General features: G+C 43.0%; 1 protein-coding gene across 1 annotated transcript; it reads left to right on the top strand.

Moving 5' to 3' along the window:
* Nucleotides 1-12,157: 12,157 nt before the first annotated feature.
* Nucleotides 12,158-37,192, top strand: Tctp (translationally controlled tumor protein). Its single transcript, XM_080266786.1, has 4 exons — nt 12,158-12,281; nt 19,027-19,282; nt 29,078-29,336; nt 37,103-37,192. Exons 1-3 carry the CDS (start codon nt 12,254-12,256, stop codon nt 29,301-29,303), a joined length of 510 nt encoding a protein of 169 aa, XP_080122912.1. The 5' UTR covers nt 12,158-12,253; the 3' UTR covers nt 29,304-29,336; nt 37,103-37,192.
* The last annotated feature ends 34,897 nt before the right edge of the window (nt 37,193-72,089 follow it).

Genomic DNA, 72,089 nt, shown 5'->3' with positions numbered 1-72,089 from the left:
GCCATGTGTACACCAGATTTCTTCAGGATGACCTCCCCATACTACTTGAAGATGTGCCCCTAAGAACATGTATGCACATGTGGTTCCAGCATGATGGGGTTCCACCTCATTTTGCACGAGGTACGAGGGATTTCCTTAATGGTATGTATCCTGACGAGTGGATAGGCTGCGGAGGTCCCATTGCCTGGCCACCTAGATCACCCGACCTAACTCCACTTGACTTTTATCTTTGGGGACACCTGAAGAGCAGGGTGTATGCTACACCAGTCACCACTCATCAGGAACTGTGCAAAGAGTTCAAGAGGCGTGCAGAGAAGTTAGGAACATACCAGGGGTATTTGAACGTGTATGCCAGTCACTTCTGTGCCGAGCCCAAACCTGTATCAACGAGGGGGGCAGAAATTTCGAGCACCTATTGTAACTCTGTAGTGTACAATACATCGTTGTACACAAATGTATGAAAAAATAAAGGTATTGAGGTGATGGTAAGCTGTTGATCGTTTTCATCCCCTAGAGCTTCCTATTAAACATAAAATGTGTAATATCACAGTAAATATGATAAATTTCCAAGAATGTCACATAGTAAAGTATATTTATATTTTCCTACTCTATTCATTCTGCAATTTACGAACACTATTTTTGAAACACCCTGTATATATATATATATATATACATAGGTATACTCCAGTTTAACATTGCAATTGGTTAAGTAAAAACTCATCGTTAGGCGGGGTATCGTATCTTGGTGTAGATTTAACGTGTAAAGTACAGCAAGCCCGCCCCGAATGCGTGGGTTTCGTTCCAACTGTGGCGCGTTCGACGTGAAACCACGTAAGTTTTAACTACTACTTATTTTGCTCCCTAAACCCCCTAAATGTGGTGTTTTGGTGTTATCTGTCATATTGATATATGAATCATTTTAAGTGGTTAGAAGGATTATTTAATGCTATAACTTACAAATACAGTACTGCACAGCAAAACTTCAACATACAAATACATAAACACAAGGCAACATTCCGACGTTGATCGGTTTCGGGACAATTTGCCGTCGTTAATTCGCCATCACAACAATAACAAGACAATTCGCAGTCATTAATGAAGACAGCTATGGTTGATGCTGACTATAATTCAAAGGTGACTACAGCAAGGAAGAAACATATTAATTATTGACTAAAGGTGCAACTAATAAATAATATCCAAAGCCTACGCTATTGAACATAGACATTGATGGATCCCCCTGAAATATAGTTATTAACCCTCCCAGGCACGTTGACACGAATCACGTTCTTTGTGGTTTGGCACATAAATGCACTTTGACATGAATCGCGTGAAAAAGCAGAAAAAAACACCCCCCAAAGAATAGTTTTTGGCCGATTTGCGTCAAATTTTGACGTGTTCTAGCGGGCATGTCCCTCTTCCAAGGTAAACATTTGGCAACACTGTAGAGCCTCCTCAGTACCTCAGAAGGAGTCAGCATCGTGTGTGCTGTCCCTGTAAATCACCCTAATTCTCTCCCTCTTGCCTGAGTTGAAGCCCCTATGGACTGAGTGTGATAATATATTATTTCTGAGCATATTTTGAAGTGATTTTGTTGATGGAACATAGATATATATCTTGAGAAGAATTTGTGCCTGTTATCAGTCGTTAGGCCTAGGGTCAAGACACATGTTCACTGTAGCGGGGTTTTGCCACTCCACCTCCCCTGGACCCTATGCTGTGACTACATTTACATATAGAGTGAAGCCAATGCCTAAACTGTATAGTGTGTGAAAGCTATAGTGGCTAGCTTTGTGATATATTGGAACTAGCATACGTTACGTATGCCATAGCCATAGTGTGGAATGGGGCAGGCGTTACCTGTATGCCATGGTCGGGAAGGGATTATTAGAGCTGTTTAGGGATGGAATTTGATAGTGATATTGTATATGCTTATGAATTTGTGTGTTATATAAGGCCAACATGCTGCGAGTGTTCGTGAAGGAGTGTGGTGTGTGCCAATGTGGCCGTGTGGCGTAAATCTCACGGCGAAGATGCTGCGTCATGGTCACATTGTAGCATTGTAAGGAATGTAAATAATTGCGAAGGTAGGGGTGGAGTCATTGTGATTGTCATGTATTTGCATATGATTTAGCGTAAAGTGTACATGAATTGAGCTGAGAGTGTTCATGAAGGGATAATTTTAGGGTGCGTAGCGTATGTTAGCGATACCTTAGTGCCAGGTTTGCGGGGACATAAGGATGCCTTTGAACCACAGACATCATTGAACAGGTACTGTAACTTGCTAAGACATTTAGTGAGAACTTATACTTTATGTACAATGAACATTAAATGTGCAGTGGGTGCTTGTTGTGGGATATTGTGAGTGTGTGGCATAGGTTAGCGATACCTTAGTGGCAGGTGTGCGGGGACGTAAGGACACCGGGCAATCATGGACATCATTGAACAGGTATTGTAACTTGCTAAGACATTTAGTGAGAACTTATACTTTATGTACAATGAACATGAAATGAGCAGCGAGTGTCCGTGAAGTAATTCTGTGGGTGCTTAGCGTAGGTTAGCGATACCTTAGTGGGAGGTGTGCGGGGACGTAAGGACGCCTAGCAACCACGGACATCATTGAACAGTTACTGTAACTTGCTAAGACAGTGAGAACTTATACTTTATGTACAATGAACATGAAATGTGCAGTGAGTGATCATTGTGGGTAGGTTAGTGATACTTTAGTGGCAGGTGTGCATGGAGTTAAGGACGCCTAGGAACCAAGGACATTATTGAACAGGTACTGTAACTTGCTAAGACATTTACTGAGAACTTACACTTGATGTACAATGAACGTGAAATGTGAAGCGAATGTCTGTGAAGGAATTCTGTGGGTGCATAGCGTAGGTTAGCAGTACCTTAGCAGAAGGTGTGTGGGGACATAAGGACGCTTAGCAACTACGTTCGTCATTGAACAGGAACTGTAACTTGCTAAGACATTTGTTAATTATTTGAGATTTGTATAAAATGTTTGTTTGTTCTGGGCGAGCTTGCTGTATAGGGACGCTTTTTTGAGTTTTCGGGTTCCCCCCCAACTAAGTCCTAAACCCACCCAAATGAGTCCAAGAACAAGTTTAAAGCCAATCTAAATGGTCTAACAGCTGTAAAAGAAGCTAACCTATGCCAAACACCTGTAAATAACTCACTGAAACCAACAAATAAAATCTGAAAATCGTCAGTATAAGTCTGGAAAAAATCAAGCTTAGTAAACTGTATCCCAAAATGACGATGTTCACCCCACCTATGGCTAAAACACATTAATCTAAGTCTAAAAGCAGTTTTTAAATCAACCTTAACACACAATTTTAGTCTAAAATATCATCAAAATTGGTTTTAAAAAATCAAAACCTATCATTAAACTGGGGTTTGGCCTTTGTCAAGTGGGGTATGGTAGTATTTCTACCCCCATTGCTAAGCTGGGGTATCACATCTAGGGGTATCGTATATTGAGGTATACCCTTATACAGTAGAACCTCTCTCATTCGGACTATATGGGGGGAAGGGTTGTCCGAATTAGCAGATTGTCCGGACCATCAGGGTAATCCCCAGTTCATACCAAAAACTATCTACATATGGTATGTTTGTTAATTATGAACATATGTTGCATATGTCAACCCTACATAACTGCAAAAGATGAATGGATACTAAAATAACCAAACTAATCATGTACGATAGTTTTGTATTGCATAATTTACAGGTAAGGCCATGACAAGAAACTAGCCTACATTTTAAATTGTAGTAAGTGACTAAGGCCCATGCTGGCAAAAAAATAAATTGATTAGTTAACTGTAATATTTGGAATAAAAATAAAACTTATGTAGGCAAAAAATACATTGTCATCTTTGGCATATTGATAACGCCCATATGGGCAAGAAGCTAATGTCTGATGTACAAGTAAAGCACATTTAAGTACAAAAAATAACCTACAGTAATCATTAAACTCTGCAGAATATTCTGACCCATATTTGTGTAAGCAAACTCCTCCTTTTAACACCTTTATTCATTGCAGAAGCTACACTTGCATTAAGGGGCATGGTAAGGAGGATTAACTTTTGAAATACAGCGTAAAAATATTAGTGGTTGGTGAACTAGTTGATGGAACGAATGCTAGCGTGCGTTTAAACAGGCGCCCATGTTGAGACCTAGCGTGATCCGAGACTAAATGAATGATGATCGCTTTCCGCGCCAATACTGAAAATGACTTTAGAATTACTTTCAACATATTTTTGGAGCTAATTATTTTTAAATTTTGTCCGAATTAACAGAAGTCCGGATTAAAGGGGTCCGGACCAAAGAGGTTCTACTGTATATACAGCATATATATATATATACAGTCACTACTCGTTTTACATTGATTCGGTTTAAGATAATTCGCAACAATGATAACAGAAAAGCTCCACCCAAAGTCCGATTTCCGATGAATTTCCCACTATAACGATATTGCCCTCGGAAAATGTCATACGAAGTGCCAAGCACATGCAAGGCGACAGTCGCCTGGCAGCCCCAGCGTGCAGAGCATTGTTTTGTTTTTGCGGTCGCACCATCCCTTCAAAGCCCTGTCTTTTCCACTTGTTCACTTGTGCCCTTCCCCTGCTATTGTCACTTCTCAGCCAAACATCGTGTTACAGTAGGTCTATACGTTATGTAGCACCAGGCCAACGTTACGCAAGTGTGATTGTTGTGTTGTTGCAACAATTTACTGTACGTGAGTAACGCCGCCCGTATTGATGTGATAGTGTTTGTTTTGGTCTTGGGGATGACTTGGACTGACACAGGAAGTGATTAAGGTGGGTTGTCATTTTTATTTCAGTCTTGGGTGGGTGACTTTGGAAAGCTGAGTGGACGTAACCCCCCTTTTATAATGTGTTTCAATCTCTCGATTTACAATAAAATCGGTATACGATAAGGTATGACCTGATGTAACCTCATCGTAAAACGAGTAGTGACTGTTTATTTATATATATATATATATATATATATATATATATATACAGTATATATATATATATATATATATACTGTATCTAGAAAGTATATATATATACTGTATATATACAGTATATATATATATATATATATATATATATATATATATATAGAGGAACCAGCAACGGCCTCCAGCCACGTCTGGGGAGAACCGGGTACATCCCCTCCCCTCCTGTAGCTGCCCACGTGAGTAAAGGTGGTGTCACACTAGACCAAAAGTGACTAACATGAGAGCCAGTTTTGCGAGCCAAAACAGCTAGCAGAGTCAAGTGTCTGTCACACTCGTGTGTTTTTGCGAGCCGAAACAGCCAACAGTGTCGTCTGCCTTGGTGCCTCGTGGTCATTTGTAAAGAAACCTCCACGGAGTAACCACTCCCTTTTCCTCAGTTTTTACAACCTCCTAACGTACTTTAGCAACTCCAGAGCCACAAAGCAGTCTGCTAGAGTTTTCCTTGCTGCAGGATCCATATAAAAATCTGATTTCTACCTGTTGTTTGGAGACAAAACAGACAGCCTCCGCAGGCTGGTCACCTGAGTGTCTGAATATTTATTTCATGTTACAAGAAAAAAATAAAAGTGAATAAAAACCACATGAATTAAATTATATTTATTTAACAATTTTAGTTAAAGTTTCCCTCTGTGAATAACAGAATATTTTCTCACCAATTACAAAATTAATATAGGCTCATTTAAGTTCTAATCCCACCAACAAGCTGTGAGCAAGAATTATCCATTTCGCCTCGCAAGCAAAATCTCACTCACCGTGGGTCAGTTTGGCTAGCGGGTTGCAAAACTGGCTCGCATGTTAGCCACTTTTGTCCCAGTGTGAGGATGCCTTAAGTCACTGGTGACAGCCCCCACCTGCTCCAGCAGGCAGGTGATGGCCTCCACCCACACCTCGCGTGCACGTCACTTCCCCTGCAGGGCACCGGCGACAGCCTCCAGCCGTGTCTGCAGGAGAGGAACGGCCTCCAACCACCCTCCCCCTGCTCTCCTCCCCCAAGGCAGCCTTCAGAAGGATCTCCTCGGCCTGGAGACAGTGTGGCACAGCTCTGTGCTGTCCCTGGGAGTGTGTGCTATCTAGCCAGTGCCCGAGGACAATGACCCCCTGACGGACTCCTGCCCAAGGCGATGCTGCAGTCCTACCTTGATGGCAGCCCAGCGGAAGGGAGACCACAGATGCTGGACTCCCAGAGGCGCCCCCACTCCCCCGGGGTGCGCCCTCTCCGACTCCAGGCAACCCCCTCCCCGAGTAGGTGCAGGCCAGAGCGCTTGCTCAGCCGGTTTGGTTCCAGCCTGGAGGACCAGACCACTCCAACAGGCGCCTCAAATAAAGGGCCTCTCTCCATGCTCGACCATAGCCCCCGACTGACGACATCACCACTGAGGGTTGTCCCGTGGCCCTCAAGTGAAAGGACACCTGACAAGGACCCACCAACACCTGGCCGACACCTGGGACTCACCCCATCCCCATAACGCAACCAGAGTCCCATGCCCTGCTCAGTGTAACAGTGACTGCTCCTAAAAGTTACTATAGTACAATTCTTGTGCCCAGGCGTAAGTTAGTGTTATATTAGTACCTGGGTAACTGTGATGTACCTAATAAGATGCTCAGACTGATACTCCAACTTAACTAACCCATTATATATAGTGAATATCCTGTACTATGCAGCGTCCTTCCAGTATCCTGCGTGATACTCATTAACCAGTCAGGACCCTATAGTCTATCTAGCCCAAATAATTATAAATAGTGTATTGTGTGTCATTCTCATTTGTATTGTATAAAGGTTGTGACTTGGTTAATATACGTGTAAGGTTGTTGCCTAGTGTTTTTGTGTTCTGCACTTCTCATTGTGTATTTTAGCTCCAGTTTAGAAAGAGGACCCCGGCTCAATCGCCAGGTGCTTTAGGGACGAGAAGTCAACCTTAAATTGCCTAGCATAACCTATATCTCTTTCTCTCTCTCTCTCTCTCTCTCTCTCTCTATAGATAGATAGATAGATAGATATAGATATATATATAATATATATATTATGTATATATATATAATATATATAATGCAAACAATGAAATACAGTAGTCTGAAGGTAGCAAGATAGAAAAATATCCTCAGAGTACAGGTGAACTCTATACCTTATACTGGACTGCAATGCTTGCAAGGTTAACCCCAGGTAGGGGGACCTTTGCTGCCTTCTTAGTGAACCAACGAGTTCCACTTGCCCATGTACAATCCTTTATCTCCTGAAAGTGTCCATCTTTATTAACACAATAAGAAAAAAAAATGTCAGTACAAATATAGCACCACCAATAATCTCAATACAAATACTGTACAGTATCACCAATAACATTAACCTCTTCAGCCAAAAGAATTAAAGATTACCACTCGACATAAGCCAAGTTTCCCAGACTATTATTGAAGCTGTAAATTCACTTTAGTGGTAGTAGTATTAGTAGTTGTTGTTGTTCGCTAGGCAGTCTGGCCGAACAGCCCCGAGTCCCTAAGGAAGGCCACGGCCGAGACCGGTGTGTCGTTAAATTGTGAGGACTGTGAAAACCTGAGGACGAGGGCACCGGGTACAGGTACATCCTAAAAATTCTCTTCTCGGCTAATTTTCACCATTCTAAGTGTATTCATCGCCATAAAACCTACATCATCGTCTTTGTCGATGTTTTTTCTAGCTGATAAGCATGAAAAAAAGGGAAAATCAAATACTAGAATATGTCTCTTGGTTTTTTCTTATTTTCTCTGCAACTACTCCTCATACAACAATGAGACTGGTCTCATTAGAAAGCTGATAAAATTCTCTACCGTTGTATGTCCTAATATTATAGGATGTCCGTGAAAACTTTCGAGCAGTGACGTTGGGAATTCATTTAACTATGTGTGAGTATATATTTTCCTCACCTTAAGGTGCTATTATTTGATTTTCTCCCCTTTTTTTCATGCTTATCAGCTGGAAAAAACATCTACAAAGACGATGATGTAGGTTTTATGGCGATGAAAACATTAGGAATGGTGAAAATTAGCCGAGAAGAGAATTTTTGGGGTGTGCCTGGTGCCCTCGTCCTCAGGTTTTCACGGTCCTCACAATTTAATGATACACCGGGCGCGTTTCTGGTCCGGAGTGCAGGGAGGCCCTCTCTTGCTAGGTATTCGACCTGGTGAGGAGCTCTCAGGACTGGGGCCAAACAGCGTCAGGAGTTGGGCCTGCCGCTTCTTGCTCCTGGAGGAGGGCTGATGGCCAGTGGAGTTAGAGTGGTCCCGCCCTGTGGTCTGAGGGCTGGCCCTGGAAGGCCTGGGACTGCGGTTGCCTCGGGGCTGGGGTGCCGTCAGGGTCATCTGCGGCACCTCGTCTGTGGGGCGTCCATCAAGGCCTGGCGTCATCCAGGGACAGGCTGAAGGGCGTGGATTCCTCCCTCAGCAACTGGACCGCGCCACCACTCTGCGGACGTCAGCACCTCCGGGGGAACCACACCTGGAGGGGGAGACAGAAGGGCATCCCACACAGCCCAGGGATGTAGGGCAGGCCGCGCAAGGGACCTTCTCCTCCGGGAGAACCCTCGGGTCCGTGGATGAAGGGCGTACAGTGGCTGTCCCTTTCCCGTCGCGTACAGTGGCTGTCGTCATGGTTCCACAGGACCTTGGGCGAGCAGCAGAAGGACGTACAGTGGCCGTTCCTTCCCCGGCATGTACAGTGGCTGTTGCCGTGACGCTGCTCCTGAAGGAGGAAGAGGCAGATAAGGGACGTACAGTGGCTGTTCCCTCCCCGGCGCGTACAGTGGTCGTCGCTGCGGCTCTGCCTGCCCAGTGGGAAGTAGCTGAGGGACATACAGTGGCCATTCCCTCCCCGGTATGTACAGTGGCCATTACCATGGGGCTACTCCCATAGGAGGAGGAGGAGGTGGATGAGGGACGTACAGTGGCCATTCCCTCCCCGACACGTACAGTGGCCGTCATCGCGGTTCCACTCCTCCTGCTTGTGCCTGTCGGTGTGCGTACATTGGTCATCACACCGAGGCGGTCTCCAGATGTGGCTGCAGCGGAGGATATACAGTGGCCGTTCCTCCCCCGACGCATACAGTGGCCGTCGTCGCAGGCCTGCAGGGGGAAGCAGCTGAAGGGCGTACAGTGGCCATCACTGCGGTGCTGCTTGGGACTGCGTCTGAGCAGTCCCACCCCGAACCTGGCGAGGGCTGCTCCAGCGGAGGAGTAGTCTCGTTTCCCTGCGATGTTGTAGTTGAGCAGGTTGAGGGGAAGAGGGACGTATGGCCGGGTTGTACCTGGGCCCGTTTCACTCTCAGGCCGGGCAACTGTCATCCAGCCCACCGTGGTATCCTCCTGCGGTGGGGGTGGGGTTGCGGCTCTGTAGCGCGGTGGGGGGTCTGGCTGCGGGAGCGCACATTTCACAAACACTACCCTCTCTCACCAGGGCCACTCCAACATCCACTACCTTACCTTGTGCCTCTTTTATTACTCCATCCATGTACAGATTGATCAGCCATGGAGACATGACACATCCCTGTTTCAACCCAACCTTCTAAGAGAAAAATTAACTCAGTTCACCATCCACACCCACTGCAGCCTTAGCACCATCATACATACTCTTCACAGCATTCAACAACTTCCCATCTACTCCATATATTTTTTATACTTTCCACAATCCTTGTCTATCCACCCTGTCATATGCTTTCTCCAAATCCATGAAAGCCACATACAACTTCTTTCCCTTCTCTAGAAACTTTTCCACTATAGATCTAAGAATGAATATCTGATCTACACAATCTCTTCCCTTCCTAAAACTTCCCTGTTCTTCTCCAACTAATTCCTCTGTTCTTTCCCTAACTCTGTCATTAAGTATCCTACCATACACTTTTCCTATTACACTAAGAAAACAAATACCCCTATGATTACCACACACTTCTTTTTCCCCATTTCCTTTGTACAAGGGAATAATTATACCTGACTTCCAATCCTCCTGGACTCTACCTTCCACCCAGGCCAATCTGCACATCTTCCACATCCATTCTACTACTATCTCTCCCCCATGCTTCAGCATTTCACTGCACACTCCATCATTTCCTGGGGCTTTCCCCAATTTAACTTTCTTCATTGCTTCCACAACTTCTATCCTACTGATTTCTTCCTGTCTTCTCACCGCCCTCCTTCTCCCAGCCATTCCCCAGCCACTTATACTCGCATTACTTCCATCCTCTATGTTCAACAATTCCTTAAAGTGTTTTCTCCATCCGCTCACTTTTTCTCCCTTCTCCACTAGTAATCTACCATTTTTATCTTTCACTTCCCTGTTAACTTCACTGCCAACCTGTCTTACTCTCTTCACCTCTTTCCAGAACATTTTCTTACAGTCCCTCCGCTTTACACTCAGATTTCTTCCAAATTCCTCATCCACTCACTTCTTACTCTTCTTTTCACCTCTCTCTTCCTTTCTACATAGAACTCTCTCTTCCGCCTCTCAACTTCTTCCACGCCCCTATTTCTCATCCATTCATTGTATGCTTTCTTCTTTTGTGCCACAGCCTGTCTCACCTATTCATTCCACCACGCTGTTCCTTGCATCCCCCCTCCGTCTTCTCTTCACCCCACACACCACATCACATGCTGCACATATTTATTCTGTGAATATCCTGCATACACCTTCCACGTCCCTCATCTGCTCCAATTCATATTTACCCAATCTTTCCTCCACTTCTCTCTTATATTCTGTCTTTTTCTCATCCTCTTGTAACCTTTCCACTCTCCTTGCAACTACTCCCTCTTCCCGTCCTTCCCTGACATTTAACTTGCTTAAATAAAGTATGAAAAAATGTGATAATGCCCAGGTTGCTTACTAAAAACCCTCTGACCCTACTACGAGGGGCGTTCAAAAAGTTTTGGCAACAGGATAATAAAAGCAAAATTAGTAGAGATACATATTTATTGATGTTCACACTCGTTCAACATATTCCCCTCTAAGGTTTACACCACACACTTCTGGAGCCGTGTCATCCACTTAACAAAGTACTCCGAGTACTCAGAAACAGGTATACTCCAGTTCTCAATTTATCCTCCTAGCAAGGTCCTGTTCGCTTCGAAAATGGATCCCAGTAAGTTTTTCTGACAACTTGGGGAATAGCCAAAAGTCACACGGTGCCATGTCAGAACGTCACCCTCGTACTATAAATACTGTACTGTATACTACTTTTTCCACGCCCCTACTCCAGTAATAAAAATAGACAAGACTGACAGGTTTAATGCAATTAATTGGGAAAAACTGACTGTGCTGCCAGTTTAAGACTTCGGGGACTCATCCTCCCAAACAAATGGAATAGTCTGCCTGAACATGTAGCGAACAGCCTGTGTTCATGCATTCAAGAATAGGAACGATCACTACATGAAAGAAGCTCAGAGAAGAGGCAATCGCTATGAGCTCTAGCTTCCTAGCCACTTGACCATCACTAAGGTATGCAATCACTGTGGTAAGCACCACCACACACTCAGCATGCTTTTTCCGCACAAATGACGTCTTTGGTACCACTCTTTTTGACAGTGCATTGATATTTTGCACATACGAAGGGTTTACTGTACATTATTTTCCTACTGGCCTTGCAACCAATACAGGTCCATGCAGTTAGTAATTGGACATTCATGGGTGTGGCCACGCCATTTTTCTGGGTGTAGCCACATACCATTTGAAAAAAAAAATGTTACACTATGTTATGAAATACAGAGGCATTTGTTATGATGTATTGCACATTGTAGTAAGTGGTAGTATACGCGTGAAAGCGTCGCTCTCTCGCACCAGTAATCAGTAATATTTCGTACTCGCTGGCAACATAGCTGAATCCCATCTGGTACGCATTAATATGCTTGATACAGGATTAACTTATCTCTGCGTATCTTAAATACCACACAGATAAAGACTCATCACGTAAACTGGTAAAAAGGAACTTCCGTCGACTGTACCTCTTTCTTTTTGCTGAAGAAAGTGTGCGACAAGATCCACCATCCTTTGTCATATGTGTACTTTGTATACTTTGCAACAAAAGAATTTCAATAAATGAGACTATCATTAGAAGTATATGGATCACGGGATGCGCCGAGCGATCTTCACTTGTTTGTTTACAAGATACTGGGCGAACGAGACGACTTCGGTCCTTACGTGCTCCTTCCCAGTGAGCCGCGCAGACCCGCTGTCCATCAGGAGTTAGCGCAAATCATCCTAACATCATGAAGGTCTTCAAGGATATTCTTACGGGTAAGTTATAGCATGGCATTCATAGTTACGTGAGAGATGGTATGGAAAGGTGAAGGATGTAGAAAATTAAAACAAAAAATGAAAAAGTAGGGCACTGAATTGACAGACAGTCACCCTTGTCAGTGTTATAAGTATAGTGTTATTTTGGGACATTATTGCTGTAGTAAGTTAGACTAATTAAATGTAGCTAGTTGTATTGTAGACCATTGGAATATGGTCTGCCTGAAATGTAAATCTAGGGAAAAAGGCGAGTCCCCTGACTGGCTCATGTATGACGAAATACGGGTCTTTGTCCGTGTTAAATTAACATTTGTATTGTTATATAAAAGATCCTGGGTTTTCGAAATTTTTTTTTACCGAAGACTCGTCTTTGAACCATGGATCTCGGTTCCTGGTTGGTAGTGGACAGTGTGTAGGCATTGCATCACTTTATTTTTTTTGAAAATAGGGCCTTCAGTATTTTGAACTGGATAATTCTTGGATTAACAATAGGATAATTGAAAACTGGAAGACGTGAGTAATTGTACTGCTTTTGGAGAAGTAATGAAGAGGAAATATTAAAAAGTAAATTGCATGTGGCCTGCCGGTAGGTAGTATTGATTTTTGGTGTGGGTGGGCAAAATAGTGATGCCTGTTTATCACAAAGTTCTTGCATTTAAAGTTGTCACTCTTGGGGTAGTAGTGAATTGGTTGGATAACTAAAGAAACAGAATTACTTATCAAGTGAGTTCTTCCAGGTTTTATCCTATACATTTCAGTTTTACATATTTTTTGCTCAGTAGGCCAAAGGAACATTGCCAATTATTTTCCATATTAAATGAAGGAGAGCTGCTGTGCTTGTAATATGCAGTTATATTTTCTCTGCAGTCTGATTATCATAGTATATAATAGCTGTGAAATGTGGATTTTTTTTGTTTTTTTGTTTATTACAGTCGTATTGATTTTTTTTTTTTTTCTTTCGCTTGGGGTAGGATTTACCCTTATTTTGAATGATTGAGAGATTAATTTTCACTGCAAATGATCCCAAACCCCTTAATGGCGTTGAAGTCAAATATGATAAAAAAAAAAAAAAAAAAAAAAAAAAAATTGACAAGGGGAAGGATTGACCCTTATTTTAAATGATTTAGAGATTAATTTCGACTGCAAATGCTCCTTAATCTCTGTATGGGGCTGAAGTCAAGTCCGGAATAAAATCCCCAAAATGGAATGAAATACGCTATTTTTTTCTTGTTTTCACAAGATGAAGGATTTACCCATATTATGAATGACTTGAGACTAATTTCTGCTGCAAGTGATTCTTAATCTAACCTAACCCCTATATGGGGTTGAAGTGAAATATAAAATAAAAACTAATCTAATGAAAAAATTTCTTTTTTTATTAACTCTGACCAAACCTAAACTAACCTGACCTAACCTTATCAAACCTAACCCCTAACCTAACAGATTAACTTACCATAGTCTATTTTTTCTTTTTAAATTAAAACCTAACCTAACCAGATTTAACCCCAGACTTAACCTAAATTAAGTGAAAGCCACATACCGTAGAGTAGAAGTGTTGTTTCGGCCTTAAGCAGGTTCAACAGTACTGGTGGTAGGGGATCTGTGCTACGTCTTGACCATGTTCACTTTGTGGGGGATAAAGTTTTGCTTCCTGGAAAAGGAAGGAGTGGAATTCTTTTCCCTGGTATTGCATTATGAACAGATACCTTGCCAGGTACTGTTTCAGATGGTGTGCCTGTATACCAGGGTGCTTGACCCACTCCTTCAAATCGTGCCAGCACTGCCCAATTGTCCGTGTGTGCACGCAGTTATCTTCTAATGTAACAATTAGACGAACAGTCTTGACATGAGGTCTTCTTGAAAATGAGCGCCTCTCTCCGAGACAGTTGACAGAGACAGTGTTGAGTAAAATACTGAGCCCTCATTGGTTATTGTAAAACACATGCCACTTAAGGGCCAATTCCCGGTCACATGGACAATGGGTCAGGTAAAATATTGAGCCCTCATTGATTCTTTTTAAAATGCCCGCCTCTTGAGGGCCAATCCCAGTTGCCAGGGCTAGAGTAGTTCCAAGATGACAGTCAGGTGGCAGTATCTTCGGAGCTCGTAATTTTTGGTCCATCATAGGGATAAGGTCGTGGGGAATTATTAACCCCACGAAATTGAAAACACCTTAAAGACACATTTGCGAAGGAAGTGTCATAGAAAAGGCCCCCCCCCCAAAAAAAAAAAAAAAAAAAGGAATTTGTCATAGAAGGCCGGAAAACCCGAATGGCTTGACTGTAATAAATGACGTTAATACCTAAAATGTGGAAATGTGTAAGTTTGAAGCCCTTGATTATAGATCATCATTTTACACGCATTGGCAAATGGGTGCCAACCATGTTGGCTTTTAGTTTGATTCAACTCTAAGTTCAGAACATCACCAGTCATTTCATTCTCACTTATATAGCCCACTCTGAGATGGAATTTTTTCCTTTGTTGCTTTCATGTTTTTTACTTTTTCATTTTTTAAATTAACAGGTTTTAATGTATTTAATTTTACTTTGAGACAGTTTTGTTGCAAATGGCTCCCACCCTTATGGGGTTGTTGTCAGAAATGGAATAAAATTGACAAAATTGAAGTGTCCCTTGAAGTCAGATACAGAATAAAATTCAAATAAATTAAAACATTAAAAACCTACCTGAATTGAACATAATCTGCCCCAACTAATGTATCATAATGAAACAAAACCTTGTCCTAACAGGGGTGGCTTTGCCCTTCCAGATCCCCCCCTCCCCAGTGTCATTAATCAACTCAAACTTAACCTTGAAACCTGGTCAAACCTTGAAAAGCAGCTTACTGTACCCTAGGGAGAAGGTGTAGTTTAGGCCTCTTCAGCCTCCTCGGCATCGCTGGGGATGGGAGCAATCACAGGGTGAAGGTTGAGCATCAAGACTGGAGAAATTACTTGCAGGATGTTATTGAAACCTTGGTAAAGACACATTATTTATGAATAATAACTCTCATGTGAAAAATTAATTTGGGTCTGGACTTCGGCCAACCTGCCCCCAGAGCACCCTACCTATGCCGATCTAGGCACCATCAAACATAAACATACAAATTTAGGAATATTCAGTGCATGTATTAAATAGAAATAAGCAATGTTAAGGGATCTCACCTTAATCCTATGACGAAATTGCTTAAGTGAATGGAGTGGGGTGATGTTGGGAAGAACTTAGAACCTCTCAGCATTCGTTATTCCCAAACTCTTTCGTCAGCTTTGAACACTTCTCTCCCTTCTCAACACGACGAATGAGCTCCAAACGTTGACTGTACGACAACGGCGGCGCTTCTTGATGCCGTACTGCTTAGAGCGCTTCACTGGGGGGTCGGGAGGGACCATGGCAGGTAGGAGGCGGGGGGAAGTTGCACAAAAAAGGCAGTTAGCTCTCGTACTCCACGGCGACAGTCTGTAGTGTGCGGACTGGCGGGACAAGAACAACAACAACATTGCAGCATTAATATGAACACTTGCCACCAGGGACCCGTGGTGATTGGTTGTTGGGTCACGATTTTCAGTTTGAATGCAGTGGTTTACGGTTCTCCTCGGAAAAGGCCTTTTGGGTGCCTAGGTCCGCGATTTTCGTGATTTAACAGTGATTTAAGGTTGGCGGCAAGTAGCCGTGATTTACGAATCCTTGATTTATGAACATGCGATTTACGAGGATTGAGTGTAGATGCATGCATAAGAAAGGAAAAAAAAAAAAGCAATAATTTGATTCCGATTTCTCTTTTTAATGTCCTAGCTTATCATTACACATTTATCACACCATTATAATTATCACATTATCATTATACTTCATCAAACTTACCATTACAATTTTGGCAACAAACAAATTCTTTTGTGGAAACTCTCCATTTCAATGGAATTTATCACACCAGCCATGAAACATATGCAACGCATTGCCTTTCATGTACATTGAAAGTAACCACACCTGGTTGTGTGGTGGGAAACGTTTGGACCTTGCTGGTGCTAATCAGACATGCTAGCCTGGGCTGACCCTGACTGACACACCAGATAACAGGAACATATGGGGAAAATACAAAGGAATTCATAATAATAAGTAATCAGTTGTCAATCATGAAACATACATGCACGTGTGTGTGTTCATTGTGAAGGAAGTGGGGGGGAGGGGGAAGCTAACCAATATTGTCGCGCGTAGCATTGTGTGTTCGTAACACAACGTTGAGGAGAAAAGAGACTTATACAAAATTTGAATAGAAAGTACTAACTATAAGCAGCCTCAAACTATTGGGTTGAAAAGAATTAGTGCAAAAAATATGCAATGCACTGAATCATGAGTTATGTGTTATGTGCAGTGACTCCCTAACTAACTAACAAACAGGCAGATAAGTTGACCACGAAGGGCTGGCGGTTGTGTTTACCCAGAGTAAATGCTTGGAGACGGACACTAATCAGAGGTAGGCCTACTAATCTGGGCAGGTAGGGGGAAAAAAAAAAAAAAAAAAGTGCATCATATGTAGTACAACATATAGCATTCTCCAGCTACTTACGTACAGAAACTGATAGGTACAACATGTGAAATGAACAAAGTGAAGTGTAATTATATGTATATTTGGGAAGAAGTTGAAATAATATGAAACAGGTATGTACATCAGGCTTGATAACTCTCGGGGGTCTGTTGGGGTTGGAAGGGTAATGAGGAACAAAGAGGGAGGGATGGGGTGGGGTTTGGGGTTGGGGGACTAGGCTAGATATACATTTGGGAAGAAGTTGAAATAGTATGAAACAGGTACGTACATCAGGCCTGATAACTCTTGGGGGTCTGTTGGGGGTTGGAAGGGTAGTGAGGGACAAGGAGGAAGGGATGGGGTGGGGTTTGGGGGGGGGATGAGGCTAGCAGGGAGGGAGGAGGGGCAAGAGAGGGTGGGAAGGGACCCAGGTGGTGGTGGGAGGAGAGATGCAGGTGCGTGGAGGGGTGGGAGAGTGATGGGGGACAAGGAGGGAGTGAGGGAGTGGAGTAGAGGGTGGCATGGAGGTGGCCGAGAGGGGGGTGCCCCCTCACCGCCCAGGTTGGTCCAATCTCCCCCTCACGCCACATCAGGGGTGAGTTCTCATTGGCTTGAAGCGATGTATGTGCCTTCATCGCTAGCTTCCTTTCTGGTCATTTTATAGCCGCTGTTGTAGACGGCCATCGTTCTTCTCCTAGATCTATCAACAGTGGTGTTCCTCAGGGCTCTGTCCTATCACCAACTCTCTTCCTTTTATTCATCAATGATCTTCTAAGCTGTACATCTAACCCTATCCACTCATACGCTGATGACTCCACCCTTCACCTTTCCATTCGGTTCTCGCAACGCCCATCTCAACAGTTACTTCAACAAACAAGGGATGAGGCTAAGGCACACCTAATGTCTGACTTGGCTCGTATCTCTGACTGGGGTAAAAATAATATGGTTGTTTTTAATGCATCTAAGACTCAGTTCTTACACCTATCAACCCGACAAAATCTTCCACAGGTATACCCACTAATGTGTAATAATATTCAGCTTAATCCTGCATCATCCTTGAACATGCTTGGAGTTTCATTTACTCGGGACTTATCTTGGAAAGATCATATTACATCTCTTGTAAAACTGCTTCCAAGAGATTGGGTGTGCTAAGCCGACTCCGCTCTTTCTTTACCCCTGCACAATTGTTGACTCTATACAGGGGTTTTATCCGCCCCTGTGTGGAGTACAACTCTCATGTGTGGGGAGGCTCCCCACATACAGCTCTTCTCTATAGGGTGGAGTCAAAGGCTTTTCGTCTCATTAACTCTCCTCCTCTTACTGACTCCTTTCAACCTCTGTCTCTTCGCCGCACTGTTGCATCTTTATCTCTTTTCTATCGCTACTTTAATGGTCACTGCTCCTCTGAACTGTCTGCTTGCATTCCTCCACCTTTACGACGGGTGCGTAGCACCCGTCTGGCAGCAAACTCTCATCCCTTTTCTGTCCAACTCTCTAATGCAAGAGTTAACCGTTACTCGCAGTCTTTCATTTATGCAACAGGTCAACTCTGGAACTGTCTCCCTCTGTCTGTATTTCCTGCTGCCTATGATCTCCAGTCTTTCAAACGCAGTGTGTCCAGGCATCTTTAAATGATCGGATCTTGAATTTGGCTCATTATTGTATTTTGTTTTTCTCTTGGAGGGAACTGTTACTGCGGGCTCATGGCCTTTGGTTCCTTCTTCCTCGCATTAAAAAAAAAAAAAAAAAAAAAAAAAAAAGTGCTCCGCAGTTTTTTATAGGCCCCGTTCAGTTGATGGGATTAGGCATTTTGGCATAAAACTCAAATTGTATCGGTTGATGCAATTAGGATTTTAGGGGTTAAACCAGTACTAATTTGGGTCAGTTCATCTACTGTAGTTGTTCTCATGTTTTCAGTCTTTGGATCCCTCTTTTTTTCACAATAAAGGGTTGCAAGCTTTACTGATTTGAGGGAAGTGTAAGAAAAAAGTAAGGCACACTGTGGAAGTGATAAGTGAAAGGAGGGTGAAGTGAAACATTATAATGACAGTGAACTAATTCTTTGAAATTAGGTAATGAAAGGTCATCCATACCAAAAAATTCAAGTGTCCCACTATACCATATAGCAATTTCTTAAATGCATAGCCTGTGACTTAACTTACAACAGTTAAGAGTGATTTTGAAATTAATGAACACAACCTGTGTACTGTACTTCTTTTTCTCCAATAGGTGATGAAATGTTCACTGATACCTACAAGTATGAGTTAATCGACGATGCCTTCTACATGGTGATTGGCAAAAACACTACTGTGACTGAAGGGAACATCGAATTGGCTGGTGCCAACCCTTCTGCTGAGGAGGCAGATGAGGGCACAGAATCCTCCTCTGTATCAGGAATTGATGTTGTGTTGTTCATGCGGCTCCAGGAGACTGGCTTCGGCAGCAAAAAGGATTATCTTACCTACATGAAGGGTTATCTTAAAGCGTAAGTTCTTAGTTGGGTTCTTTGTATGTAGATAAGTTTGTAAGCAATCTGAAATTGTAAGTATTGTACAGTACTGTAGATTAATTTTGAGGTGTGGTTGCCTTTCAGATGCAGTAGGTTATAGATTAAATGAATTTTTGTTGGGGTACAGTATGTGGATGAAATGCTTTAACTGCAATTTATGAACTTTGCATTATGTTTTAAAAGCAGACCATTTATACAAGTATGTCTCACTTTTTCACCATGACGGACAATATGGCTTCTTTAACCCTTAAACCGCGGGCTTGTTTAGCTTTGACTTGCGGCTCCCGTGGGCATATTCGCGCTCCGACAGACTCTCTAAAAATATTTGCCAAAAATCAGTTATTAGTCCTGGAATATTAAAATCACATATGCTTATGGCACATACCTTCAGCTTTCTCCTTGGGTGTTTGTGGAGCCTTTGTTGAGTACCGTAGGACTTGTGGAGACCTCTGAAGTTGGGTAACGAAGTCTCCACTTTACACTTCCCGACAACTCGTAATATGATTACCACAGCCTGATATTATTACTAGAAACACTAATCTATGATTCTCAAATAGTTTGGAATCCATACTCCCCCCAAAAAAAACACTGTGAAAGCAATGAAAATTACGAGGGCGTATGACCATCCCACTTCCGATCATTTGCCGTTAGTGTTGTGTATTATTCATAAAAACACTAACAGTTTATATTTATGTTACTATATAACACTTATATATATCTACAGTCTTTATCCATAAGTTTCCTTCAGTAATAGTAGTTTATTGTCACTGTAGGGATTCAATTTCTTTCAGTAAAATACGTAGCATTCACTTTCTCGTCCTGTATACTAGCATTGAGAGTGAATGTCACTTTCACCTTCATTCTCATAACTCATAGTATTCATACATGCTAGAGTGAAACTTTCACTTCCATTACTCCTAGTATATATACTCGTATTCTTATAATACCACTCATTTACATTTCTATTTACGTTCTCTATTTTATTTACATTATTTACATTTCTATTTTATTTACACTGTGTTATGCAGTCACTTGAAGTAACTTATAAAACTATTTTCCACTGTTCACTTATATTTATATTCATTGCTTTCACTTGCTGTTTACACATTATTTACAATTCCACTTGCACTGTTTTACTCAATAAAAAGATCATAGTCACTCTCTATCAATTGTCAGCCCTTTACCTCTTTCCACACGAGGTTTAGTAGGGGGTAAGGGTCACAGGGCCCTTTGCATGGGGCTAGAAAGCGGCAGAAGTTAGCAGCAGCAAATCAGACATACTCCCACTTTCAAAGACGACATTGAACTGATAGTAGTGGCCTCCTGCCGCCTGGCTAGGGTGAGTGCAATACTACCAACTTCAGCCCTGTGAGACCTGCTAATATATAGCAATGAAATGATTGTCAGGAAACCAAGACAATACATAATAAATTAGGTAGTTCCAGGTGAATGTAAATATCACTTAGGCTTCTCCCTTCCCTCCTTATATGTATATTTATTACAAAAATAGATTATGCGGCATATTTAAAGGGGAAATAAACAGCGAAAATTAGCGAACGAGTGCATGTGAGGTGTTGTCAGGTGATAATTAGCCATTTCCAGGTGTATGGCACTATCACTTACCTTATTTCTTTTTTGTATATATTATTTGGTATAAGAATAGGGCATAGGGCTTATTTCAATGGATGAAATCACTGGAAAATTCCAGGGAAGATTTACTTAGTGTAGAATACAGTGTGGTGGCTTGCAATAATTAGGTAGTTCCAGGTGAATGTAAATATCACTTAGGCTTCTCCCTTCCTTTCTTATATATATATTTTTATTATGAAAATAGATTATACGGCATATTTCAAGGGGAAATAAACAGCGAAAATTAGCAAACGAGTGCACGTGAGGTGTTGTCAGGTGATAATTAGCCAATTCCAGGTGTATGGCACTCTCACCTTATTTCTTTCTTGTATATATTATTTGGTATAAGAATAGGGCATAGGGCTTATTTCAATGGATGAAATCAGTGAAAAATTCCAGGGAAGATTTACTTAGCGTAGCACGGCCGGGCAGGCAAGAGGATAGGGTAATGGAGGGGAGGTAGGGAGGGGAGTTAAGAACGGGGAGAAATGGCTAAATTGTCAACAATGGATGGGAGTACAGATGAGATTAGGAGTACTGACTAGTGTTGGACATTGGCAGTATTGATAGATGATACAAGCCACCACTTCAAAGCCCGGGCGAATTCAAAATAACACAGAATCACAAAAGTGTCGCCCCGCAGTATGATCCCTTGCTCCCAAGTGTTGCGAAAGTGACGCCCCGTGGTTAAGGGGTTAAACATCTCCTTTGATAATGTTCAATAAGGCTTATCTTCAGCAACCCATTCACTAATTTTCTCACATAGTCATATTGTTAAGGCCTTAATCTGTCATATCCTCATAAAATTATTGGGGAGCCATGATGACATTTTTCACTTTTCTCACCCCAGGCATGATACTGAACCACTTAAAATTTCCTTTTTGTACAAGAAACTTGTCAGCAACATAAACACACATCATTTGGTAGCTGTCCTTTCGCAACATAGGTATGTATTGCCTCTCACAGTCTTGCCTTTATTATGTCAGGTTCTGCTTTTTACAAATTAATCAGACCTAACTCTGAACCTTCCCCTGGGAACCACCCATGCAGAAATGTCTCCAAACGACATTGCTCCATCATGCCTCTTCCACACTCATTGTTCCTCCTTTCCCTTATGGCCTTTCACAGTCTTATCTGTATTTTGTAAATTTCTGCGTTTTACATATGTATCACACCTAACTCTGAACCTTCCCCTGGGAACCTTGTATGCAGAAATGTCTCCTAACTACGTTGCTCCATCATGTCTCTTCCACACCCATTGTTCCTCCATTCCCTGTAATGATGCTATGCAGCCGTTGCAATCTTTCATGCTGCTTAGGAATCTTTCAGCAAAATCCTAACCCTCCAAGTTTTTCACTTTGTCAAATCATACTCCATACTCCCTTCCGGAAACATCCCAACAAGGAATGATTTGGACAGAACTGTCTCCAGGTTACTCTCTCCTGATATACTTTACTGGCTGTTATTAGTTGTCTTCATTATTCTCTCAAGTATTTTGTTCCATTCTTCAATTCAAACTTTGTTCCTCTTTCAACAGTGGGGAGAGAGAAGTGGGGGGAGGATGAGGTACAACCACATGAATGCATCCCTCTATAGCACATGGTTAGTGAGAGAAGAGGATAACACATTGGAATGTATAAGTTAGTGTTGCAATAGATGGGTTCGGCATCACTGTATGACAACTGAGAATGGTGTATAACAAGAGGTGTGGCATGAGATGTTAGAGAAATGATTCCTACCAGTAACTTGTAATTGATTGGACGTGTTAAGTCACAGATATAAATGTGTTAAGAAGACTGCTTTGGAGGAAACTTGAGATATCTTTCATGGAGACCTGTAGGGTAGGGGATAGAGTAGGGAAATGGTTTGATTGCAACACATGGAGAGCATTTATTGAGTGAAAATACTGACACATGTTAGCATAGTCAGTCGTCTCTGAATGTAATGTTTCATACTAGAATTTACTCTTGTGTTCTATCCTTTCATGCACCAGTATTTTATGTTTATTGGCACTCTTTATCATTTTCTTCCTGTCCAGACCTTTTTCAATGCACTTGCAACTTTCTTCAGACACTGCATCATATTGACAAAAATTTTTTTTATACTTTTCATAATTTGGGTTAACTCCTGTGCCTGCTGTCCTTATTTTCAACACACATTTTCCCCTCAGATTCAAGAGTTAAAGCAACATCACTCTGCCTAACACAACTTTCAGCATGATTTACACATGCATTGCCACCATCATGAAGTTACCTGTACTCAGCAAACAACCTCCAACATTGAATGGCACTATCTGCACTATCCCCAAACTTAACAAAGACCCCACATTACCTTCCTCACACTCCTCTGCACCCCCTCCAAAGTCACTGAATGACTGGTATTACAACTAGTTACACCTCACACCCCGCTATCCCCATCACAGCATGGTTTTAGGTCAGTACAGTCCACAAACACTCTTCTTACAGATCTTATGCTGAGAGTTTTTGACAGCATGACTTCAGCTAGGCCACCACATAGAACACTCCTAGTCACACTAGACATTAGCAAAGCATTTGCTGCCATCCCCTGCCACACCCTCACAAATGAAATATTCAACACAAACATGCACAATAACACATAAACTATTTAGCTGGCAGATGCGCACATGTAATATTTGCCGGTCAGTCTTCGAACATCAGAAACTTCACAAATGGCGTCCCCCAAGGATCTGTTTTGTCCCCTACTCTCTTTAACCTGTACATGCATGACATACCCGCACACCACAAATACACGTAGCTTCCTGTGCAGATGACATAACAGTTACATGTACACACCAAAATGCAAACACAGCCGCACACATCCTCCAACCTAACCTCAACACACTGCACAAATGGTTCACAACAAACAGGCTCAAAATAGCCCCATCCAAATCTACAGGGACCCTTCTCACAAACTGGACAGCAGAACATACTCACATTCCACAGCTCACCATAAACAACACTGCCTTACCCCCCTCCCCTCAAAATCCTTGGTGTAACAAACAATACATCAGTGTCATTTAAACAGCACATAACAAACATTAAAGATAAATTAGCACCAAGACTCAGTGCCTTGAGGTCACTTTTCCATACAACATTTGGACACAACAAAGAAACCACCACCACAGTATGCAGACAATATATATGTTCAATGATGAATTGTGCAAGCCCTGCTTGGGCTTCTAACCTTATTAAAATACACTACAACACTCTGCAGACAGTACAGCACAAGGCCTTAAAAATAATCACCGGCTGCACAGCTACTACATCCACAGACCACCTACACGGAGACACCAAAGTCCTCGAAGTCAAGGATCATCTATGCATAAGAGGCACCCAGATTCTCGCCGCAGCCTCCACAAACCCACACCATCCACCACTACATGGCAGCACATCCACACACACGAGGGAACATCAATACAACACCAAGCACACGATATCTTACACGAATACTGTCATCTCTTCCCCCTCGCCTGCCTCAGCCCAACTTCCAGAATCATATCCATACTCGGATCACTCGCCACTCCATTCAGTCACTCAAAGACAACACACAGCTGCATGCATGGCCTCCTGATGTCCACCCTTCTGAATCCCATCTCCCTTGTGAGGACAGGGTCCACCTGGCCAGGCCGAGATGAGGGCATCATCAAGCCCTCTTGAGTTATCAGAAGAGACTGGATGACTCCATTGCTGATGCCTGTCCAGGATGCAACACAGCACCTCATAGTATGAAGCACATAATGGAAGACTTCATTGCACGCAATCACTTACACCAGCAACACAACATACACTCCTTGAGAGCTCTGTGGGAAAGCCCTGTCTCGGCCGTGGCCTTCCTTAGGGACTCAGGGCTGTTCGGCCAGACTGCCTAGGGAACAACTACTACTACTACTACTACTAATATTGTACACTGTACTGAAAGCCTGCCATAATCCCTCTCTGTCCAACTTACCTTAAGCTTTCTCAAAAACTGAATGTAACATAAGTTCAAATTCTTAGAAACATTTTTTAGCCAAACCTGAAACCCATGTGCTTCTAATAGGGGTAAAAAAGTTATGCAGGATGGATGTACACCCTCATTCTGCTCTGTTCAACCCCTCCTTTCTGAATCCACTCTGTTTCTCATTATCTTTTTTTCTATGACATTTTGTACCTTACTGTACATAATTCCTGGTGTGTTCGGCCAACTGTTCTCCCATTAATTCTTTCCTATCTTCCCTTAATACAGTACAAAGGAACTATCACCACCTTTCTTCAGTCTTCTGACACCATCCCAGTAACCCATGATAAGCTGCGTACTTTATGTACATTGACTGCCTGGTAGTAGTGTTCTTAATAATGAGCAGGAGCTTTGCTGATTGGTGCAGAGTTTTGTGGATGTCAGCAAGTGTCATGTTTTGAGAGTGTGATGAATGTTGAGAGAGGTTTTTCAGTGTGATGTGTTGAAGCTGGAGAGAAACTTGAATTGGTAGGGAGTTCATGCACCTTGATATGGTACGGTAATTGAAAAGAAAGGTAAATGTGCAATGGCAGTGGGAAGAAGAGCTGCACAGGGAAGGAAGGTGGCTGGTGCCAAGGAAGTTTTGCCATAAAACTTGTATAAGTTTGGAGACTGCAAGAGGATTGCATGGTGTGTAGTTCTACACAAAATTTGGATGTGAGATATTGATATGGCATGACAATGAGAGTCAGGGGTTACAGTAGTAAAGATGGGTTTACTGAGGAAGTTGATGTGGATAAGATGTTTTCAGGAAAGATATGGAGTGTGAAAGTCTGTGTTAACAGTAGAGTTAAAGTTAGGATGTGCATAGATGATCATTGGGGGATAATTTGTCAATAGCTGTTGATGGTATCAAAGGTATTGTATACATGAGTGAGTAAGAGGGTGGGATAAGCATGATAGGGCAAGAAGATGAACAAGTATGATAAAAGTATGAGAATCTGGGATTTTGAGGCTGATGGGACTCAGTAACTGATAAGGAATCAAACTAGTTGGATGAATTTTGTGTGGAGGAATGCATGACAGGTGGGCACTCATTTTCTAACTTTGTAGTCATTGGGATGGTTGTATAATGGATAATGTAAAGTGCATGTGTGTGGAGGGTCATGCCTATGAAGGAAAGTCAGGACTCCGAAGGCTTGAATGGTGAGTAGATTAATGTGTGGCCTATTTCATTTAGCATGCTGAGGTTTGGGTCTCCCTGTTTATATTTTCCATACTATCTGAACCCTGCTTTGCACTGTTTTAGGACAATAATAATAGTTTCTGTCTGAATATTTTAGTGTAGGAAATCCTTGAACTGAAAGGGTTAACTTCCTTTACTTTTACACCCTAGATTTTAAGGTCGTATTATTCCTGTTTCTGTTGTTTGAATCTCTTGAGAAACAAAATTACTGTATTTTGTTTCTGTCTTGAGAAACAGAATTACCGTACTGTATTTTGTTTATTTTATTCATGGTGTAATGCTTCTTCCTTCCCCTTTCTCATTCCGTCTGTGTCTGCTGTCCTCTCCTGTATCTATCTTTCCTTCCTGTTACTTTATTATTCATTCAGCTTAAGGTGGCACTGCACAAGTGACGGGCCAAATGGTATCCTGTGACCCAGGAAACCATTTACAGTACTTGGTGGTAACTACTATATATAAACCAAATTTCTTGGAAAAGTGGTTTGCCCATTAAGGTGGTGGAGAGTTCACACTTACTGCAGTAGATGTTTCTGAAGATGATAGTTGAAACAAAAATATCCTTGAAAGGCATATATTCTGACGAGGAAGTTCATCTACTCATATAATGCTGGAAATTATCAAAATACAATAGGTCCTTTGGTTTGCGAACTCTATCTTTGCGAATTCCTGTTTTGCAAGGTACACTCAAAAGATACTCATTTTAAAAATTCGGGCGAAAAATGAGCATTTTTCTCACTACTCTGCCATGTGGAGGAGTAACCTCATGTCGTCATCGTGTCTGCTGCATCAGAGCCCGCCATTTTTTACACTGCATTTCACGTGTGCTCTGACCCTCGCAGTTCCAAGGTGTGTATAGCAATATCGGAGGAGTTTCACCCTGCACCTGTATCATCATGGCTCTGCCAGTCAAGAACAAGAATAAGTTTGGAGACCTAATTGAAGATGATAGAGATGAAGAAAGAAGGTAAAGGTAACTCTGCCATTGGTAAAGAGTTTAGTGTTGGTGAATCAACTGTGAGAATTATTTTAAAGAACACTGATCAGATCCTGCAGGCAGCTAATGATTGTAATGATTATAATGATTACTGTTCTTATTTAAAAATTTATTTATGTGTATTTTATTGTAAAAATGAGGGAGTAAAGTCAAGACAGAGGTTAGGAAAGTGTTCTTACCTGCCTGAGGTGTTGACCAATTTACCCATAATTCTTGTATTCTGTGGTTCTAACTTTGTGAAATTTCAGTTTTGCGAGGGTTTTTGTCAACTAAAGTATCGCAAAATTGGAGGCAGTGCTGTATATCAGGTACAGCGTGTCCTTGATACAATGAACTAACTAAAACTAACTAACTATTGCCAGACGCCATAATCCCGTAAGGGGTGGCCATTTGACTCTGAGTTATTTGTTTTACGGGGAGGGGCACTAACCCTCCACCAACCCACTTGTTGACACGTAGGGAACACGTATGGTTTGGTTATATGGTTACCACCCAGCGTTGTAAATGGTTTCCTGGCTTACAGGAAACCATTTGGCTTGTCACTCAATGTAAAGCCACCTGTAAAGGAAAGAAAAGCAATAAGAAGTGACAGGAAAGATGGAAGAAATAGGAAGAGAGGAGGACAGGCACAGAAAAAGAATGATAAAGACTAAGGAAGGAGTAGGCAGCACTACATCAAGTGAGTGGATGATGGTCGCCACCACCTACCACAAATACAATGAACTGCTGTACAGTAATTGGTAGCTACCAGACCCTTGATGTTAAAGTCGAACACCATGTTGTCAGGTGTTGTGGCATTTGATGAACAAAGATCATTAAATATAGAGTGTCGTTTGCCTGTACAGTTGTATACAGTAACATACAGCTAGGTCTAAATGGCTCTTTTTCTTGATAAATGCTCTATTTATGGCTCCTGTCATGATGCTGGTCACCCAGAGACTGATGTGGCATTCTTGGGATTTGGAGGAGTGTGTGTGTGTGTGTGTGTGTGTGTGCATGTGTGTGTGTTGGGACACCACGCTGGTTGGTGTTTCCAGCGTGTCCATTCTTTTACCAAATAAAAATTCGTTTAATGAACATAATGTTCGGCCAGTTCAAGGTGGTCGTTAAAACCAGCATTCGTTAAAATAGGGCTCTATGTATTGAGGGTTTACTATTTATTGATTAGCAAGTTGTCTGTCTTGTCAGTTAAATTTAACTTACCACTGTTGATGTAATTCTGAAAATGGCAGTTCAACAAAAATTTCTTTGGATATGGTATGTTCATCTAGAAAGATATTTTTTATTCATTCATTGCCAGACGCCATGTATCCCAAATGGGGTGGCCAAGGGCATAGAGTTAATTGTTTTACAGGGAGGGGCACTAATCCTCCACCAACCCCACTTGACACGTAGGGATGCCAACAGCATCTGGTGTTCCCAGGCGGTCACATATCCAAGTACTAACCAGACCCAAGGTTGCTTAAGTAAAATTCATTGCAGGAATTAACAGTATGTGTCAAAATACAATAGGTATTGTCATTGGTTAGTTGTATATATCTGCATATTAAATGTTGTTTATCAATTTAGGTTAAGTGTCAGCTGCCTCACTCATGTCCCTTCACACATCCTGATTGCTGAGTAATAACCAGTGGCATACAGTGTTAAAAGTTCATGTGTTGATTAACAGGTTGAAATAGAAAAATGTTATAGCCAAGCAAAAGTGTATGAAAAGTCAGTACTGTTTCAGGCTATCACAACTATTTCCATACAATTGATACGGTAGATCAGTGTCCCATGAAGCAGTGGAGTGTAAGATCACAGTTTTTCTGCAATTTATCGTGGATTTGATAACTTGTAGGCATGACGTAATGGGACATACTGAGACCATACCATACTTGTTTGTTTTGAACTCCAGCTTAAATTGTGACCATTTGCTCAATTTCAACCATTTATACTTTTGTAGGCTGAAGCAGAAGCTGGGTGAGAACAGTCCCGAGGCTGAGAAGCTGCCCGGGATTCAAAAACCTTTGACAGAGATCCTCAAGAACTTCAAGGACCTTCAATTTTTCACTGGGGAGTCCATGAGCCCTGATGGGATGATTGCACTGGCTGATTACAAAGAAATGGATGGAGAGGAACGTCCTGTTCTTTACTTCCCCAAATTGGGCCTGTTGGAGGAGAAGCTATGAACCCACGGGTGTAGTAACTTCTAGATTTTTAATGTAAGTAGTGCCTTGGATACAGTAGTTACAGTGCCCCAGTTGGAGTGACTGCCTTCATTGGTTTGATCCCCAAGAGGTGGCTGGGGATTTTTTGGTAATGAAGTGTTCCCAGGGGAAGTAGACGTTGTTGACCCTTGAATGTTCTGGGCTGGTGTAGCATAGCCTAAGGCTGATAACACCTAGAAGGGTATGGTATGGGAATAGCACTTACTGTAGTGCATGTACTGATAAGAACTGTAAGATCACATCCTAAGTTGCCCCTGTGGCATTGGATTGAGTTTTGAATTTTTTTTCATTATAGATTGATTTTGGCATTTTCCCTAATTTTTTGAAGAGAACAGGAGTACAGGTACTTGTCCTTGCTTATTAGCACTGTCACTTTTGTAGTGCAGCATGTGCATTGCATGCATGCACATAAGGGTGAATTACTGTAATTATTTACCGTACCATTAATTCTCTTCCTCCTCCTCTAAGCCAACTTTCCACAGTTAATTGGGGTCAGTGCTGGGTAGGGTCTAGAAGTAGGAGTGTAAAAGTAGAACGATCTGATATGCCCAGTGAAATTTACCCGCATGTCCATTTACATAGCATTAAGCATTTTGATTGATTATTTTTTTTATTAATTTTTTTAAAACTAGCTAAGATGCATTATGTATGTTTTGAAATAGGATAATCATTAAGCAACATCGTTAATCTTTATCATATACATGATGCTTTGTTTGTTTAGAACTGTTGTTTAATCCACAAAAAAGTATAAACTTCACTCCCTGTTTGGGATTCCCAGGAGGGCGTAAGGAATTGGAGGTGGTGATTGATGATGATGATATAGGACGAGAGCTGCCTTACAAAGTGCTGATGAAGGGAGGAATTACAGTGTTGTATTAGCTGATGAAGGGATAAATTTTAGTGTTGTATTAAAGATAATGGCTAGTTATCATGAATTCATTACTCTGTCAAGGGGGCAAACTTTTGTCACTTTCCTCCATTCTTAGTTGTTAACCTATTGCATCACATCCACCACAGCTCTGTCTACCTCCTAGCTTACTGTGTTGTTCCTCTCAAGACACAGTTGTAACACGAAGCACATATTTTAGCATTTCCTCTTGTTGCCTGAACTCCAAAAATTCTCTGAATCATGTATTTAATGACGCTGATATTTTTCATTACATTTGAAAATTGTTGTACTGTACTTGTTTATGTGTGTCAGATTTTTTTTCACCTGACGGCAGCTTTCCATGGTACTTGATCTTGGTTCGGTGATTTCTTTAAAATTGTGCATAATTGGTACCGAACGTGGCACTTGATAAAGGAATTGCGTGATAACGAAATCACAGAACCTATAGGATTTTCGTAATGGGGAACTTTCAGAGTGTTGTCTGCTACCTACCTGGCAATCCTAACTTGGTCCTTTGCCAGAATTATAACTAGCTGTTGGGACTACATATATCTGGGTAAACTTAAACCTCATACACACCAAGATACAAAGTTGTGCAACATTGTCTCTGGACTGTCTAGCATCTGTCACAGAAAAATCAAAATTTGTCTCACAACAGTCGCTAGACACTGTCTCTGGGTCACGTACACACCAAGATACTTTATTCAACAAAAGTCGCGCGACAATGTTACTAGACTGTTGCACGACTGTCTCAGGAAAGTCTAAATCTGTCGCTGGACACTCACGTGACAGTCCAGAGACAAGTTTCCGGTTGTATCTTGTCTTCCACTAGATATGGGAGACAAGATACAAGTTGCTCGGTGCGGAGGGATTTGGCAACAGATGATTTTTTTTTTTTTTTTTTTTTTTTTTTGAATGCACGCCTCGTGCTATGAGGAGTCAGTATTCACATGTTTTAACATTATTTATGCATAACAGTTGTACATACATTGAATAATTATATGTATATGGTTCTATCCTAATTGATTACAGAGTACTGTATATTTATATACTCTGATTTTGCATAAAAGTTATACATCATCGTTGAAAGATTACACTGCATATATACGGGTCTGTCCTAATAATAATTATGGTATATTTACATGTTTTACATACATTGTTGAAAAATAATGGGTACGTATATGGTTCAATTACGACAGTTATTAGCTTTAGTGATTCCACTGTTGGTTTTGGCAGTTATTTTTCACACACACACACACACACACACACACACACACACACACACACACACACACACACACACACACACACACACACACACACACACACACACACACACACACACACACACACACACACACACACACACACACACACACACACACACACACACACACACACACACACACACACACACACACACACACACACACACACACACACACACACACACACACACACACACACACACACACACACACACACACACACACACACACACACACACACACACACACACACACACACACACACACACACACACACACACACACACACACACACACACACACACACACACACACACACACACACACACACACACACACACACACACACACACACACACACACACACACACACACACACACACACACACACACACACACACACACACACACACACACACACACACACACACACACACACACACACACACACACACACACACACACACACACACACACACACACACACACACACACACACACACACACACACACACACACACACACACACACACACACACAAAATTCGATAGGGATGAGTTCCATAAAAAGTGGTTGAATAACGAATTCTTCTAATAATGAACTGATTTTTCCCATAAGACTGTTAAGAAATAGGGGGGTAAGGTTCCTGGCCACCTTCGTCATTCAGAAAATATTCATTAAAGATGGAAAAATACTGGTGAATATGAACGAAAGTGACACTTGGATTTGAGCTGTCTTCTTACAGACCTGTGTTCTCAAGGAAAATTATTTTAATAGCACATACATCTCAGATGAGTGACATTTGATTTTTGATCAAAAAAATACTGGAGAACAAATGAGATATACCTACTTAGCGATATTATAGAAAGCTTCCTGAACGCCTTCGATAGCTTGTTTATTGCCAGTCTCGCTGAGTGGACATGATGTCACCATACCAAACAGTGGAAGCCTCACTGGAAGCGCTGAAACCTAACTGGGGGGGCTTTGCCCCCAGGACCCCGGAGTGATTGTAACCTACCTAACCTAGTGCAAACCAGGATGTGCATTCCATAAAACTTGTGCCAAAGCAATATCGTGTGGTAAGAGCGTTTTTTAATCATTGGTGCAGTCGTCACCAGGGTTGCCATTTGGTGTTTTTCATTACCAAATGTGGACTAATTTGGTAATGAAAAATTTGTTTGGTAATGAATCAGCATGATTCATTACCAAGCGGATTTTTCACGTGCATGAAGATATAGAGGATGGAGCTGGTGGATTGTCTGCTCTCGATTATTTGCAAGCCTACATAGCACGAATATAATCAACATGCTGCTTCTTATTAGGAGAGTGATAATTTCCATTTTTATATATGTAATTATTGAAGAATAAATGCTTGCTTTAAGAATTTGGTTATGAAAAGTTACTATATATTTGGTAATGAAAATTGGGGAGTTTGGTAATGTAGCTGAGTTCAGATCTGGTAACCCTGATCATCACCCAACAATGCAATGGCAAAACACTCAGTCAGGTTGGTCAACATGTGACTGCGCTTGACAGGGGTAATAGTAGGGGTCTTGGGTGAAGCCATGGTGGTGCTGTAGTATTCCATGAGGCCAAAAAGAAATGCAGACAGATGAAGAGGCAACCCAGCAGCACGGCAGAGCACAGGAGACAGGCAGCTCAGCCAGTCTGTCTGGTGGCGTGCAGTTTGAAATGTTGAAATGGCGGGGGTAACCATGTTAAACAATGAAAAGGGTATAGGTTATAAACATTGAAACAACGAATTGTCGAATAATGATTAATGATCTGTCGAAAAATGAGGGCCTGGTGTGTGTGTGTGTGTGTGTGTATATATATATATATATATATATATATATATATATATATAAAATGCCACTCAGGGATGAGTGAGGTTGGTCACTCTCATCTTAAATGTCAGGACCAACTGCCTAGCCCCGGGCTCCTACGCTCCTTATGGGGCAACGTAGGATTGGATGATGGATGGATGTATATATATGGTATATATATATATATATATATATATATATGATCGTTGTGGTGTGGCTGTGGACGTGATAGGAAGTGTTAGGAGAAACACATTGAGGTGGTTTGGCTATGTGGAGAGGATGGAGAGTGAGAGATTAACGAGGATAGTGTATGTGAGTGAGGTGGAAGGGAGGAGAGGGAGGGGGAGACCAAGGATGAGATAGAGAGATGGAATGGAGAGGTATATGAGAGCAGGGGGTGTGGCTGGGAGCAGGGCAGTGAAATGGTGGGGGACAGGGCGACATGGAGGGAATTTGTTTGTGGCCACCCCTTATGGGATTAAGGCGTCTGGCAATAGATAGGTAGATGTGTGTGTGTGTGTGTGTACAAGAAACCATTTGGCCTGTCTCTCAGTGTAGGGACACCCAGAGGCAGGAGGAAGAGAAAGGAGTGAAGGAAAGACAGAAGAGGGAGTGTAAAGTCACGCATAGGCAAGAGGAAGAGGAAGGAGTGAAGGAAAGACAGAAAGGGGAGTGTAAAGTCACCTATAGGCAGAAGGAAGAGGAAATAATGAAGGAAAGAAAGAGAGAAGAGGAAGGAAGGAAGAGAGGAAAGGGCAGACACCCAAAGCAGTGATACATTGAGTGGATGGTGAGTGACACCACCTACCACCATAACCAAATTATGGCACCAGATGGTTTATTGAGTAATTAAGGCACTCAGTGGGATTGAGCTGTGTTGGTTTATATTCAAAGGTTGGTTGGCGTTTAATGCTCATGTAATGCCACTCGGATGAGCAAGGCTGGTCACTCTCATCGTAAATGTCAGGACCAACTTGCCTAGCCCTGGGCTTCTACACTTCTCATGCGGCAACATAGGATTGTAAGATGCATACATACATACTGTTAGAGCAAATATCAGAAACACATAGGCTAATAGAAAGTGATAAGGGCACTGTAAGGAAGGAACATGTACCATAGAGAGACTTGAGCTGTGCTTGAGGTAAGGGGTTCAGAGGCCAGGGAGGAGAGAGTTAGTGGTCTCCACTGCCAGGGATTAACTCTTTGAGTAGGGCCTCATCTTTGAATCCCTCAAAGTCATCAGAAACCAGAGAGACTACCACCAGTGTCAGCAGAAACTAGCTTAGCTGTATGATGATAATGCTTTTGAGCCAGAAAATGCACTATAATGGCAGGAGTGCAGATTTTTATCTCTATAAAAACCAAAAATTGCTATATATAACTAAGTGCATGATAACCAAGGGATTACTGTATCACTTCTGTTCCATAGCTTATCCTAAATCTTGGTCGGCCTTTTTGTGTTCCATCCTCCAGCCACAAAGATGTATCTTTTGTGCCCAATTTTCGTCCTCCTTATTCAGATCACCTCAGTTTTCTTTTATGGATCTCATCAACATGGCCTTCAGTTCTTAGCTGTTCTCTAAGCTGCTTCATATGTCTGCTATTTGCAATTTTGTCATTCAGGGAAGCACCCTACTACCCTCCTTTCAGAAGATAGAGAAGGAATTATGGAATCCTTATATAATTGGGCAGTGCTTTACATCTGTGACACTACATGAAGATGTTTTTCAGCACCAAGTTCTGTTAGTAAAAGGTGTAGAAGGCCAAGGGGATGGGTGATTTCGTAAGTGAATTTGTAAGAAAGCTGAGGAATTCATCATCATAACCATAATCATCATCTTGATCCCATGATCCCACATAAAGATTAGGTATGGTAGGATCAGGGTATTGGAATGGGATTATGTTTATGAGGGAGAACTATAAAATCACATGCCTACAGGAATGGGCCATAAAATAAATAAACCATAGAGAGGGATGGAAGTTTGTAGGGTGTTGCACATGCCGGGGGTAGCAGTCCTCTGTTTTTTTTTTTTTTTTTTTTTTTAGCTTACAACATGTTCTCAACAAGCATCATAAGAGCAGTTTGAAAATATTAAGTACATTGTGGAAATAGAATGCCAGTTGGATGGCGCAGAGAATTTCTAAGAATGTACAATGCATTTCATTGGGCACCGTTGATAATTCAGCTTTTATGCTTTGGATTAATTTTTATTTACTTGATTTTTTGCAACATTCACCTCGTTTATTAATTTCTTTGGTCTGGAGACATACTTTATATTTTATTCTTGGTATCTCCCAAGTGATTTATACATCTCAAGAGAGATGAGGAACTGCAGGGGGTTGACGTTTCCTCCATTAACCCATTTTGTATTAGAGGTGTTTCTTAACTTTTGTAAATTCATCGTGAGGTAGCATTAATCAGTCACAAAAGTAGAAAACCAGGTTGAAGGGGTTAATGGGATGTAGGGCATGGTTGTTGAAGTAGAATGCCTCAGCACCTCTTCATATTTCCAAAGGAATGCAAATACAGGTATATAAAATTGAAAATTTCATTAAGGTCAGGTGCTTTGTTGCACATTTATCCTTTCATAATTGCTGATTTGTGTGTGTTGTGTTAGTGTTTGGGTGAAATTGCAGTATTGGATTTTTCAACTTACTGTACTTTGTTCCCCAAGGTATTTTGGTCTGTAACTATATGCAAATTGTTGTAATGCATGAAAGTTGCTTGCATGCTTGTCTGTTGTTTATATTATTAGTTAGTTGCTTGCATGCTGCTTTTTACTGTATGTGAATTCTTGCATTTGCCTTTTAAGTTGCATGATACTGCATTCATCAAGGTAAATGTTCTGAAGAATAGATTTTGCTGTTTAATTTTTTGTGCCAGTACACCATGTGTAAGTGCTTGATTTCAAACAAACTGAGCTTGGTTGTCCGTAATTCGCATCTAGTTAAGCAAGTGGAATGATTGTTAATGCAATGGATAATTTTAGCTTAAAACAAGTACAGATACCTCAAGCATGTACCATAGGTGAATTTTTTATCCATTATTGAATGAACAGAGCTTCTATATTGCATGGGTACTTTGTGGGAGAATAGTTACATTAACTGTAGCTATGTGTGCTTTCATTGAATTTGCTGCTGCTAATGCTCTGAACCTTGCATCAAGATGTTACCATGTCAGCTTTTCACTTGGTGGTTATGGGTGTGATAGAATGCTACAAGTATTAGCTGCTTGGGAATAATACTGTATGTTTAAAGTGCCCTTTATGGAATTTTGCAGAAAAATCTTTGTCCTTGAAAGAATATTTTACTTTAATATACTGTGTTTCTCCATAAGAGTGAAAATTCATTATTTCATCCCTCCTGCCCCATCTCTTTATTACCCTCTTCTTCTTAGGATAGAATCTTGTACTGGTTTGGTTAGACAGGCTTTAATTGAAGTTTTTAGTGTGAACTGCATTTCATAGTTAATTAATCTTGTCCATTAGTATCAGTAAAAAATTAAATAATTATGTTGAAGTTGTGGTGGGCTCAGGTTCATTTGAACATAAACCTGGTGAATTGCTGGCTGAAGATATCCTCTTCCTGCTGTTCACCTTCCTCCTTTTGTGGGGTTTGGGGAGTTAAAGGATTGTTGTATAATGAGGCTGCAGAGCTGCCTGGTTGATTATACTGATGCCACACATGAAGTTCTCTCCAGAATCATTCAAGAGATAAGGGTGATAAGATTGAGCCATGCTCATATTTCACTTCTAACATAAAGTCTCTCTCTTGCAGGCTTTAACATCAAGGACAACCATGGAACATCAGACCTAATTGGTTTAAATTGCCAGTTATTCCATCTCCTCAATAAAACCTTAAAATTCATTCAGTTTTTACCTTAGATCTAGCCTTTTAAATTAGTCAGGTGGATGAGGTTGAATTTCTGTGGATAGTATTGCAGTGAATATGGATTTTAAGGTGAAATGACCATGCTCAGCTGTGGCAAGGAAATCAGGCACACTCAGATTCATCTTGGTTGTTGAATTGGACATACCTCACTACAAATTTGTTTGATGAATGTTGTAGAATACCACTTTCTCAGCTCATTAGATTATGATTAGTAGATTAGTAGACACCTTAATTGAAAGTGGTTTACAAATTGTAGTATTAATTTTAATGTATATTTTATCCCAGATGGTTTGTTCTTCAGGTACCAGAATGTTTGTGTACCACAGTAGATGGTAATTCCTGATCTTTAACTTCATCAGTTACTACCGGTAGTTTGGATATTTTGCTGCATGATAACATGGGCTAGTTGACCAGAATGAATTCCAAATTTCTTCTTGCTCAGACAAGTTTAGATTTAGATTTTATGGAAGACCTCTGGCTTTCTTTAGCGTGAAATCATTGTCCCCACCACTATGTCCACCAGGTGGAGTGAGGTAGGATCAAGGAACAGAAAACACGAAAGTCGGAGATGTGCCAACTGAATGCTGATTATGTGTATGTACAGGTAATGATAAGGTAGAGAATGTACAGGTTTAATTGTCATGTGACATAACCTTTATTAGATAAAAGATCCGGCATTCTGTGATTAGATATGAAATGGTGAGTGAAGAGTTGATAAACTGTAACTTGTATGTGTGTGTGCATGCACACTTGATGTTAGCTTTTTGTGTATTATGTCTGTTTTGAGTGGTAAGTTAAATGCTGCAGTTTAACAGTTCATAAGGTCTGTGTCGGCTGTGCAAGGCTACAGAATTCAAGCTAGTGTTGAATATTTGGTTATAGATAAAACGCATGGAGGAAGTTCACAAGTACCATATGAACAGCGCATGGGGTTTATGGGAGAAGACTGCTTCCCCTTCACCTTAACACTAGCCACAATCCTTAGTATAAAAAAGTAAATTTTTTCATGGCCACAGACAGGTGAAAGTAGTTAACTGGTATTACAGAAAGTACACCAGAGTTTCAGGGACGGATGCACTGCACCAACTTACCTGGCAAGAAAAAGGTCCATATTTTAATTGTTAAAAGTGAAATTTTCTAGAGGCGTATTTGCAGGGCCAGTTAGGTTGTAGGTACCCCGTGTTCCTGCATTTGGGGGTTTGGGGAGGGGCTTGGATACAAGCCCAAGCAGGATGTGAACATCTTAGGAAATAATTATAGGTATTGGGGCAGACTGTAGCTTTTGACCTGTCAAGGAAATTGCTGCAATTTTGCAAGAGAATGGAGAATATGGAAGTTGAAAAACCATGCAGTAAGGTATGCCTTTTATAGTAAGAAGAGTAGAATTGTGGCAGAACAGGGAGCCGTTGACAGGAGTATTAATGAACAGTATAGAGCTCTCAAGAACAGTTTCAGAGTTATTGATTCAGTGTGTGAAATGGACAAGGGGCTCCCCCCTCTCAAGATGCAAGGTAACCTGGTGGTGGGATGAGGGTGTAGAAGCTGCAGTTAGGAGAAAAGGCTTTCCAGGAATGGAAATGGGAGGGTAACAAAGAGGAATAATTGGCTGCTGAGCAGGGCTAGAAATGAGGTATACAGGGCAAAATCTGAAGCACAGATTTTTACTGTATAACCTAAATAGCGTTGAAAGGAATATGATATTTAAGGTGTCGAATCTGATGAAGAGGGAAAACGGATATCTTAGATAAGCAGTGTGTAAAGAATGTTGAAGGAAAGGTAATGATGAACAGCGAGGATATTAAGATGCCTGGAGAGAGCAGTATAACAGGTTGCTGAGTGAGGAGTTTGACTGGAACAGCGAAGTTTTGGAGTTGGCAAATACCTGTTTGGCCCTTGGCCTTTGAGGGATGCTGCTACTGTGATCAGGACAATAGTTAGGATGCAGTTGGGGAAGGCGATAGGTGTGCCTGGGTTGACTACTGAAATTCTAAAGGCCTTAGGAGATATAGGAGTCGGGATAGTTTCTGTCGTGTCTACCTGTCTATAGCCTGACGCCCTAGTCCCGCAAACAAAACTCCTCCAAGTCGCTCTGTCACCCACCATTTGACCGCCCTTCCCCCAACTCACTCCCACTTCGCTCATATACTGATTCGAGGGACTGATTTTATAAATATGATTATAAATGTTGTCCCGGATGACTGGCTGAAGAAAGAATGTGATCGTAAATATGGGGAAGGGTGATGCCTTGGAATGAGGAAATTATAGAGGCATAAAACGTGGACCATACAATAAAGGCAATGGAGAGAGTCCTAGAAGATATGATTAGAGAAAGCGTGAATATTGATGTGACGCAGTTTGGGTTTTCGCCAGGCAAAAGGACCACTGATGCCATATTCATTTTCCGACTGCTTCATGAAAATATTTAGGAAAAGAATCTGTACTTTGTTGATTTGGGAAGGCCTTTAACAGCCCCTAGAGAGATGGTAAAGTAGCTAATAAGAAAGCTTGGATCCAAGGAGTGGCTGGCTAGAGTGGTTATGACTATCGATGTGGGTGCTCGCACCCTGGTGAGAGTGAATGGAGATTTGAGTGATGAGTTTTCTGTGAATGTTGGCATGCATCAGGGGTCAGTTTTGAGCCCCATATTATCATGGTCCTATAAGCCCTCTCATGTGACCAGGAAGGGACTCCCATGGAAGATGTATGCTGATTGCTTGGTGTTGATTGCAGAAAATGTAAGGTAGGCAGAGGAAAGATTTGGGAAGTGGAGAGATGGTATGGGACATAAGGACTTGAAGGTAAATGCAGATAAAACAAGTGATGGTGTGTAGGACTGGTGGTGGTATTGTCAAAGAAGAGGGAGAAAAACCACGTGTGGTTTGCCACGAGGGCGTGGAAAGTAATGGGGTGCTTCTGAAAAGCCTAGTATTCCGTCAGATGGCTCCACTGTAGCAGTAAACACATTCCCGAGCTGTTTAAAAAGCACCGTTTTATTTGTTAAATATTTACACGTGTGAAATTGTGAATCATGGTAATGTCATATGCCTTAATATAAATAATACAAATAGAACACGTATATATAACATATCATGAATTGTTTATATTTATCATAAACTGAAACTAAAATATCACTGATGGTATGTGATGGCAATCCGCCATTTCAGTGGTCCTACATTATTTAATTTCTGCTACATTTAGTGCAAGTTAGAGTCTTATTACATAGTTTGTTCAGAGTGTAAAGTACGCCTAGTGGGTATCTTGAATCATCCAGTCTCTATGTGGGCAGAAATTTAATATTGAGTAAATACTGGCATTCACCATCATAAATCATCCGGTCTGAGGAACCGTCCCAAAACCAAGATCGTTTACGCGTCATTTTTTGCCCGGTCTCACCGAGGACAGACGACTGTGAAAGGTACACAAGCCAAGACATCGCCTCCAAGTGATCCACAAGATTCACACGGAGTCAAGTTCAGTATTCACTCTCTATCTATCTATATATATATATATAGATAGATAGATAGATATAGATAGATATATAATATATATATATATATATATATATATATATATATATATATATATGCAAACGTGAAAACACATGACGAGTAAATACTACTTAAATATCTACCCCCAGTGAGATTGCATCCAGGTCAAGAGGACTGGTATGTGCACAAGCTACTGACTCAGTCAGTGGAAGATCTTACAAACATACGTGTGTGGACAGGTGGCCTGGAGACAGTTCTCACATGACCATACCATTAGGGACTTGCCAAGAGGGGGCAATGTGTGTGAGATATTGATGATAAGATGACCTTAAGGTATTTATTTGGTAGACACTTGGTGAAATGTAAAAATTAAAATAACCACTAGTTCTCAACAGAAAAAGACAAAACTTCACTGTAACACTTTATTTACAAAAAGCTACAATGATACATATGAATATGACTCATGGTGCAAGGAAGCTGCAGGGGAAGGTCTCTCTCTCTCTCTCTCTACGCTCAACAGTCAGGAACTCACATTACTGAACTATGTGTGTTTGTGAGTGTGTCCCTTTACGACAGTAATGTAACCAACGTCGGGTACAGGGACATGAGAAATGGGCGTAGCTTAGTTAACAGCTAGAGAGGCAAGATGTGGCAATGACAATTACACAAAGATATCGCTCAGTGAAACTCACTGCCTATACATAGTCACTTATGAACCAATGACGAATGTTACGAATATAGCTCGTTTCTACTCCGAGTGAATCCGTGACATTACACGCCATAAAATAAAATTTTTCATGGAAACTTGACATCCCTCGTGAAAAAACTTAAACACGGGACTGTCTTGTGGTGCGCATGCGTGAAGGAAGCGAGCAAAATGTTGAATGCCAGTATTTACTCAACATTAAATTTCTGCCAACATAGAAACTGGATGAGTCTAGATACCCACTAGGCGTACTTTACAGTCTGAACAGACAATGTATTAAGAACCAAATTTGCACTAAATGTAGCAGAAATTAAATAATATAGGGTCACTGGAAGGACGGATTGCCATCACATGCCATCAGTGATATTTTAATTTCCGTTTATGATAAATATAAACACTTCACGATACGTTATATATAGGTGTTCTATTTGTATTATTTATATTTCGGCATATGACATTACCATGATTCACATTTTCACTCAACAGTATAGATATTTGACAAAGAAAAATATGCTTTTTAAACAGCTCAGGGAAGGTGTTTACTGCAACAGTGGAACCATCTAGCGGAATACTAGCTTTGAAAGCACCCCATTCCATCTTGTGCGGTATTTGTGTTAAGTGCGTGCATGAGAGATCTTTCGTTGTTAGAGGTAGACTTATTAAGTGCGATGTGTTGGAGAGGGCATATGAAGATCGTAGGCTTGAAAGGATTGATCTTGCTGTTGTCCCTCGAGTGTGGGAGAGTTTTGTTACTTGGAAGACATGTTATGTGCTGGAGGTGGGGCTGGAGCTAGCTTTGGGGCTAGAGTGGGGAGTGGTTGGAAGGAGTTTGGGGGCTGTTGCCTCTTTTGACGGAGAGAGCTCTTCCTCCGTGCTGAGGGACTTTGTGTGTGGCATGGGTTAGGAGTATAATTCTGTATGGTAGTGAGACCGGCAGTAAAGGAAGAGGATATTCAGAGGTTTATTGGCTCAGATGTACAGGAATGATAACGATTAAGTGGATGTGTAGTGCATCCTTGAATGTGAGGCCTGGTGGGGCTGTGCTTACGATTGAAGGGTTGAGAGGAAGGAGTGTATTGGTGGTATGAGGAGGGGTAGCTTGAGATGGTTTGGCCATGTGGAGAAGATGGGGAATGACAGTTGGGTGTAGAGAGTGAGAAGTGTGAACATAGAGGGTAGGGTTGCGAGTGGCAGATCAAAAAAAAAAAAACTGGGAGGAGGTCATAGTGTGTGACCTTACGAATAAGGGACTGAATAGGGAGGCAGCCAGAGATCGTGCAGTATGGAAAGCTACCATTAGGTGACCAAGGTCATTGCTTGCAAGCATGTTGGCACCTTTATAAATGAAACGAATGGGTGTATTAGTTGGTGTTTTAATGTTCGAATGGGTGGATGGTTATTAAGATAGGTCATGGTTGGTACATTTTCCCCACAAGACATTACTTGGCTTTAGGTTTTTAAACTGGGATGCTTAGTTATTATTTTGAAGATAAAACAGTTAATATTATAGCTGTGCTTTGTGCTTCTCGCACACTGATGCCCAAGATGAATCCTCCTTGAGGGTGTGTGTAATGTTTTTGGTGTTGTGGTTACACAAATTGTCTTCAGCTTGGATAACTAAATGTGCGAGTTAGCACTAGTCTGCAATATTTGCCTCCACACTATTGTATGGACACTTTCTGTATGTTCTCATTGCTTTATTTCTTAACCAGTTTGCTGCAGACTTGGTGCAATTGTTTCTGGGGCAGTTACCCCCACACACGTTTTTAATTTTTGTGATTTTTTGCCTTTAAAGGGAAATTCCACAAACGTAAGTTTGGGGTGTCCTATGTTCATGTATGTCCATTAATTTTGGCAGTTGCATAGAAGTATGTCAGTGTATATAGCTGTGGAAACCATCTTCCATTCTCTTGAGAATGTAAACAATCTGTAATGGTAGAAGAGTCACGAGCGCCCTCATCTGGAATATTGCTCACCCTTGAATGGATGTGGAGAGGCTGCACTAAAACAACTGCACAAAATTCAGAACAAAGCTGTTAGAATTATTAATAACCCTGCTATTACAAATGAACTACCTCCCCTAAAAGTAAGAATGTTGCCTCCCCTGCATTATTCTTCTGGAACTTTTATGGCAAATGGTCAGACGAAGTAGCTTCTATTGTGCCACACCTCTCCATGCCTTCCCCCTCGCTACACGGGGATCTGGTAGCTCTCATGACTAGACTGTCACAGTGCCATGTTGCAGGACTTCTGCCTATCAGAATTCTTTTATTCCCCAAACTTTATATCTTTGGAACTCGCTTCCCCAGAGTGGTTCCCCCCAAACTTCAACCTGCGGCTGTTCAAGTCCAACTATTAGAGATTTTTTTATGAATGGAGGACATCTGTAATCTGGTGTTTGGATTTTTTTTTTTAATTCGTTCCTCTGTTCCTCTGTAAAAAACAAAAAAGAGTGTCGATTGGACTCTGGATGTGTATTCAATGTGATGGTAATGGCATATGTTATGCTAGGTGTTTTAAGGCCAACTTCTCGTCCCTAAAGCACCTGGCAGTTGAGCCGGGGTCCCCTTTTCGAGACCGGAGCTAGAATACACAACGAGAAGAGCAGGACACAAAAACTCTAGGCAACAACCTTACACGTATAATAACCAAATCACAACCTCTTAACAACACAGTGTGGATTGCACACAATACACTATTTATGATCACTTGGGCTGGATGGACTATAGGGTCCCGACTGGTTAATGAGTATCACGCAGGATACTGGACGGACACTGGTATGAAATAGTAATTTAACACACCAGTCTGAGTGCCTTATTAGTTATTACAGTGATACAGGCACTAACACAACACTGTCTTACATCTGGGCACGAGTGTGTTGGGTTGTCTGTTAGGGTACAAGTACTGCACTGTGTGTGAGTTCTATAGGCACAGTAATCACTTTTCCCTGAGCAGTCACTATTGCACTTGGTAGGGGGTGGGGCTCTGGTTATACTATGGGGACTGGGTGAGCCCCAGGTGTAGGAGGGTTCTAGTCAGGTGTCCCTTCTCTCAAAGGCCACAGGACGACCCTCAGTGGTGATGTCGTCAGGCGGGGTCTGTGGTCAGGCGTGGAGAGGGGCCCTTTGCTCGTGGGGCCTGCTGGGGTGGTCTGGTCCTCCGGGCTGGAACCAAACAGGCTGAGCAGGTACTCTTGCTTGTACCTACTCTGAGGAGAGGGTTGCCTGGAGCTGGAAAGGGCACGCCCCAGGGGAGCGGGGTCGCCTTGGTAGTCCGGCGTCTCCCTCCCATCAGAGTAGGGCTGCGGCATCGCCTTGGGCAGGAGTCCGTCAAGTGGTTGCCTCCCACGGGCACACTCCCAGGGGCAGCACAGGGTCGTGCCACACTGTCTCCAGGCCAAGGGGATCCTCCTGGAGGCTGCGTCAGGGAAGAAGGGCAAGGGGAGGGCGGCTGGGGGCCATCACCGGTGCTCTGCAGGGGGAGTGACGTGCAGTCGAGGTGCGGGCGGAGGCCGTCACCTGGCTGCTGGTGTGGCTGGAGGCCATCACCAGTGTCGTACTCCTGTGGGCAGCTACAGGAGGAGAGGGGATGTACCCTTTTCTCCCCAGATGTGGCTGGAGGCCGTTGCTGGTGCCTGTAGGAGGGGAGGAGGAAGGAGCAGCACCCGAGCGGCTGGAGGCCGTCTCTGTTTGGGAGTGGCTGGGGCCATCTCCTTTTAGTGAGCGGCTGAGGTCGTCTTTTTTTGGTGAGCGTCAGAGCCTATCTTCCTTTTGTGAGCGGCTGAGGCCGTCTCCTTTTGCGTGCGGCTGGAGGCCGTCACTTGGGTTTGGGACTAGAGCATTAGTCCCATCCCGAACCTGTTGAGAGCTAGTTCGGTTGAGAGGTAGTGCTCCAGGACAAATCTTCCCGCTGGGTCTGTTGTGGGCAATACAGGCGCGGGACCGTAGGGGACATAGTCCCTCTAACTGGGATGACCTGTGCTCCTTACCAACCCCTCCGTGGTTTCCTTCTTGGGTGAGGATTGCAACGTCTTGGTGGTGGTTCGTCACGGCGGGTATTTCACAACGGTGTTCGGGGGAAATGTCACGTCCCCGTGGCTGGAGGTAGTAAGTGTCGGTCTTGGCAGCACTGCAGGCGGGGGTCGGGTGCTGGAGGGTGGTCCAGTGTGAGGTGAGTAGGTTCTGTTCCTGGTGAGAGGCATAGATGATGTAGAGGGTGGAGGCTTGATAGGCTGTGTGGAGGAGTTGAAGGAGATGGTGGGGTCCACGGACGTGCTGTTTCCTCCCGTAGGCTGGGATCCAGGTGGCTCGCTGTACTTTCATGACTGGTGGTGGTTGCTGTCTGGCGGAACTTAGCTGAATGCTAGCAATCGGTGAGGTGGTGGGGGTTTTATGGGGCCGTTGAGGGTAGGTGCGGCAGTTTTCCCTGGGGATAGGGTCGGGTTGAGTTTTCCACTGGACGTGATGTAATCTGAGTGTTAAGGGTGCGGAGTTGGGTGTGTGATGGGTTTTGGTGGTTTGGTCTGTGGGTGGGGGCAAGGTGGGGGGAGTGGGGGATGGTGTGGTGGAGAGACTGGCTGGTGGGTGGGAAAGGCGGCCGGAACGGGTGATGGTAGTTTTTAGTGTCAACGTGGGTGGTGAGGTGGGAGTGCGGCTTCGCAGTGCAGGGGTCGAGCGAGGTGTTTGAGGGCGTGGAGAGGTTGTTGGTGGGGAGGGGGAAGTGCGCCTTGCGATGTTTGGGACGAGTGTGGTTTCTGGATGCTCCGTGGGGGTTTGGTGTGGGTGTGGGCGGCAGGTGGTGTCTGAGGTGTAGGATGGGTTGGGGTTTGTAAGCGAGGAGACGAGGGTGTGGGTGTGGGGGCCGCGGCAGGCGTTGGTGAGGGCGGTGTGTGTGCTACGGAGGGGGGTGGATTTAGGCTTCCTGGGTCGGATGGGTGGATCTGTGGTGGTGATGAGGTGGTGGCTGGGGGTATGTGAGGTGCAGCGTGGGAGTGGGGTGGCGGGGAAGGAGTAGGAGATGAGGGTAGGGAGGAGGAGGGTGTAATGTAGCAATCGTATGAATCGGATGAGGGATTTGGGGTGGCGAAGCAGTGCTGGGGTGGGAGGAGCAGGGTCGTGGCGTGGGGTAGTGGGTGAGAATGGGTGCACGTGTCGGTTGTGAAACGTGCGCGGTGTGTTGTGATAATCTGTTATGACTTGGTAGGGGTTGGGGACGCAGGTGATTGTGTATAGGCCCATGAAGCATGGAGAGATCTTGTTAGGTGTGGGTAGCTTTGCCACTACTACTGAGTTGCCCTGTTTGTAAGGGCTGGCGGGAGCCTTGTCTGGTTGTAGATCTAGGCTCTTTTGCAGGTGATGCAAACACCTCTTAAGGTGGTGGAGAGGGTTGGACGTGGGGGGCGTTGTGAGGGGCTGTAGGTGCTGTCACAGTGGCAGGTGGAGGGGGGCCTCCCCGAAAATTCTTTCATGGGGTGATATACTGTCGTCTTGGGGGCAGGAGTTGATCCCCCACTGTACAATTTTGATGTGGGCCAGCCAGCCCTCGTTCTTGGTCTCCTCTATTTGGGATCGCACCTGGTTCATGAGGGTGCAGTGACTCCTCTCGCAGATGCCGTTGCCTTGGGGCCAGTATGGGGAGGAGTGAGACAGGCGGTAGCCAAAGATGGTTTCGAGTTCCTGCCATACGGCACTGGTGAACTTGGGGCCATTGTCGGAGTGTAGGGCCTGTGGAATCCCGAAGTAGGGGAAGACGTGGCGGACGACTGTGTCAGCCCCGGCTACAGCATGGTGTTCCTTGGCTGGACAGGCAATGAGGAACTTGGAGTAAGTATCTGCAAAAGTGATGATTTACTTGTAGCCAGATTTGGGTGGTAGGGGGCCCACTATGTCGACGGATAGCAGTTGCCAGGGTTTATGAGCAGAGATGTTCCCTGATGGGCCTGGGCTGTGGGTGGCATCTTTGCCTAGTGCACAAGCTCGGCAGGACTGGGTGACTTGCCTGGCTAGGTTGGGGGGTTAGGGGTCCAGTATGCATCGTTAAATACCTGTAGCAGTTTCTTAATGCCTAGGTGAATCCCACTGTCGGAGTGGAGGTGTTTCATGGTGTCTAAGGCGGTGTCAGGGTTGAGCACGATGTGTCCTGATGGGGTGAGTAGATGATTGCCCCGCCAGTGGAGCTTTGAGAACAGGTGGGGTGGTTACCATTGTGGTCGTTCTCCTTTGTGCCACTGTTGTAGGAGTTCAGATTCGCTGCAGATGAAGCTGATTGGTAGTCGAGATAGGGCGTCGGCATTGGTGTGTAGCTTGCTGGGGCAGTAGGAAATTTGGTAGTTAAATTCCTCTAGTGTTTCCCTCCATCTAATGAGCTGGGTGTTATGTGTGTCAGATTGCCGGAGCCACTGAAGTGATTGGTGGTTGGTGATAATGGTGACGTTCGTATGCGACGACTAGGCTCGGAAGTGTCCGAGGGCCCAGATGATGCCTAGGCTTTCTCTTTTCGTAGTGGCATAATTCCTTTCGGCCTGGTTGAGGGTTCAGCTGGCACAAGCAATGATGTGTTCTCACCCCTGCTGTACGTGGGTGAGGACTGCGCCGATTGCCACGAGGGATACATCCGTGTATAGGCAGAAGGGCAGGGTATAGTTGGGGAAGGCGACAATTGAGGTGGTGATTAGCTTGTTCTTCAGTTCTGGAAAGCAATTCTGCGCTCGTTTGTCCAAATGAAAGGCTCGCCCTTCTCGGTTAAGTCGTGGAGGGGTTTGGCGATGTCAGCGAACTCTTTTTACAAAGCGCCGGTAATGTGAGGCGAGGCTCAGGAAGGCGCAGACTTCTTGAACGTCTCGTGGCAGCGTGAGGTCTGCGATGGCCTGCAGTTTGTCAGGGTCAGGCGAGATGCCATCGTTCGAGATGATGTGCCCAAGGAAGGCGACAGTTCGGGCTGCAAGGACGCACTTGGAGGGCTTGAGTTTGAGGCCTGCCTGCCGGATACGCAGAAGGACTTTCCTGAGGGATTGGAGGTGATCAGCCCATGTTTTGCCGAAGATAATATTGTTGTCCAGGTAGGCCAGGCAGATTTCCCAGGTGAGGCCACTCAAGACGGACTCCATCAGCCTAGAAAACGTGGTGGAGGCGTTGCAGAGTCCAAAGGGTAGAACGTCGAACTCATAGCATTTCCCATTGCTAGTGGAAAACGCCGTCTTTGCGCTGTCCTCGGGGTGCATAGGGACCTGCCAATATCCCGACTGGAGGTCCAGGGTCGAGAACCACGAGACTCCATGTAGGAAGTTGAGGGAGTCCATTATTCTGGGGAGGGGAGGGGCGTCCTTGGTGGTCACGTCGTTCAATCGGCGGTAGTAACGCAAAAACGCATGGTGCCATCTTTCTTTTGATGAGGACGAGGGGGGAGGACCACGGGCTGGTGAAGGGTGATACAACACCGGCATTGAGCATGTCCTGGACCTGCCAGTCTTCCTCAGCCCCCCCCCCCCCGCCGCCGCCGCCGCCGCCGCCGCCGCCGCCGCCGCCGCCAGGATGGTTGGCGTATGGGCGGTCCAGTCGTATTTCGTGCGTCGGGTAGGTGGTGTGGCCAATGTCTGTAGGGTCTGACGCGAAGAGGTCTTGGAAGTCGAGGAGAAGGCGGCGGAGGTTGTCCGCCTGATGAGGGGAGAGATGATCAGTCAAAGGTGGTAGGGTGGCGGGGGGGGGGGGAAGAGGGGAGGGCGGTGCAAGGGTCGGCTTCCATCTCTCCTACCACTAATCCCCTGGGTAGCGCGAAGGTGGGGGGTGGAGATGTTGGCTGTTCTGACTGTGGCGACATATTCTTGCAGCTTACGAGATAACGAAAGACTGATAATTATCATTATAATTTCCAGTGCTTGTGTATTTGAAGTAGCCTAATCACAAGTGGGGCTCTCAGGAATTAGTGTTATTGCTGTTGTGGGGACCTACGTGAAGAATTCAGCTTTACCAATTAGTTCAAGTTAACATTTGTGGAGCCGTATTTTGTGGTTATGCTTGTTGAAACTGCTGAGAGTAAGGATAAAAAATAAATAAATAAACCTAATGTCGTTGGAGTCGTATTCCGTGGTTGTTTGTCTTCAGTGGGGGAAAAGGAAGGGTAAAGTTCGCCACAGTTCAGTGTCATTTTCTTTGAAAAATGCATGATTTCGGTTAACTGAATAAAATAGTGTAGTCTTAGGGCCGTTTTCACAGTCGTCCCCAATGCAGTCCTCAACAGCCTACTCGCCTCCGGACGCACGTTTTCGTTTTCACAGTCGCCCCCAACCAGCCTTCCGAGGCCTCTGTTGGGGACGGCATTCGGGACGGCCCGAACAAATTACTGGAACATTCTTGGGGGGCCTGCAGCCTCCCCAACAGACGGTCCCGAAAGTAAAAAAGTAAAATAATAATTACATGTTTCATATTTTCAATATCATTTCAATATTATATACCCAATATAATATTTCTGGTGTAAAACACACACCTGATATTGAAAAAATATATATGTTTGTGTATTTTTATGAGACTTTCTACTACGTATCCGAATACTACCCTTTCGCAGACAGGTGGAGGCTCCTCAACAAACGGACCCGAAAGAAATACGAGAATCGTTGTCTAATGCATATTTTCATGAAAATTCTAATACCTGATGCCCGATGTAAAAGTTGATGTAGCTAACACCTCGTTTAGAAAAGAAAATGTTCATGTATTAATAGTATATCCGTTAATAAACCACACCATCACTCATTAGACGTTATACATGTTGCTTCATGGTTATTTTTACTTAAGCCTTTTTTTACAATACTTATGGATTCAGCCTACTTCCGATTTCAAGTAGGAGCGTGGTGAGGTTGCCGTTAGTTAGCTCTTCATTCCGATGACGTTTCCTATTCGTTATTTTTGCTGCATTCTTACGAATATCATCACTCCTGAATATATTAGTAAGAACTGTGTGAAGTGGATGTTCCAGCCATGTTATTCATCACATACATTACATTCCAATTTCTAAATATTCTCTACATACTGTATGGAAAGTGTTTTCGCCACCCAGAACTACCAACCCTACCGCATCAACACGGGCAGACGTCCCTACGTTAGTAAGCTCCCGATCCCGAAAGCCATTCGGAGCGACTGTGAAATCCAAAGGTGCTTTTGGTTCGGGACCGACACATGTTCGGGCCCAAAAGGTTAGGGACGACTGTGAAAATGGCCCTTAGTCCTGTTACGATACGTGAGTGAGTATCGCAAGGAAAGAGTCGAGGTGTATTTTACCCCCACTGACTGCTAGGATTCCCATGTTAAAAAATATATTAATAAAATCCGTGTATGTCCGTTTTCTGTTAGGACGGCTACACCCATACCAAAATAATCTATGGCATCTGCTCAGCCGATGCTAAGTTGTTTTCCATGAACAAGCTGTACCAGATCACCGTGAAGCGGCTAGTGTATGAAGGATAAATATTTAGAAGGGGAAATGCTTGAAATTCTAGTCTCCTTGGCTCTTGGCCGTGCTGAAAAACAAACGAAAAAGGCCATTCCTCTTTATATGCGTCTCATGAACAGGTAAACGAAAAAAAAGGGGGGAGGGGGAGTTATGGACGTCAAAACGATGACATCAACTCATATTTAGTTATGGACGTCAAAAGGATGACATCAACTCATATTTAGTTATGGACGTCAAAACGATGACATCAACTCATATTTAGTTAATTGCTGCTGCCGGGCAATGTTGTTCAGCATAAGAGCATCCTAGTAGTGCAGGGGTTTAGGAAGACTAGATATAATTTCCATTTCGAAAAGTCACCCCCAAACTGAATAAAATTATCGAGATAATACAGTTCCTGAGTGAAAGGGTTAATCACTTTTTTTCGATGACATTTTATTCTTGCTACCACGATACTATAATACTCAGCTTTGGAGAGACTTGTAATTTGGAGTTTGCTGTAGTCAGCATTATCCCAGTCACAAATAGAAGTCTATGTAAGTCTAGTAAAATCTGTGTAAATCAAGTAAAATCGATATTAAGAATATATTAAGCAGAATGATTGACAATGGTTGGGGGAAGTAGCTAGCTGGAAGGGATCAGGTAAAGGAGAGATGTTTAATAACTTGCCGTGAGTGTAGGGGGTTAAAGGAGGGGAGAAAGTTGCTGACTTGGAATTAAGGTAGGGGTGGTGGGGGATTGGATGTGTAGAAGTAAGGAAGAATGGTGGGGGCAAGGAGAGAATGAGTTGTAGAATGACAGGTGGAAATGTATGAGAATAATTTGAAGAATGAAAGGTGAGGGAAGGGAGAGAATGAGTTGTAGAATGAGAGGTAAGAAAGAAGGGGAAGGAAAGAAGTATTAGCAGAGGAACAGACAACTGTTAGAGTGGTGCGGAGTAAGGGGAAATGAATAACAGTGATCGGTGAGGTTGGGGGTGGGAGGGGGAAGTGAATTGCAGAGGAATGAGGGAAAGCTGGGGAGGGGGAAGGGGAAAGTAGCAGTGTTTGGTGATCCTGGGCGGTAAGAAAGAAGGATGAGTAGCAGTTAATCGTAAGGCTGTGGTTATACTCGTAGAAGAGTGGGGTGAAATGAATTACTGAACAAGAAGTCGGAATAGGGGAAGAAGGGGAGAAGGAAAAAGCGAGTGATAGGTGTGGTTGGGGATAGGATGGGATAGCAGAAGAGGAGGTAGGTTTGGGGAATAGTACAAGGGGAAATAGGTAGTATATGATGGCAGGAGAGGTGTGGGGATGGGGAGTGGAAAAGTGTGATTGGAATGATGGTGCTGGTGGTGGGGGTGAATAAGTTAGAGTGCTGGATGTGGCTGGGAAGGGAAAGGATGATGATTTGCTGTGAGGTTTGTGGTTAGCGAGGATGATATATCTATGGAAGGAACCTGGCCTGATCTGTGATGTAGTTACAGTTAGAAGTTAGAGACTTTGTTACAGTTAAAAGATTAATGTTCGATATTACAGTTAGGAGTTTACATGCTACAGTTAGGTGTTACAGCTAGCGGTTACATGTCACTGTTAGAAGTTAGGTGATGTTAGATGTAGTGATAGATACAGGAGTTACATACTAGTAGAGGTTAGTTGGTTTAGCTGGAGGTACACTGCGATGATATTGTAATTATTTTTACCGTTTATGTTTCTAGTACTGACAGTTAAGGTAACTGCGTAGTGTTTACGTTGAATAATTTCGTCCGGGGTTAACAGGAAGAGAAATTTATCTTTTTATCTATGTATTTATCGACCAGCGACCTACTTAGTGATACGCGTTGGCAGTCTACCCTATGTATTATCCTCCTGAAGCGCCTGTAGGTAAACAAGAGAGAAAATACATCATCTCAGCATACCTTAATTATTGCAAGTATTTATCTGTATTTCTGTCTGAATCTGGCCTACTTACAACCACACTAACAACAAAAAGAATCTCATTTACACTCAGGGATAGGAGGTATGAAGTACTACTCACGCATTCGCTCTTGATGAAAAAGGGGATGAAAAGTAGTAGTGGAGGGGTGAAATCCTTGCGTTTTCTTGCACTGACGTAGAGATATGGCGACTCCACCGGCCAGCACTTGTGTTAAAAGCAACAACCTACTTCATATGGCACAGGAGAGAGAGAGAGAGCGAGAGATTGTGCAATACTTGGGTCTTGGTAACTTTTCCTTGTATTTCATGTCCCCGGTGAAATCAGAGACCCATATTCTGGGTCTCTTTACCCCATGTAGACGTGGGAAGTGTAGGATGATAAAAGTGCATTAACACACACACACACACACACACACACACACACACACACACACACACACAGGAGACACTTTACATGCACAGTTATTGCTAGGCGGAGTGTTAAAGCATTCCCGTTTAAATCATAAGGTATTTTAACGTTTTCATGACATAGCAAGAGTAAATGTAGCCACGGTTAAAACGTAGCTGGCATAAATTGGTTGCTTATCTACTTTTAGAGGAGTATTATTCTTCAAGTCCTCCCACAACCCTCTTGAGAGCATAACGACCTTCAGTTTCAGAACCAGCGAACTTGAAATCAAATGCCAAACTTTGTTATCGCAGTGAAAGAGTTAATATTATCGTGCTGAAATTGTCAGTCGCAACGCTGGAGGGGATTACAACTCATGCACGTAATTAGTGAGATAAGTTATATCAGATATACTTTATAAGAATGATAGGAATATACTCGTATGCTTTTTATAGATGTTGCAACCCAAACGATCATGTGGATTGTTAGGGTATATGATGGGCAGATATACCTAGATGTACTGTAAATAAGGTATATCATGAAGTATATAATGGATCTGGTATATAAGTAATGTTTTAAATATATGTCTTGAATATATGAACTCTAGCCTAGCCCCGTGCCCCTACTCTCCTGATGGAACAGTTTAAGTTTGGAGGATGGATAGAAAAGACATAGATAAGTAGGTAGGTAGTTAGGTAGGTTGACAGATGGATAGATAGGTAGGTAGGTTGACATGGGTAGATAGGTTGGTAGGTAGGTAGGGTGACAGATAGATAGGTTGGTAGGTAGATAGATAGATATATAGATAGAAAATAAGGTGTGTAAATCCTGAAGTGTGATGTTAGTGGAAATGTTTGGTATTCTAGGTTCATGTGAGTGGCAGTCGCGTTCACAGGAAGGAACCCCCGCCACTTTTTCTCCGCTTAACTGCTGCCCGGAACTGGGACGTGGTTGCCGTAGAGGTTTTATAGGAGTGGTGAGGCAGGGGGTGTGTGGTGTGGTGTGGTGAAAGGATGGTGGGAAGCGGTGTGGTGTGGTGATGGGAGATGAGGTGAAGTAAAGTGTTGTGGGATTTGGTGTGGTGGGAGATGGTGTGGTGTGGGTAGTGTGGTGTGATGAAGCGGTGAATGGTGTGGTGAAGCAGTAAGTCATGGGTGGTAGGTGATGTGGTGAGGTGGGGTGATGTGTGGTACGGTGTGGTGATGGTGTGGGTAATGTGGTGTGATCAGGCATTTTTTGGTGTGGCAAGGCTGTGTGTGGTGGATGGTTGGCATGGTGAGTGGTGAGTAGTTGGTGGTTGGCATGGTGAGTGGTGAGTAGTTGGGTGTGGTGTTGGGTGTAGCGTGTGGTGAGGCTGGGTGTGGATGATTGGATAAATGGATGGTTGTATTGTTAGATGGTTGATTGGATAGTCACATGAATGGATGATTGAGTGGATGATTGGATGAGTGAATGATTGTGTGGATGGGTGGATAAATGGACAATTGAGTGGATGCTTGGATAAGTGGATGGGTGAATGGATGCTTGGATAAGTGGATGGTTAAGTGGTTAGTTGAATAAATAGTTGACTGAGTGTATGTTTGGACTGACGGATAAGGGATGATTGGACAGATGGATAGTTTGAGTGGAGAATTGAGTTAATTGGGTTTTTCGATGAGTACACAATCTACTCTACGGGTGAATCAGTGACTGGTTAAATAATTGGATCGATGAGGCGGTGGATAAATAGATAAATGGGTTGTTGGTTATTTATTTATTTTTATTTACTCAGTTGTATGATATTATTGTTAGACGTGAATCTCTGCGAGTTGTGTGAATATAAAGGTGTAAAAGTGGCAGGATGGCGAAGTGGAGAGAGAGAGAGAGAGAGAGAGAGAGAGAGAGAGAGACAGCAACCCAGGAAACCCATGGAATTGAGTGCCTGACAGTATATAGATAGGTAGCTAATCCTTTGGCTCAGTATCTGTAACAGTCCATTCGCAGTCCACTACTGGAGAGTGGTAGCCAGATATAACACTTCCCCATGTTTACAAAGTACGAATGAGAAAGGGCTGTCTGTTGTGAAAGTGCTGCATGTGTGAATCGAAATAATGTTATGGCCATGTTTGTGTGTGTCAGGAGCCATTATTGTCTTTAGTTCAGAAGGGTGCAAACATACGCAAGCACATTAAAGGACATACTACCACCATCCACTCTATTTAACTTCTATGATTTTGTTTTCGAACTCCATATTGGAAGGCACACAGATCACGAGCCGAACACGCTACCACCGTTCCACCCTGACTCCTACTCGGTATTGGTTCAGTTGCTTTGAAGATCGGAACAAGGTTAATGTCAAGGGTTGTATTGTCCTCAGCTTGGACGTTTCTCTGGCACGTGTTCATTACGGATTTATTTCTGCAGGACGCGTTACTATTCTCACTTGTAGGCCGATTCTCTCGATGTGAATGGGACGTAAACAACATCCATCCATCCCAGATCCATTTTGAGTTTACCCGGAGATAGGATACAGCCCAGAAATTTATCTCATTAAGTACGATGACGTCCCTTTTTTTCCCTCGCTGCCTGCCGACGATTTCATTCAACTTTGGAAAAATATCTTGCTTTGAGTAAGTCATTGAAGGCTGTATCCAACCCCTCCAGCTTGAAAAGCCCCTCCTAACCTGAATAAAATTGAAGGTAACAAGAATAAGGTGAAAAATAAGTCATCGGAGTAAAGGAATTAAGACGAGAACAATAAACGTACAAGATAAATATAAACGTGTGAAATGGAGAATAACAGAGCCACTAGCGAGCCTTCTAAGCCCACGAGAGTCCGGCTCAAGGTCAGGATGAAACAAACAAGCAAGCTGAGGAACAAACAAACAGGCGTCAGGCGTGGTGTGTTAATGGAGGGGTGCAGGGCGGGGACAAGGAGGGGGTTGTTGGGGAGTTATATATAGAGGGGGTGGGTGTGGAGGAGGGCAGGGGGAGAAGGGATGGGGATGAGGGGGATAACAGTGAAGACTTTTTAACTTTCCATTGGCGATATAATATCTTACAGGAGAGAGAGAGAGAGAGAGAGAGAGAGAGAGAGAGAGAGAGAAGGGGGGGATAGGTATGGGGAGGGAAGGGGAGGGGGGAAAAGGGGTGGGGGAGGGTGGGGATGAAAACTATGATATTGACGACTTTTTAACTCTACAGCCAGCTCTCTATTGTATTTTGTTTTTCTCTTGGAGGGAACTGTTACTGCGGGCTCATGGCCTTTGGTTCCTTCTTCCTCGCATTAAAAAAAAAAAAAAAAAAAAAAAAAAAATTATATAAAATCTAAGGGAGGGAGGGAAGAATGGCTTTGCTGGGGAGATTTATATATTGTAGAGGGGGTTAGAGGTGGGGGAGGAAAAGGGGGTTCATGATGGAGAGGGGAAAGAGGGAGGGGGAAGGTTGAGTTGAGACATATGGAAGAATTTTTACCTTTTTAGCGACGATTGAACCCTTAGGGAGCAGACAAGAAAGGGTTCTTGGGAAGGTACGGTATGGATGAATGTTTTTAATGATTACAGGACGTGAAACCATTCGATAATGTTTATAATAATAATGATGGTGGGAGCAGTAGTAGTAAAGTGTTCTGCTGCTACTATTACTACTACATATACTGAAGCTAGGAGTAACCCCATTGGTTTAGAGATGTGTTTTATTCGTTCTATTTTCAAATCTTCATATCGATCTATCTGTCTATCTGTTTAGGCTAGAATTGAATTTTCGAACTGGAGGAGTCAGAAAAAACGCTTTCAGTAATCCCTGCACAGCTGTGGATCATAGCTACGTTGAACTGAATCGTCTGGACCGCTGTAGATGATTTGTAACTTGAACTAAGTCGTAAGGTGATACCAAGGACAGGATTAAAAGCGCGTCATCGTAGTGAAGGGCTTAAGATTGATCACATACGGTCAGTTATATGAAATTTGAGTGCGTGTTTTTGTGAGCAGGCTTCAAACTTTTGGCAGCCCTATACGGGATATATCCAGCTCAATTACTGTATATGATGAGCCCACATTCCATATTCCAGTGTAGTTAGCAGCGATATCAAGCCAAAAAAGTCAGTTTCTTTTTATTATAACGTTTAAGAAATTATCGTAAAATATGAGAATCTTGTCCACACTCGCGCACTCAGTTTTAATAATAGTTTTGATTGTGTCGTGTCCTTGTTTCGATTGTTTTTTACTTTTTTTTTTTCTTCACTTTTGCATCAGACAGTAATATATCTTTCTTTTGTCTTCGTTCCCTTTGGTTTTTGATAATGGACGTTAGATATCCATTGTTTATTTCAAGTTTAGCAGAAACAGCTAGAAGGACATAGGTCAAGGTCAACTCAGCTGTTTTTCCTCCAATTTCGACCAAACGTGATGAAAGGGTGGTGAGTCAAGGGTGGTGGGTCAGGAGAGGAGGCAGTGAATCAGTTTTTTTTTTTTTTTTTTTTTTTTAAAGGTCATAGGACAAGGTTCAAGAGTCGACTTTTTAACTCAGTTTTTATTCGATTTTAACCAGACATGATGGAAATATTTAAGAAACATGATGGAAATACTTAAGGTCAGCCAAGAACGGATTTGGTTGTATTTTGAGGTCGATAGGTTAATGATGAAGGTCAACTTAAACACATTTGATCCTAATTGGGCCAGACTTTGTGGAAGGGTTCATTGTCAAACAAGGATGAAGAAATTTTAGTTTGAGAACAGTGAATCGGTCAGATTAGGAACTTAGAACTGTATCTTTAGTCGCATCGGAGATATCATAATGGCTCTTCCTTAGTTTTTTATACGGCCTATTACATTTTTTAATAGCCTTTGCATGTTACAGAAAGAGTCTTTGTTGATGTTAAAAGTGCACAGGTAAGACAGAAAATTAAGCGCATAATGTCACTCAGAAAAATGTGGTTCGAAGTCACTTAGGGTGGGGAGGAGGTACATGAAATGGGATAAGGGTGAGGGGGTGGGGAAGTTAGGGTGGAGCCAGTGGGGAGGAGGGTGTTTGGGGAATGAGGGTGGAGCCAGTGGGGAGGAGGGTGTCTGGGGAATGAGGGTGGGTGGGTGGGTGGACGGGGGTGGGACTGTGATTAGGTGGGGAGGAGGGTGTGGGGGGAATGAGGGTGGGTGGACGGGGGTGGGACTGTGTTGAGGTGGGGAGGAAGGGGTATTTTGAAATGAATAAAGATCTGTCTGACGTGGTTATATTTAAAGATAGGAGTACAGTGATTGGTTCGATTCTGGGTGAGGAAGAGGAAGGAAGAAGGTGACGGACGAAGAGAGTGGAAAATGCCATTGGGAAATTAAGAAAGCTTGTAACAGTTGAAGAGAGAGAGAGAGAGAGAGAGAGAGGGAGAGAGAGGCAGGTAAATATAAGTGAGAGGATAAGTCAGGACTTTTGTCAGTGTAAGAGGAAAAGGAACGTGTGGGTCTGGACTGAGAGGGAGGGATGAGCTGGGATGAGTGGGGTAGAGAGAGAGCGATTGAGGTAGTGAAAGGAATATGTGTAAGAAGGATTTTTGTCAGAGGGAGGAAGAAAGTGAACAGGCATTACATGAGACCGAGGAAAAAATGTGTGTATGTAGTAGTGGTAGAAGTAATAATAAAGATAATAATAATAATAATTATTATAATAATAAATCCCCAACATAATAGGCTTCACTGGTAAGATATGAAGTTTCCATGGTAACCGTTCCAATGTTTGTATTAATGGCTCCACGACATGACAAAATTTGAGTAGTTATGGAACTCACTGCGGCTTCCTTTTTATTATTATTATTATTATTATTATTTTTTTTTTAATGCTGGATGGTTTGTGTGCTCTTCATTAACACCGCTAAGATGGCTGTAGAGGAGACATGAGTGGAAAGCGTTTGTTGATTTGTCAGCTGAGAGAGAGAGAGAGAGAGAGAGAGAGAGAGACCGGAAGCAGAAATTAAGAGATTTTACAGGTATGCAACTTAATACCTTCACACTTTTTTTTTTTTTTTGTCTCCACATAATTTTATTAAGATTTAGGGGAACTTAAATCAGAAGGGGTTAGATACAGGCTTCAGTGTCCCCTTAACCAACAGAGGCGCTACCTAAGACGTTTGAAGTCTTCTGAAGGCAGCTAGAATAAAGAAAATAAAAAAGGTAATCGGATTGAGGAAATTAATAAAAGGCCTGGAGTGTGGGAGTGGCAGAATGTGATGGTTGTGACTGAGTGGCAGAACAATGGATAGAGCTAATCTTTTAGGGAATGTCGGTATGTAAATGAAAGTGCCTCAGTGTGTTTTTTGCTTATGAAAATGCATGAGTGTTTTTCTGCCTGCTTTTATAGTGGTCATTCGGTGCAGTGTCTGGTTATTGGTTCAGGAAGTAGTGGGGTAGTAAATGGTAAACAGTGCTGATGCTGAATACAGTTATCTGGCTGTTTAAAGGAAAAAAAAAAGTAATCCTATTAAAGGGGTTAACGAACTTGTTTCTAACCCGTTCACTGTGAGGTTTGGCGTATAGTAAAACCGTTTAATATATCATTCAGCCCTCTAGTGCCCCATTAGGATCGTAGGGGTCTGGAGCTAAGTTATGTACACCATACCTTTAAGGCGGTCACTCTTCTCTGAATGACATGTTAGAACAAACACCAGCCATTCCATAATAAAGTCGTTATGGACCACATACCGCTGGGTAGCCTTAACCTACAGGACCACCAGATGTTCATTTGTTGGTTTATGCGTACTAACTATGTAGTAACCGGTTACCTGCAGTCCATGAAGCTTGTAACCAAGTGCTGAATCACCTGTAGACTGTATTATACAGTGGATGGTGAGTGTATATATATATATATATATATTTATATATATATATATATATATATATATATATATATATATGAAAAATACACATTTAAATTTCTGTAATATGCGTTTCGTAATGAGGGAGCTAATACTGTTGGTGCTTCGAGTGAAATGCATGATAAGTAAACACTGATAATTGTGTATTGATTCTAGCGGTAGGTTCATTGAGGGAGTGGCCGTGAAAGAAATGATAAATAATGAACGTTAAAGCTGTATTGCGTCTTGGAGCTATTTGTGGGAGCTGTATGGAAATAAATGGAAATAAGCCGTGGTGATATGTTGAATCTCTTGCACTGTCCTTAATGGAGGGAATGGCAGTAAACTAATGGTTAATAATAAACAAGAGTAATGATGAATCCGTACAGTAGTCAGTTGAGATAATGGTAATGAACTAGTGACAAGTACTCCGTGGTAATGCACAGACAGGTTAATATGTACTTAGAATTGATGGTGGTGGAGTATTGGTGACTACAGAAAGGTAATGATAAAGTGGATTTAGTTTGTAGCTAGTTGAGGTAATGGAGGTAAATACAAAATGATGATGATGAAATTTGTCTTTTGGTGAGGGATTATGAACTATTCCACATGACTTTTTTTTTCTTTTTTTTAATTCTCAACGCCACCAGACAGTTTTATCCTGCCCAAGGGAGATTATTCGAACTAAAGTAGGGTTGGATGCAGTCTCAGGTCATCCTTTCAGTATTGAAGGACCAGCTGAAAGGGAAAAAATAGATGGTGTCCGCAATATGAAAACGATGTCAGTGTGAAAGGGTTAATGGTATGTAATCATCAGTAAATGGGGCAGTCAGGTTGGGAGAGTGAGAGCCAAACAGATGAGAGAGAGAGAGAGAGAGAGAGGTTGTAGTGGAGAGGGTAAAACTCTAGGGATTTCCGGCGCCATAATTTTTGTACAGTACTTGTCATTTTATGGTACAGTACTTGTATTATTGTTACCAGCCATGCTTCAGCTTGGCCGTTTTTTTATGTATCCGTCTGTATAGGCTAGCCGGTCCATTCCCTGAGGCAAACCAGACCTTGCACATCTTGGTCACTGCATCTCTTGAGGTTGGGGAATCTGATGGACAATGTGCCATACCCATAATTGAACAGCCTACAGTTATCATCTACCAATGCTATACCCATTTGATCCTAATGTATCCTAAAATTATCATCTACCTATGCCATACCCATTTTACTCTAACATAACCCAAAACTGTCACCTACCTATCTTAAATTACGTAACCATAGATCAACACTATAATGCTAGTCACAAAGAATTACTATGGGAAGGATGTAGAGCAGTGGTATGGTTGTGATATCGAGGTACGGTACACAGACGGCAAGGGGACGAATATCTTGGCCGGGTTGTAAAAATATTGTAGTAAAAGAGTGTAGTATCTTTTTTTTTTTTTTTTTTTTTTTTTTTTTTTTTGGTAACATTATGTACAGTCAGATACAAAAGTTTGTTCGCCTACTATATCTCTCTATCATTGCTGGATTCTTGTCTGCTTAAATGTGACGTAGTGGACTGAGGGGCGTATTATCATCCGTCTGTAGTTGGTAATATTCGTGGTTTTCTACTGTGTCAAACTAAGGCCTGTATTCTTGTCGGTTAAGGAAGCTCCCTAACACATCATCCTTAGTGATTTGTTTAATGGTATATCTAGTTAATTCTCTTTTATGCGTTATTTGTGAAGAGTATGGCAATATTGTAAGGGTTTGTATAACGCATAAGAGGACAGTAATGTGCCATAAACTAAATCGTGGAAAAGTTGTTAGGGAGCTTCCTACGGGCTTAAAATTTAACATCAATGAATCCAGCAATGAAACAGATGCAGGAGAGATGAACGGAATTGAAACAGATACGGGAAAGACGAACGGAATTGAAACAGATACGGGAGACACGAACGGAATTGAAACAGATACGGGAGACACGAACGGAATTGAAACAGATACGGGAGAGACGAATGGAATTGAAACGGATAATGCAAGAGAGAAGAACGGAAATGAAACAGATACGGGAGAGACAAACAGAAATGACACAGATAGATGCGGGAGAGACGAACGGAATTTAATATCGGACTGTACGTATGGAAAAATCACCGAAGCTGGCGTCACAAATTATATCCGAACAATAAGTCGCTTGGATTCGCTGATGTTCGACCCTTTGTCATCAGACGCAGAGATAATTAAACACCATCTCGATACAGTGTGACGGAGATACGAACTTAATTGAGCATCCCTGTAGTGGCCAACCTTTTTGGGCCCATGACATATTTATATCTCAATCTTACTATCTTAACGTTTGGAGGTAGCAATGAGTAAACTGCTAAATGACGTCACCGTATTGAAGGTTTTGTGTGTGTGTGTGTGTGTGTGAATAGACGATGATGTTTAAGGTTTGCCATGGTTTTTATTAGCTTTTTATCTCCTCTGGGACGTACTGTAGGCTGTCGTTATTCAGAAAATTTGTGTGTAGGAGACCAGCCAATGTCCCTAGACAGCTTTTTACGCTAGATTGATTACTCCAGTCCCCTGTAAAGGATTCGAATCATTACGCGTGAGGCACGGTCATCGCTCTTCCACGGGGGCTTTACTGCTATACCGGTCACCAGGCATCTGTGCTGCGGGACTATTATTATTATTATTATTATTATTATTGTTGTTGTTGTTGCTGTTATCATCATCCATATTATACTCATCATCATAATCATCTTCCTTATCATTATCATAATCAATTATTATTATTATTATTATTATTATTATTTCCGTAGGTGATGACGCGTTACCCCAATCAGCGGAAGGAACAGCAGCTCAGTCGTCATCATCATCATCGTCATCATCATCATCACATAAGGTAAGTGCATAATGAAGGTGTGATTTTTTCATTTGCATAGGGATTGATTTATTTGTCTGTTTCTTTACTTTTCATATTTATTACCAGTTTTTTGTTTGAGTATTATTATTGTATTTGTTTATTATTGTTCACTTATTTTCTTATATATTTTTATTTGTATTTATGCACATGTCAGAATTATTTACCATGTTCCCCATTTATTTTTTATTTATTACTGTTCTTTATTTGCATATGTGGCTTTTTTCATTTTGGGATAGGGTTTGGGTTCTTGTGTGTGTGTGTGTGTGTGTTGTGTGTGTGTGTGTGAGAGAGAGAGAGAGAGAAAGAGAGAGAGAGAGAGAGGTTTCTGTGTAGTTCGTCATTATACAGATGGTATGATCGTGTTTTTTTTCGTGATTGTTCGTTTTGTGGTAATTCAAGACTCTCTCTCTCTCTCTCTCTCTCTCTTACACACACACACACACACACACACACACACACACACACACAGGCAGGCAGCGGCAGTAAAATAGCCTTGGTTTATGTGCCTGCCTACACAATACCTCTCACCTCATTGTGCACTTCGGTAAAAGATAGAAGAGGGGGGAGGGGAGGGTGAGAGGGAGAGTTGGGGAGGGGAGGGTGAGAAGGAGAGCAGGGGAGTGGAAGTGGGGAGAAGACAGGGAGAGTGGAGTGAAGTGGAGAGGAAAGGGGATTGCGAGGTAGGAGAGGAGAGGGGGAGTGGGAGGGGAAAGAGGAGAGGGGAGGGGTAGTGGGAGGGAGAAGAGGAGAGGAGAGGAGAGGGGGAATGAGAGAGGGGAGGAGAGGGGGAGTGGGAGGGAGAAGAGGAGAGGAGAGGGGGAGTGGGAGGGAGAAGAGGAGAGGAGAGGGGGAGTGGAGGAGGGGAGAGGAGAGGGAGAGTGGGGAAGGGGAATGGGGGAAAGGAGAGGAGAGAGGGAGTGGGGAAGAGGAGGAGAGGGGGAGTGGGGGAGAGGAGAGAAGGAGGGGAGAGGAGAAAGGGAGTGGGGAAGGGGAGGGGAGAGGAGAGAGGGAGTGGATGAGGGGAGAGGAGATGAGAGGAGAGAGGGAGTGGGGGAGGGGAGAGGGGAGTGGGAGTGGGGGAGGGGAGAGGAGAGAGGGACTGGGGAGGGGAGAGGAGAGAGGGACTGGGGGAGGGGAGAGGAGAGAGGGAGTGGGTGAGGGGAGAGGAGAGAGGGAGTGGGTGAGAGGAGAGGAGGATTGGGGGAGGAGGAGGAGGGGAAAATGGGTGGATAGAGTGGTGAGTTGGGGAGGGGAGAGGGGATTAGGACTGTGGGGGAGAGGTTGGGAGTGGGGTGGATGTGAGGTAAGGAAGGGATGGGAAAGGATTGGATGCGAGAATTCAAAGCTGGGAGAGAGACTGGAGGTGAGGGTGTGGGGAAGGGAGAAGCGAGGTGAGGTAGTGATGTGGAGAGGAATAGAGGAGGAGGAGGAAAGTGTTTGAGAGAGGGGGATTGAGAGATGGAGAGTGGTGAGGAGAACTGTGAGGTGATGAGAAGGGGGAATTGAAAGTAAAAGATGATTAGGGATGGGGAGGGGAGGTTAAGAATGGGAGTAATATATCGTGAAGGAGGGTGGGATGGAGAAGGGAATGAGTATGGTGTGAGATTGGATAGAGAGTGGCGGGTAGGGGAATGAATGGACAGTGGGGTGGGAAAGGAAATGAGAGGGCAATGGGGCTGGGGGAATGGAGAGAGTGTAATGGAGAAGGGAGTGAAAGGGGGGTGGGGAGAATGTTGGGGAGGGGGATGAGAAGGAGGCTAGAGGGAATAGTGGGGAGGGGAATGAGAGGGGCAGTGGTGGTTTATGTGCTCGCCTGTCTGATTGCATTGTGTTCACCATTAAGCCCCATTAATCCGAGGACGTCTTTTTCATCTTATTCCAGCTAATCTCAGACGATTTTATTCACCACAGGAGTTAATGAAGGCGGCATTTAACCTCATTCAGTTCTTAAAGTCTCACCTACGCCTATTATACTTGAAGGTAAAAGGAGAACTGTAGTGTAAGCCATTCGCGTGAACGGGTTAAAAGATACACAGTAAGTCAGTCTTTTAATACAGAAGTGGATTGGGATAGAAGGATGGGGACTGGGGAGATTGGAAGTGAGAGAATGGGGGAGTGTTGTGGGATGAAAAGTGGGAGGATTGGAGGTCAAAATAGAGAGTTGTGTGGGATGGAGTGTGGGGAGATTGAAAGTGAGAATAGGGAGTGGTGTGGGATGGAGAGTGGGGAGATTGAAAGTGAGAATTGGGAGTGGTGTGGGATGGAGAGTGGGGAGATTGGAAGTGAGAATATGGAGTGGTGTGGGATGAGGAGTGAAAGGGAAGGTGGATGGAAGGGATTGAGAGTAGGCTGAAAGGGTGGGAAATTTGTGGTATTGGAGTGGATCCGGGAAGGAGGTGGGATTGCGTATTGGAGGAGTTGGGAGAGTGGGATGGGTAGGTGTGGGGGAGTGAGGTGGGGAGTAACGTTTGTTTTTGGGATTAGGGGAGTCGGTCGATGGGATTGTTGAGTTCTGTGCTGTAGGAAAGGCGTAGTGGATTGAGGTTGGTGTTGCACTGGGGTGTAGGATGGTGTGGGGAGTGATTGGGGGAGTAGGGTGAGGTGGGGAGTGATTGGAGGAGTAGGGTGAGGTGGGGAGTGAGTAGGGGAGTAGAATGGGATGGGGAGTGAGTGAGAGAGTGGGGTAGGGTGGGAAATGAGTGGGGGAGTAGGATGGGGTGGGAAATGAGTGGGGGAGTAGGGTGGGGTGGGGAGTGAGTGGGGTGGGTGGGGAATGTGTGGAGTGGAGTGGAGTGGTTTATTCGCTCACTTATGCAACGCCTCTCACCTCATTGTGCTCCTTACTTGTGACAGAAGTAGGATCCTTTCAGATTGTAGTGGGGAGTGAGTTTAGAGGTGCTTGGTAGTGGGGTCATATGGGGACTACGCTGGGAAAGGATTAGGGACAAGGTTTGGAGGGAAGGATGAAGCTGTGTAATAAGCTGGGGATTGTAAGAAAGGGTTTAGAGCGAGATGGGTAGGGTAGTTGAAACTATCTCTATCTATCTATCTATTGCCAGACGCCTCAATCCCGTTTGGGGAAACTAAAATGGAAAATGTACCACTGTTGTTATGTCTCAGTGTATTCCCTGTTGTTTTAAAGGCTGCTGGTATTTCTGTAATTGGTTGACTTTAACTAGGCGTAAAACTGCCATCTCGCAACCTTATGTGCTGAACAAGTGATTTACCCTAGAATATGGTGCTAGTCATGATGAAGTGCTGTGGATTGGACGTAGAGTCGTAGTATTGTCATATTCTGCCATTGAGCTGCGGGAAAGAAGCTGCAAATGGACGAACATCTCCACCTGGTTATTTTGAGGGAAATAGAGAACATATTATTGCCAACTTAGGATGATTTCTAGCATTTCGTCAGCTCACTCACTTCAACTTGGCGGTGATTTTCGTCCTTTTGCGACTTGATTTCCCACAGTTTGGTGACTCGGCAACGTTTCTGTAATACCTCTTTGTGACAAGCACGATATTTTAGTGTTAATTTCTTTAACGGCTAGGCAAGCAAGATGGAGAGATGCAAATTTTACGTCTAGTTAAGATGAACTGAATATAGTTTCTTTCTTTGTAAGGCTGATATGTATAATTGTTTGTCTGGTGGTCTAGTAGGTTATGGCATTGCTACCGGATGAGGCCCGTAATGGTTTATACCCGAGGGGAGGTTTGGGGTTATTGATTACATAATGCCACTTAAGGGGGACCGAGGCTGCTCACCTTCGCCTTAAGTATCGGGACTTAATAGCATAACCCTGGGGACATCTGCTGCTAACGGAACCAAAAAAGAATTGAATTATAAACGGACACCGGTAAACATTTATAGGAGTTATGTTGGTATTAAAGCGATATAAATAGCGTACAAGAGGTTGCTGAAGTGTTGTGGGCAAAGTAAATAGCTAAGGGAGAGGTACTAGAAAGCTTCCAAAGGCGACGAAACTGACCCCTAATTTCAAGTCCAGTTCATTCGCAGTTTCCATACACCTGATTTGCCTCTGTTTAACATCAGCAGATATTTAAGTTCTTACATGCAGTACCTGCCACGTTCTTCCTCATTAGTACATTTTTATTGCCGGACCCTCCCAGAGGCTTGTCAAGAAATGCCAGCATCATAGAGTTACATACTGAGGAAATTTGAAATGAGCCTTTTGCAGCACCCGTTAGAGCCAACAGGATAATTGCAGGGCCTTCATGGGACCTTCTTAGATGATCCCCTGAGGCTCCCTCGTTTTGAGTCCTTTTGGATTTTGTTTTTATCCTTTTCTGCTGGCCAGTGAAACGCGGGTAGACTTTACCGCAGTGTTTTTTCTTTTGATTTAACTCTTTATGTGTCGTCTTTTTGGTTATGAAGGTTTGGGTTAGCCCATTCTCCCAGGGTTCGGCAGCAAACAGCTTGACTGTTCTAGTTCGTATTCTTTGTCATTCTGAGTGAGGTCCATTGCAGAATCAGACCTCGGAGGGAGAGTCGTATTCTACTTGGCATAGCAGGCTTCGTAGAATCTCTTCCATAGCGATTAATTTTGCTTATTAGACCGTCACATTTTTTTGTATTTTATTTGTATCGTTTTATTATGGACATAATTTACGTCAGTAAGAAATAAGAGGATATCAGGGTGTTAAGTGTACAATGAATCACCAAGGAAGAGGTGTTGCGAAATCTGTAAAGTCTCTCGAGAATCCTGGAGTTATAGCTGGAATTAACATTTTCTCACGCTAAGTATGAAGTAACAAGCTATGTCTACAGCGAACAAAATGCGTATGAAACTCGAAAGTGGTGTTATAGCAGTGTTTATGTAAAATGTGTCCGAATCTGTTTTTGTCTCTTTCAACAAATGGTAGTATATGAAAGGACATACTGCAGCCTGCACCTGAATTGTCCACCACGGCAGGATTCAAACCCAGCCTCAGGGCGCCGCAGTTCGGGAGGTGAACGTGGTAGCCAGTGAACCACCGTGAAGGTAGTTATATTGCACATCCCTGAAGGCTTGCCCTGCTTAGCCCGTACATATACAGTACTACTTCGTTCCTGCTGTCGCTACTGCCTGGTATTGCCCCTGCTTCCTCTGGTTTGTTCTCTGCTTCCGCTACCTGTTTCCCTATTTCCGGTGCCTCCTTCTTCAGTCCTGCCGGTATTGCTATTGTCCCTGTTTCCGCTTTAGCTAATTTCCCACCCACTACCGGTACCGTTACTTCAGCCCCACTTCTGCTCCTTTTGTTCCCCCTTACACTTCTTTGACCATTCTTCCGGACATTCCCCTGTCGGTACCTACGCTACTTTTACTCCTATTTCCGTTGCTTAAACATTCATTTTTCACTACTTTAGCCTCAGCTTGCCGCTACTTGTACCATTACTTCAGCTACTTTTCCCTTACTTTTGCTGCATTTTGTCTGCAGTTCACAACGTTTATCCAACTGCTGTTACTTTTGTCTGTGTATCTCCTTTTTTTTTATTTTTTTTTTTTATATAGAATATTGTACCCTCCGCTTTGCCCTCTACTTTAGCCACTACTACTTCTGTTTCGGCTCCTATCTCCCCTACACCAGCTGCTTTTCTTTCTACTTCCACGCTCCTCCTCAGTATTAGATCTCGTATGGAAGCCTGGCCTAACAGCGTTTGGGACAATGAAGTGAAAAAGGGGCGAAAGCGATGTGTATTAGGGAGGAGGTGGGGAAGGGGAGGGGAGAAGGTTGGGGGGGTTGGTTTGCGCAGTCGCCAACCCCCCCTTCCCTCTGTCTCTCTCTCTCTCACTCACTCTCTGAACCCCCCTCCCTCCGTCTCACCCTCCCTCCTCTCCACTACTCTTCCTCCCACCCTCCTCCAGTATGTGGGTTACTTCCTATGTCTTTGAGTTTGGGGTTTAACTTGTGTGATTGAGAGGTGTGTGGGAGGAAAGACTGGGAGAAAGATAAGATGATAAAAGGTGAGAGAAGGGAGAGGGAAATTAGGGTGATGGTGGGCTAGCCGGCAGGAGGAGAGAGGAAGAGAGAGAGGGTGGTGGGAAGGTCTTAAAAGCACGGACCGCTTACTCTCGGCTCAGTGTCCCACTAGGCGTCAAGAGGGGGAGATGTGCGCGCTGTCTCCGCTCCTCTAAATCCAGGCCAATCCCCGCTCAAAAACCCGCCCTTAAACGCTACAGGAAGCCCCAGCCCTTGTAACCACGGCCCTGGATTCTGTACCTACCCGCGCTACCCCTTCTGCTGGATTAAGGGCCGACAATAGGGCTAGCATAATATTACACCTTTTCTAGAGATATCCTGGCTTGATAAAAAGGGTGCTCTGTGGCCCCTCCTCTGTGATGGCGGGGGGTTGAAGAAGAAGGGGGAGGCTTTTCGGTGCGTGGAGGATGTGGCTACCGTGTTCCCCAGTCCCTTAAAACCGCCGGATGGCTGTAATAAAAGATAATTGAAAGAAAAAAAATAGAGGGAATTTTATATGATTTTTCAGAGTGGCGTGATTTTAGAAGTTGCTTATTTTTCATCAACCAGTCGACATGAGCGAAACCTAGCCTAGTGCACCTTTGGAAATTATACCCCACATAGACTGGTGTTGGTGGATGTACAGGAGTGAAAGGCTGGGAAATCAGAGAGAAATAAAAAGAAGAGCGAGGAGGAGGTGGAGAGGGAAGGAAGAAGGGAGGGAGGAGGGGAGTACACGCTAACAGCCAACACAAAGAGGAAGAGGAAGAAGAAGAGAGAAGAAGAGGTGGAGAGAATAACAGTTCCCCTTGCTGTCCTTACCAGTTCTCATGATGTGCAAGGTAGGTGAAGAATGTAATGAAGTAATTAAAAAAAAAAAAAAAAGACCTAGAAAGTGGTAGTTGAAATCGAGTTGGCATTTTAACAGCAACGAAAATGTCAAGATAAGAAATTAGGAGTATTTGTTTCGCGTTGTGTTCAAGGTTAGGGAAGGAAATAGTGGGATAATACGAGAAATGCCTTGGGAAATGAAGATGCAGAGTTTATGGCCTTTTGACTACCACGAAAATGCCAGGAAAATATATTGGGATTCTGTTTCGGAGAGTTGTGTCTTTTTCCTTTTTTTTTTTTTTTTGGTGTTCCCAGTATTTATCGGTGTAGAGAGAGATGTCCTGGAAAAGGCTGGGAGCTGAGGTCGAGGTGGCCTTTTTAACAGCCATGAAAAACGCCCGAAAAAATGTCTGCCTTTTATTTGCTGTTTCGTGCTTGACTTTTGTGTGTGTGGGTGTTTTGTGTAGGGGAAATTCAGACCTGGTTATGCACACACACACACACACACACACACACACACACACACACACACACACACACACACACACACACACACACACACACACGGTTCCGTACGCATTTGTGAATAATTTATCGGGCACGCAGCAGTCCAAAGGCTTACGAACAAATTATTAAACCTGAAGTCGCGAAGAAACCCTCTCCCCCTCCCATTTTTGACATCAGTACTGAATTAAATGACTGAAAAAAAAGAAAAAAAGAAAAATGACCCTTCTACTAGTTGCTGCCCGACTTAATTGTTGTATAGAGTGGAGTGCAGGCTAATATCGTCTGTATTTTTATTTTGACCGTACTAGATTAGTGCCTATCTCACACCATGGCGCACCCAGTTTTAGCAATAAGGAGGGTAATGTGTTTTGGCAGATTGTTAAATAATGTCATCACTACACAGTTAGATATGGGCTTAAAGCTAATGTAACTTAAAGACGCATAAAGGTTGTGTAAGAAGACACACATAACTCTGTGATCTTAAATCGCAGTATAGTATCTTCAAGCGTAGCGTAACATCGTAGAATGAACGTAGCAGCTTAGGTGGTGAAGTTTTAATGTGATCCTGTAACGAATGTAGTTTGATCGTAAGGCTTTATGTGATCGTAAAGCTTATGTAAGGTGAATACATTGAACTTTACCTGTGCAGTATATAACATTAGGGTCGTAAAGCGTAAGTGAATATGGTCATCAAATTAATACAACTCTGTAAAGCTTACTGCTAAGTAAAGGCAATTCCCCTGTGTATTCTTAAGACGAATATAGCGCTTACAGTATCGTATTGTCTCGACCCATTCAGTAAGGTGACCCAAATTGTAATATTCTTACTACCTCCAGACGATTGTAGTCAGCTAGAGATTATCGAACTGGAAATAGAAATAGCCTTCATTGACCCCTTCACTAATAAAACTTTGTTAATTTTTAGAAAATAGTTGGGGAGAAAATATGCCATCGGATTGAAAGGGTTAATATCCGACCACCGTACTCGATGTAAGTTATTAAAATCCTAAAAAATGGATTTAATTGTCGCCATTTTACATAATATATAAACGTTAAATGAATATCCATATGGACTTAAAGGCAGGCAAATGTTACCAACCACTTTAAGTTGCTCCTGAAACGAATGTAACAGTGGGTTCAAAAGTAATGTAGTTACTCTTGAGCGCTTTAAATCTGATGTCACTGGGATTTAAACCTGATGTAACAGCGGGATTTAATTTGTTGTAACTGCAGTATTTAAATTCTCAAACCATTCACCCCAGAACATCATTATCATATTATTATTATTACTACTACTACTACTACTACTACTACTACCACCACCACCACCACCACCACCACCACCTTGTTATTATTATTATTATTGTTATTTTTTATTACCATATTTTATTATTACCATATTTAATTATTTTTATGATGATGATGATGATGATTATTATTATTATTATTATTATTATTCGTGGTAGTAGTAGCAGTAGTAGTACTGTGTTATATTTTTACCTTGAGAGTTTTATTGAGTGTAAAAAAAAAAACCTAATAATGAAGGGGTTAAGTAAATTGCATACTAGTTCTCGGGCTGAATAGGTTAAACGAAGATAAGCGGGTTTAGGCCTAGAAATGACTAGTCACCCAATCTAGCTCAGGTACGTATGTAATCACCTGGACTACATATATCCTCCTAAGGTAACAGCCAACACTGATACGATTACATTAGATCCAATCCCATACGCTGGCCAACCACCTGGTGTGAGATTGGATCGACCCACACTTATATGATATCTAATCCCTTATCCAGGAAGACCACCACTGATCCCTTATCTTACATTGACATAAAATCCAGTTCTTTATCCAATATTCACGGTTCCACCACAATAATATTCAGTGTTCTTTTTAACAGCTACATAATCCAACGGCCCTAC

Source organism: Coenobita brevimanus, chromosome 22, assembly GCF_032717465.1.
Source record: "Coenobita brevimanus isolate Jiangsu-jjx chromosome 22, ASM3271746v2, whole genome shotgun sequence".
NCBI classification, from domain to species: domain Eukaryota; kingdom Metazoa; phylum Arthropoda; class Malacostraca; order Decapoda; family Coenobitidae; genus Coenobita; species Coenobita brevimanus.
Note: the sequence above shows the minus strand (reverse complement) of the source record. Positions and strands in the feature narration are given on the sequence as shown.

What these genes read in the sequence shown, in the direction of transcription:
- Tctp (XM_080266786.1), top strand. Translation starts at nt 12,254, where the DNA reads ATGAAGGTCTTCAAGGATATTCTTACGG. An exon ending in CTTCAAGGATATTCTTACGG is followed by an intron (nt 12,282 to 19,026) that starts GTAAGTTATAGC and finishes TTTCTCCAATAG; the next exon opens with GTGATGAAATGTTCACTGAT. An exon ending in ATGAAGGGTTATCTTAAAGC is followed by an intron (nt 19,283 to 29,077) that starts GTAAGTTCTTAG and finishes ATACTTTTGTAG; the next exon opens with GCTGAAGCAGAAGCTGGGTG.